At 45.6% G+C, this 72,089-nt stretch overlaps 1 protein-coding gene and 1 long non-coding RNA gene across 2 annotated transcripts in view; one reads left to right on the forward strand and one right to left on the reverse strand.

The window, feature by feature from the left end:
* Nucleotides 1–8,637: 8,637 nt before the first annotated feature.
* On the reverse strand, nt 8,638–51,615 carry LOC146184315 (uncharacterized). Its single transcript, XR_014708866.1, has 3 exons — nt 51,359–51,615; nt 44,135–44,232; nt 8,638–8,786 (listed from the first exon to the last, which is right to left on the reverse strand). It is a non-coding gene; the product is annotated as an uncharacterized LOC146184315 (long non-coding RNA).
* Nucleotides 51,616–65,083: 13,468 nt separating this feature from the next.
* LOC146184316 (tubulin alpha-1 chain-like) overlaps nt 65,084–72,089 on the forward strand; it is an 8,633-nt gene continuing 1,627 nt past the window's right edge. The window contains exons 1-2 of the mRNA XM_084608802.1: nt 65,084–65,608; nt 67,500–68,027. Of these exons, the coding sequence (XP_084464928.1) occupies nt 65,084–65,608; nt 67,500–68,027 (1,053 nt within the window). The remainder of the gene's footprint in view (nt 65,609–67,499; nt 68,028–72,089) is intronic.

Raw genomic sequence — 72,089 nt, forward strand, 5'->3', positions numbered from 1 at the left:
CTTCAAGCCAAGCAGGTTCAGGCTCGAGTTGTGCTTGAAAGTTACCATGTGACAACTTCGATCTGCATTGACTTGAATGCAGGTCGAGTTCAATGAGGATCAAAAATGTTTCTGTGAAAGGAGTATGACACGTGCTGAAGTTGGGAAACTAAAAAAAATACATTTTTCCAAAGGCCAGTAAAACAAACTTCCACTGCTTGAGTAAATGCTGGACATTTTGCAGTTAGCAAATGAAGTTGACAAAAAGATTATGTCATAAAGTAGTCTTGTAGCACTTGCTTGTGTGGCACGTGCAGAAATTTGGCCCCAAAAACTTATTTGCTGGTCATGCTTTGTGTTATTAAGTCAATGTGGCGTGTTGCGGGAAAACATCTGAGAGCTGTTCTCAGAAGCAGACGTGTTGTTTATGGCTTCCTCAAATAAAACGACTAAGTGCACACAGCTGCTTAATGCATAAGTTGCATGCTTAACGCATGAGTTGCATGCTTAACATCTTCGTGCCACACGGATGATATCAGCATCCATATTGACATTGGACACAACACTAGTATACAGTGTGTAAGACAACTGCCAGGTATTTTCAGTCGAAAACCGCATTTCCTTCAGGTATTATCCTGCTGCAGTAGCAAATTGTGATTGCGCTGCAGTTCCAATCTTTGACGGGTCTCATTCTCTCTCAGCCTTTTGCAGCAGAATTCAAAATTCAGTATACTTCCAGGAAGAATAAATTGATAGTAAAAATTACACTCTACAGCTTGCAACTTGTTAGACTGGAATTGTACATATGCTATAGAAACATGAATAACTTTCAAAATTGTGAAAGCCCAAACCGCATTTTTGTTTTGCTATGCTAAAAGTGAATATTGCTCTTTTTCTTGTCAATAGGAGGTGCCACTACACCAGCTACAGCCAGTTTGTACACTGGCTTTGGGGATGCCTTGGCAGACATCACAGGAAAGCCCTCCTTGTTTGTGCTGTAAGCTAAATAAGAAAAAGATTCCATCTGACAGTTACACTCGTCAGTATGCACAAGGTTTGTAAAGCCATCATCACCTCATTCAATGTGAAACCAGCCAGAAGACAGGAGAAGACAAAACTTCCAGACAAAGCTAGACTAACAACTGAAATTTTACTGAAGAGGTGCACATGCAAAAAAGACACCAAAAGTGACAGGGCATAAAACAACCTATAGTCACCGTTGTGCTACTGAATAATCTAAAGAAAGCAAATTCCTATTGGTGAATGTTGGCCGAACACTTAGCCACACACACACGTCTTTAGCCTTTGAGATATAGTGTGCCTTTGGATTGGGATATGTGGCTTCCCTTTTGTAACGGGTGGTCCTTCACCGTAAGATATTTGCTTTTTTTGGATGATTCGTAGCACAACAGTAATTTTCCTTTGTTTTCCACCCTTTCACTGCTTTGGAGTTTTTCATGCACATACATTTCTGTGCAAATCTTCTTTTGCCTCTTTCATTCAATAAAATTTCAGTTGTTAGTCAAGCTTTGTCTTTCACTCCTCTCCTCTCATGTGTTTTTTCTTCTGGCTGGTTTATGATGAATCAGTACCAACTCATCCCCTATACCCGCTGCTGGGCAAATGTCTCTCCCATATCCATCCAGATAACCTGGTTCTGTGCCAGCTGCATTCACTTGATCCTCACAAACTTCCTGATCTCATCTGCCTGTCCGAGTTTCTGCTGCCCCCTGCTATGCTTGCCTTCCCTTGGAATCTACAAGACATAAATAGGCTCACTTCGAATGCATTTTGTGCACTCTACTCTTTCCTATACCTTTGATAGGTGGAATTTTTTTCTGAGCTCTTAACTTAAATACATCATAATTGTGCAGCTGTATATACCTGGTTGTATATTTAGGAGTGAGGAAGACAGCAAAGAAGCATGAAAAAATGTCTTGCTCTCGGCTAACTGCCTTTTAACTTGAAATTGTTTAATGCACTGATGAACCTGCGGCCAACCAATAAATAATTTTGCAAGTAACATTTCTCTCTTTCAACACTTATTTGGTAGCATTAGGGAATGCCCGAACGTACTACAGAGTGGTGGTCCTTTTGGCACTGACAAACCTAGATCTTCTAGCTGTCACAATTTTGCCTTTACACGGCCTCAAAAAAGAGTGGCTCATGGGGAGTAGAAAAATCTAAAGGTTTGCTGCAAAAGCTGCTTTGAAAGGTGGCCACTGTTTGCAGCATTTTTCAGTCTCATCTGCAAATAAGTAGATGTCAGCATTATCCTTTCAAATGAGCCAGACATTAACTTGTCATTGAATAGTGCGCTGGAAAGATATATAGCAAAGCCTTTTTTGATATGGTGCTCCAAATAGCAGTTTGTCACCATTTCTGAATCACTTCGAGTCCTTACTCATGAACTTGTTTGGCCTAAAACTGAATGCATCAATTTGTTTTGATTTTAATATCAACTGGTTAAATGACAGTAGTGCAACATACATGGATTTGTTAGAATCATATCGTTTCAGTAATGCTGTTACAGGCTCCACATGCATAACTGCCACTTCACTGACTTCCTTAGATCAATACTTTGCAATTTTAACACATCAAGTCATTATCCAGTTGCCATTTTATACCCTATGAACCAAGGCATCAAAGGTAAAATGCCTGGTACTGCCAACAGTACTAATATATTTGAGTTAAAGCAACGTCTTCAAGCAGTATATAGATCTTACTTTCAACAGCTCACTAGACGTCAACCATCAATACCAAGCATTTAATGACAGGATAACTATGACAGTGTTGCAATCTTCTAAACCCACCTCAAAAAGATACCACAGGGAGCCCATCTGTCCGTGGATGAATCAAACAATTTTGATACTTGTAAGGGAAAAAGATCATTGGCATACCAAGTATAAGCAGAACTGAGGTAGTTCATACGTAAGCAGAACTGAGATAGTTCATATTACTTGGAAAAATTCAAGAGCTCAAAATAAGGTTACCGCAGCTACAAGGTCACAGAAAAAGGAGTATTACTCACAGCTGATAGTGAAAAATTCCCACAATGCCAAAGTTACGTGGCAAATCAATAACTCGGATATCAAACTGCTAACCAATAATTTTGTTATGCCAAGCATTGAAGTTTTAGGTATAACTATTGAGAACCTAGTTTCTGCATTTAATTTTATTTTTCTACAGTTGGTATAAACATAGGAAATAGTTGCCCTTCGAGAGCATACCTTGCTCCTCCACAAAATATTTCAAGATCTTTTGCCTACCATGATAATACTATAGACGAGATTGTGTCTGCAGTTAATCATTTGCCATCTAAACTGTCTGTGGGATGTGACAGTATTACTTCAACTGTGCTTAAGGAATGAATTGATATCTTCACTTGGAAAAATTTATAACTTCGCGTTCTATTCCTCAACCTATCCAGACCTACATAAGCTAACCAGAATAGTACCAATTCATAAGAATGGAGACCGCAAATTTATTGAAAATTACTGACCAATCTCTGTGTTAAGCTGCATAAATAAAGTATTTGAAAACTTATAACTAAGGGCTTTTCTAGAACAGGAAGCACTCCTATCCCCTTATCAACATGACTTTAGACCCAAACGTTCTACTGGAACGGCTGTTCTATTTATAACGAATGCAATAAATTATTTTTTAATGACAATAAAATAGGGCTTGGAATATTTCTGGATATTAAGAAAGCATTTGACACCATAGATCATGAAATCTTACTCACAAAGATAGTTCATTATGAATTTAGAAATATAAGCTTAGGATTCTTTACAAGTTATCTCAATAACAGGCCTCAAATGATACAACATAATGATGTAAAGTCTGATTTTGAACCAGTCGCAGTGGGCGTGCCTCAGGGCTCAGTCCTAGGTCCAATTTTGTTCTCTCTGTACATCGATTTGCCGCACTTCATCAACCACTTTTCTATTTTCATGTATGCTGATGACCTTGCCCTGTTATAGGCTAGTGAAAATGCAGATGAGTTAGTAAGCATTGCCGACCAGGAATTATAAACTTTGAGCAGTTGTTTTTTTTCTAACGAACTTATTATAAATATTAATAAGACAAAATGCATTATGTTTAGGAGCCCGAGAAATATAGTTGTATCTGCTTGCAGTACAGTGGCTTGTCAAACATATTCAGTATATAGATAACATTACTTATCCGGGAATAATCTTGCATGAGAATTTGCACTGGAAGCCATACATTCAGACACTTTGTAAAACGTTATGTGCAGCTTGTTTTTCGCTGTACAAATGCCGTCAGCACTTTGATACTGACACACTTCGAACTATGTTTTTCAATTTTTCAAAGTCAGTTGTCGTACTGCATTGAGTCCTGGGGTCACACTTACCAGTCGTATTTGGAGCCACTTAGGATGTTACAAAAAAGGGCTAATAAATTTATTACACAGTCCAGTTATAATGCTCACACGGCTCCTCTTTTTAAACACATGGATATGCTACCTCTTAGTTTTTTTCAATTCAAGTTTTATTCAATATAGGACTCTACTCACAGTTCATGCATGCCTCAAAAACAATTACCCACTACATTCATTTGTATTTACTATGCCTTCAAGCAGCACTCGTAGCGCCATAAGTGTAAATTTTCATCTCTCGAAGACTAAGTATGTTTATGGCGAAAGGACTGTAGTTTGTGTGTGCTGGTATTAAACTTTGGAACAGCTTACCAAAAACAGGGCAGTACTTTTCCTGTGTTGTTGAAGAAACATCTTTGTCATCGCAGGATCGCTCGTCTTTCCTTATATCACAAATTTTACCATACTTTTGATCCTGAAACTACTCCTAACACACGCGCTCTCGCATTTCTCGTATCTCACCCTAACGGCGTCTATCTAATGAAAGCCCGCACCGATACTTATCTTTTTTCTTGAAAACAGCTCGAAACTGGATCGAATGGCCTTCCATCCATAGTGGCAACCATCACCAACTTCAACCAATACAAAACCGGCATCGAAAATATTTTGTATTCATATTAAATTTCACAGCCCACCCCTCATGTAATGTCCCCGGTCCTTTGAAGAATAAATAAGTAAATAAATAAATTTTAAGTCATATTGTTAAAAATGCATTTTTTAGTGTATTTTATTTGTTCATTTTTCTCAAACTTACAGATTATGGTGTAATGAATTTGTGTACTCTTTGCTCTTCTATGTATACTTTTTACTTACAAAAGGGTGTAATCGATAGTAGCAATGCCTGAATTGTGTATATTTAGTATGAGAGCCTTATGCAAAATGCTTATTCAATAATTACACATGCCTGCATATTCACAAGACATTTCTTGCATGGATCCCAACAGCTTTAAGTTAGGGATCCAGATGCTGTGAGATACATGCCATGTATGTACTATTAGTCTGAAATAAAATCATTCATTCATTCACCCACAGCTTGCACGAAAACATCTGCACTAGAACCTGCAGATGACATTGAGTTAATCTGCCTGCTGGTTCAATATGCCACCAAAACGCTGGTAATACAATGAGCTTCCTCTCATCGTGAGGAAGGACATCCTCAGTGCTGGGGTCAAGTCTGAAAATGTAAAGTTGGGATGGTTAAATTGCGAAATATTTTGCTGCTGAATTCATTGCAGGCTAGAATACAAAAGGATTAAAGAGAAGCTGTAAATGTAAGGGCAGCCCACATTTGCACTGCATCTTATGTGTCCTAGTGTGCATATCTGCATACCGTGCATGTTTTACTAGTAAACAATGCAACCACAAATTTGCAAAGCTCCAAGAATTTTTATAATGCTACACTGATGCTGTCTCAGCAACTGCTTGTGTCACTGAATATTATGAAAGCCTTTTGATTAATCGAGAACTGCTTTGTGAATATTTATGCAGAGTGAGGTTGGTAAGCAGAGCAGGTTATATGTACACCTTCACAATTTAATCATGCAAGCACAGGCAATATGATACTCATTCAAATTGAAAAATATAGGGGAAGGAATTGAATGTAAGATTTCTGGGCTTGACAATGGAAACTTTTGCTACATGTGCTTTGGGCTGTGTGTGCTAGCCCGCTTGGAATCTGATCCCCTGAGCCAGGAAAGTGATGCACACCCTTCTAGGCACCGCTACCAGTACTCTAATATTGTCAGGCATGTGCACAGAAGAGGACAAGGAAGTGCAAAAAAGAGGCTCTCCAGAATAGAGGTTGAAGAAGAGGAAGCTCACCATGTGTTGGTTAGCGCACCAGGCTAAGGTGCAGAAACACTGTCCATTTTCATTTCCTATCATTTTCATTTTCAGTCCATTTTCCTCCTCTACGCCCGTCCACCTCGATGTTCTCTCGACACCTAGCCTTCTGTTTCGAGCACCCTCTGCCGCGCTGAAGAGGCTCGTTGGGTCCCCCGATTACGCACTCTGGCCTCGCAGGACCGCTCTAAGCAGCGCTACGATTGTCGGCATCAGGATGTCTCCTACCTTCCTGGCGACTTAGTGTGGCTCTGGACACCTCACCGCAAGCGTGGTTTGTCCCAGAAGCTGTTGTCATGCTCAAATGCATCAATCAGTTGAATTACGTCGTGTCTTGCCAATGTTCCCAAGGTCGCCCCTCTCGGAAAACAAGTAGTTCATGTCGCAAGAATGAATGTCAGGCATGCGCACAGAAGAGGACAAGGAAGTCCGAAAAAGAGGCTCTCCAGAATAGAGGTTGAAGAAGAGGAAGCTTACCATCTGTTGGTTAGCGCACCAAGCTAAGGTAGAGAATCACTCTGTAAATAAACCTTAACAATATGTAGATTTCTGGCTTGCCGCTTTAGAGCATAAGATGTAGATGCTTAGGTTAAATCTTGGCTGCCACAGTGTACCTCTAAAATTGGCACGTGCCTGCCCAATATCAACATACTTGTTGCATGAACCACTTCATGTGTATTTATGCCTACTTGCACAAGACTGCTGTCGCTCACTGATAAAGAGCAGCTGAACAGCAGTTTTTCAAGTGCACTCCACTGCCATCAATCACAAATACTATCACGCTATGACTTCCCATATCCCACCTAACCTCTGTGCGTAATGACTCAACCATTGGTGCATTTGCATGCTTTAGGGATACTGAATAAATCCATGGTACCAATTAATAGACTCAAGCTACTTAAGCTAACATGCATCTGACTATATTCATGTATACACAGACGGATCTGTATCACCACAAGCATCGCCTGCAACTGTGGTGATGCCCGCTCTGCACATGACTCAGTTTGTTTTAGGGCATAATTCTACACCAACCGCCGCAGAGGTTGTGATCCTTTGGTAGGAGGTTTGCCACATCTGTGGGAACTACTTCAGAAGAGATGTGTCTTCACAGTTTGAAACCCTACGTTACAAATTTTTTAAAGTTTTCTATGCCACATCCCTACCAGTTTCTGGCTCTAAACATCACTGAGTTCCTTATATCTGCTTATGCTCAAGGCCACAAGATAGTGCTTTAGTGGATCCATGCACAGTGCAGGCTTGAGGAAATGAGCAGGCCAATGCTGAAGCAAACGGTACCCTCAGCAGTGGCCTCCAAACAGTTGTGCATTTTACTAGAATGGATACCATTTGTCTTCTTCTGAGCTTTATCAGGAGTGCGGCAGGGGCTTACTGGGCTTAACCAGGCACTCGAAACATCAGTCTTAGAAAGCTCGACCCGTCGCCTTCTATTCTGCATGGAATTTGTGCCATTCTGCATGCTTTCTCCACAGACTGCACTTAAATGAGGTTTCACACACAAATATTTATATTTAATTGGACAGACTGCCCTGAATGTTTCACATGTGACATTAGAAACTGTGGAGCATTCATTAGTGGTATGTCTCAGTATATGTGTGCAAAACCATAACTCGAGCCACTTCCTGACAACAGGCCTCTTTCAAAGGACTTCTGGCCGCTTGGTCAGAAATGAGAAGCTCTAGAGGCAATGTAGGCTTTCTGCTGCTTCTTGAGTAACACAGGATTCGACTCTTGACTTGTGCAAGTTACTATTCCGGCGTATATTTTCATCAAGTCATGACTGTGCTTTTCTCTTTCAGTTTCTCTGTATAGAGTAGCAAGTCAGATATATTCAACTTTTCAGCGAACCTCTCTGCCTTTTCAAGCAATAACTAATCTTTTTAACTGTTATGGGCCCGTATTTCTTCTAAATGTTTGACCTGATAATCACAGCATTATGCCCTACTGAAAATATTGAGACTCTGCGTGGTTATCGACCTGCACAGCGCGAGGATGTGCGATGGGAGGATGTGCGACGTGTCCACGAGGACGTGCGCACTGTGAGGACTTTTGTACCCGTGTACTGTGTGCGGCAAAATCTGTGCATAGCTATCAACATTCAGAGTGCATGGATGTGTGCACTCTGAAGATGCAAGACATTAGTCTGATCTCAGACGAGACACATTCGACATGGGAATGCTACCATGCTATGGTGATACTCTGCATGGTTGCAAGGCTCCTACATCACACCTCATGTTTGTGTTGCACATAATACTAATATGCCAGCTTTAGGCCTTGTGCAAGGCCTGAATCTGCGTCTGCTACAGTTGTGACCCAAAATGTTTTGCAGAAATGATGCCCTCCATGAAATGAGCCTCTAGTGTAAAGAATGCAAGCTTCCAAAAGACATACATGTGGTCACCTGGATTGGCTTTATTGGCTGATACACCGTGGTCACAAAACATCTGCTTTCGGTCCACCAGGTTCGAGCTTGGATACAGGTTTCCTTCTTCAGCTGCTCATGGCCTGTTGGATTCGAGCTTGGATACAGGTTTTCATTGTGCGACGTCTGCAAAATGCAAAAAAAAAGGCAGGACCATATTCCAAAATCCGAAAATTCAGCTCATGTCTTTTCAAAACATTCTGAGAAAGGGGTAAGTAGGTGCTCTATTATTAACTGATAACAATTCAAAAAGTTTCGATTCTGAACTACAGAAATCTGAGGAACTGACACAAGCATACAGGCTGTTCAGCATCAGTCCATCACAAAATCTAATACTTTAGTTGAACAAATATCTCAAGGGTCATTAAACCATACCCTATCAATCAAAGACATTTGAGCACTGCTTCATAGAAAGTTATAACTACAAAGTCAACAGAGCAGCGCAAAACTGGAGATTTAAATGGCCTTCGAGAAATAGAAGTGTGCACTCTAGGATATGGCTTAGCACACAGGGCTAAGGAATAAAACCAAACCTGAAATTAAAGATTATGCAATCCTACATATATAATCACAGAAGGATAACAAATTTGCACACAGAACAGTGCGGAAAGTATATCATCATTGCAACTTGTAAAAAACAGCTGATAGCACATTTCCAAAAGTGCACAGCGAATTATCGATTGCAACAGCGGGGGTACAAGAGCTTACAGTGAGATGGAATCTTTCAATGGTGATCGAGAATGCCATGTAGAAGTGGCACAACTCCCCCCAAGTTTACTCACGGCTCGGTTAGGATTCATGATGGCCCCTCAGCCTTCCTTCCAATAAGGTCTTGAGAAATACCCTAACCACCCGAGGCAGTGGAAACAGTGCATAGGGATCAGGTTAACTGATATTCACAAACATGCCTTGACTAAAACCTTTACTCCAAGTGGTCCTCGAGGCCCCGTTTTCTTCAGCTTGTGCAAGTCATCTTCCTCGGCCAACGTTATCGAAGTGTTTGTTGATGGCGTCGCAGTTCTCGCGCTTGTGGACACTGGCGCCGCTGTGTCTGTTATAAGTGCCAACCTTTGCTGCCGACTTCGTAAAGTTACGACGCCTGTCTCGAAATTTTTTCTCTGAACTTGCCAGCTCGCATCGCATTCAACCTCTTGCGGCGTGCACAGCTCGAATTGTTATTCAGGGTGTTTTGTACGTTGCCGAATTTCTTGTGCTGTCTCACTGCTCTCACGAACTGATTCTGGGTTGCGACTTTCTCACCAGTCATCATACGATTATTGTGCCCGAGCCAGCATCGAATTGTCTCCGCTTTCACCTGCTACCTCGTCCGACACACCGCTTCACGTCGATAAGATAACCGTGGCTGAAGGTAGTGACATCCCCACCTGCTCTACCGTCCTCGTGCCCGTTTCCTGCGCCTGCTTTTCCGATTTGACTATTCTTTTCACTCTGACGCATGCCTCTAATCGTCGCCATTGCTTAGTCCTGCCTTTCACCCTTCTGACCTTCTGTGGTGGCTACAGCACCATGTACGTCTCTAACCCTGCCTTGTCCGTCAACGCTTCTTCGCGGAGAACGTCTTGGTCATGGCGAGCCCTTTGACGCTATGACATATCCCGTCTCGAAGACCCAGCCCCACTTCAGCTCGATACCATTAACTTGCCTGCTTCTGTACACGACAACTACACTGCAGATTTTTCTGGCTGTCTTGATGCCAGCCTTTCAGCAGATCAACGCGACCAGCTCGTCAGCTTACTTCAGCGCTTCCGTTCCTCATTTGACTTTCCTCAGAAATCTTTGGGGTGTACATCCGTTGTCACTCACTGCATCGACACCGGTACGCATGCCCCGGTACGCCAGTGCCCTTATCTTGTATCTGCTACAGAACGTCAAGTTATCACCGAGCGCGTTTATGACATGCTTCAGCGCGGCGGCGTCAAGCCTTCGCCAAGCCCTTGGGCTTCTCCAGTTGTTATCGTGAGGAAAAAGGATGGCTCTATCCGTTTCTGCGTTGATTACAGGCGATTGAACAAGATAACACGAAAAGACGTGTACCCCCTTCCACGCATTGATGACGCTCTCGATTGCCTTCAAGGTGCCGAATTCTTTTCATCTCTGGACCTCCGCTTGGGCTACTGGCAGGTACCCATGGCAGCTGATGATCGACCAAAAACCGCTTTTGTGACACCTGATGGTCTCTATGAATTTAACGTCATGCCGTTTGGATTGTGCAACGCACCGGCCACCTTCGAGCGCATGATGGACACAATTCTGTGCGGACTCAAATGGCATGACTGCCATTGTTACCTGGACGATGTTTTCATGTTTTCAAGATTTTACGTCAAATTTGGATCGTCTCGAGCGTGTGCTAAAGTGTTTGACTGATGCCGGCCTGCAACTAAATTTTAAAAAGTGCTGCTTCGGGGCTCACCAGCTTCCTATATTGGGACACGTTTCGAAAGATGGTGTTCGTCCAGATTCTGCAAAACTCCGTGCAGTAGCCGAGTTTCCACGCCCAACCTCCCTAAAGGAGCTGCATAGTTTTATCGGGCTGTGCTCGTATTTCTGTCGCTTCGTCCGCAATTTCGCTTCGATCATCTCGCCGCTGACTGAGCTCTTTGCCAATGATGCCATTCTTTCGTCTTGGACGTCCGACTGTGATGAGGCCTTTTCGAAGCTTTGGCGCCTTCTAGTGTCACCTCCGATTCTCCGCCATTTTGACCCTGCAGCGCCTACCGAAGTTCACACTGATGCCAGCGGTGTAGGTCTCGGCGCTGTCCTTGCACAACGAAAGACCGGCTACCCAGAGTACGTTGTTGCTTATGCCAGCCGCACCTTAACAAAGGCCGAAAAAAATTATTCTGTAACTGAAAAGGAGGACTTGGCCCTCATTAGGGCCATTGGAAAGTTCCACCCATATCTCTACGGTCGTCCCTTTTCTGTTGTTACCGACTATCACACACTTTGCTGGTTGTCCACCTTAAAGACCCATCCGGCCGTCTTGCTCGTTGGGCCCTCCGCTTACAATAGTACGACATTCAGGCCACCTACCGGTCTGGCCGTAAGCATTCTGATGCCGACGCCCAGTCTAGGTCACCTCTTCAATGCGGCTCTGACTCGACAGCTATCACCATAGGTGGCTCATCTTCACTAGAAATTGCCGACATGCCCAACGAACAAAGGCAAGACCCTTGGACCGCTTCTCTTCTCACGCTTCTATCTACACCTTCTCTGCGCCCAGCTTCTCGAACGCTTCGCCGCCAAACTCGTCATTTTGCCATCCGCAACGGCATACTTTACCGCCGAATTACCTTTCCGATGGATGCAAGTGGCTCCTTGTCATTCCTCGGCACCTTCGTTCGGAAATATGCGCCGCTTTTCACGCCGATCCTCAGTGTGCCCACGCCGGAGTGTTGAAAACTTACACTCATCTTCGCCTCGGCTATTACTGGCAGGGTATGTACCGCTTCGTGCGTCATTACGTCCGCGCATGCCAGTAATGCCAACGCCGCAAAAAACCTCCACACCACTCCACCGTTCCGATGCAGCCCTTGCCCTGCCCCAGCCGGCCATTCGACCGTGTGGGTATTGCTCTTTACGGGCCACTACCAGTCACTCCAGTTGGTAACCGTTGGGTTATCGTGGCTGTTGACCACCTTACTCGCTATGCAGAAACATCTTTACCTTCCAGACGTTGCGTCTTTCGTCCTGCCCCATCTCGTTCTGCGCCACGGTTCACTTAAAGAATTGCTCAGTGACCGTGGCCGTGTTTTTCTTTCTGAGACCGTTGAAGCCCTTCTTCAGCAGTGCTAATGGCATTATCCACTGTTCTACCTCGGCCTACCATCCGCAGACAAATGGCATGACGGAACGTTTTAACCGCACCTTGAGTGACATGCTGGCCATGTATAGCGCGTCCGACTACTCAAACTGGGACCGGATTCTCCCTTTCGTCACGTACGCTTATAATACTGCCATACAAAGCACGACCGGCTTCTCCCCCTTTTTCCTTCTATACGGCCGTGAACCCACCTCAACTAGGGACACGGTACTCCCTTATCGCCCTGACACTTCCGAATTGACCACAGTCTCTCAGCGGCAGCATATGCAGAAGAATGTTGCCAGTTGGCCCGATCATTTACAACCCAGAACCAAGGTCACCGGCAGTTCCTTCGCGCACCGTCTTGTCCAGCTCCTTCATACAGCACAGAGTCCCTCGTGTGGCTTTGGATTCCTGCCACTCCTCCGGCCTCTCTACCAAACTTGCTTCCAAATATCATGGCCCACATCGGGTTATTTGCCAGACCTCTCCGGTGAACTACGTTATAGAACCACTTGCACCGACACCGGATATGCGTCGCCGCGGGCGTGAAATAGTGCACGTTGACCGCCTCAAGCCCTGTTATGACCCGCCTGTTGTGTCAATGCCATGAGTCGGCAGGATGCCTCCTTTTTCTCCCGGGGATAATTGTAGTGTCACACCAACGCTCTGTGACTGTCGACGGTGACAAAGACGACAAGCGTATGTCGAAAAGGCGCATGCTACGAAGAAGACTGCTGAAAACGAAGAAGACGCAAGAGACTGACGCGCTAGTTAAACGTTCGACCAGAACACCGACCTCAGACTGAACATACTCTTACACTAGAAATGAAGCTCCACTTGAATTGCTCGAGTGCAGGAGAAAACCGAGAATCTAAAAGTGGCAGTGACACTACTACGGGGACACCTAGACTTCCACTTGCAAACATGGGGCATCGCAGCTTTCACACACTGTGCGGACTTCGTTCTACTTCATACCAAGCCTTTCATGAAAGTGGATACAGCAAACTCTCGATAAACGAAAATTGGTTAAATGGAACAGGCGCTTAAACGGAACAAACTCATCAGAGTTGATTGGTTTTCTATCAACACAATGTAAAAACAATTTCGTTAATTGGAACTCAAGTTTTTCGACCATCGTGTAAACGAAACCAAAAACAAACTCGAAACCAAAGCTAGTTGGGCAAGTGCAGCGCCATCGTGGTGCGTATCACTGCTCCCCCTCCCCACCAACCTCCCCAACCTCCTGGCGGTTTTCGGCTTTCTCGCACAGTCCACCGCCCTGCCGCATCGCTGCTTACTGTCGCGGCGTGCTTGCTGTTCCGTATTCAGTTAGGCCTAAGCCTTAGAACCTTTGTTTGGTGTCTTAGCGACATTTCGTTGTGAAGTCAAGATCCGATGGCTACGCAGAAACGACAGCACAATGCGCTTGCGCTGGAAAAGAAGATATTACAATAGGCTCTCGATAAACGGAAATCAGTTAAACGGAACAGACGCTTAAACGGAACAAACTCATCAGAGTTGGTTGGTTTTCTATCGACGCAATGCAAAAAAAATCTCGTTAATCGGAACTCAAGTTTTTCGACCATCGCATAAACAGAACCGAAAGCAAACTCAAAACCAAAACTAGTTGGGCAAATGCAGCGCCATCGCGGTGCGCATCACTGTCCCCCTCCTCCTCAACCTCCCCGACCTCCTGGCGGTTTCGGCAGTTTCGGGTTTTCTCGCACAGTGCGCCACGTCGCTGCTTGTTGTCGCGATGTGCGTGCTGTTCCGTATCCAGTTAGGCCTAAGCCTCAGAACCTTTGTTCGGTGTCGTAGCGACATTCCGTCGCGAAGTCAGGATCCCATGGCTACGCAGAAACGACAGCACAATGCGCTTGCACTGGAAAAGAAGATGGATATCATCAATGACTTCAAGAGTGGTCGCTTTACTAAAACGGCACTTGCATCAAAGTACGGCGTCCTGAAGAGCAGCCTGACGAGAGTCCTCCAAGACAAGGACAAGCTGCAGGCGGCATTCGAAACGTCACGCTTTGGTCCCCAGCGAAAAAGACTACCAGCGGCTGAGAGGATCTGGAGAAGTGCCTCGTGCTTTGGCTGCGAAGGGCCCGCAGCGAAAACATCCCCATCAGCAGGCCCCACAGTCGTGCAAAAGGAGAATTCACTCTCCAGCTAGGCATTGAGGGCTTTTCATACAGCAACGGGTGGCTGACTAGGTTTAAAGACCGGAACGATGTAGTGTTTCATGCCATTTCAGGGGAAGCTGCCGCTGCCGATACAATGGCATGTGGAGAGTGGAAAGCAAGACTGCTGCCCGGAATTCTAAAAGAGTATGACACTGAAAACATCTACAATGTGGATGGGACTGCATTATTTTTCAAGTTACTGGCTTCAAAATCCCTCTCATTCAAACGAGAAATGCATCGGCAGGAAGCTGAGTAAGGACAGATTGACCGTCCTCATCGGTGCGAATATGACTGGAAGCGACAAATTGAAGCCGCTAGTGATCGGAAAATCCAGGCATCTTCGCTGCTTCAAAAATGTCGCCACCTTGCCCGTTTCCTACCAGGCCAACGGTAACGCGTGGATGACGCAGGTCATCTTCAGAGAATGGGTTTGTCGCGAGGACGCATGCTTCTCGCGAGAGAAAAGGAAAGTTTTATTCCTTGTGGACAATTGCCCTGGACATAGCACTGTGCCGGGGCTGAAGTCCATCACATTGGAATTTCTGCCAGCCAACACCACAGCACTACTACAGCCTATGGATCAGGGTGTAATTCAAGCAATGAAGTCGCGCTTCCGCAAAATCCTTCTTCGGAGGATGGTGTTATGTATGGACTGAGGGAAGGACTACAGGTGGATGTCCTGCGTGCCACTTACATTCTTGATGATGCTTAGCAGCAGGTTGGTGCGACGACCATTGCCAACTGTTTCAGACACGCTGTGTTTGCCTCAACGGCAGAAAAACCCTGCACACAGGACGAGCCTGATATTGATGTCTGCGATGCAACTGAGGAAGACCTGGTGGAAAATTGTGCTGTGATGGGCATGAAATTTGAAGAGTATGTCAGGATTGACAGCGGCGTGGCAACATGCCCGCAAAATACTGTGGAGAGTATTTTAGCCGATGTCTGCCCCCCCCCCCGATGAAACCGAAGACGAGGAGGAAGAGCTCGACAACAAGGATATTGACCCCGTGGGTGACACCACTGCAGGCTGTTGTGACCGTGCATGATCCGCGCTTGCGCACACTATTGTGCGCCGGTGGGCATGGTATTGATAAGTGCTGTTTGTGCAAGGGCTCTAGGTGAGCGTGTTCACATGAATCTTTTTGTGTGAGCATGCTTTGCTTTGTCGTTACCCTACAACTGCCAAGTTGGCCCTGTCAAGGGAATGTCAAGAAAAATACAAAGAAACGTCGCCCTGTGAGAAATAGCCGGAAGTGCTTTTGTTCAACTGTTCACCCTCCCGGCGCTATTGTCAAGTGAGGAATACCGATTGTCCAAAGGAGACGATCCGAGTGACACGTCCGCTGACGTACAGAAGAAAGCAGCATGAGGATTATGGCCATTTGAGGATTTCCCGTGAATGCAGGAAAGAGTTGCAATTGCCGGAAAGATACAATGCTGGGAGCAGTATTCGTGGCGCACACATACACTTGGGTTTCTGAGAAGGAAATCCACTTGCCGGAACCAATATAGCGGATCTTTGCAGAAGAATCGAAATTTACCTCCTCGCCATTCCCAAGCTCTACCCGACAAGTGACCCCGCCCGACAAAACAATACTGGACCAGTCAGTGCATCAGACCATCAGTGCAGTGATGTGTTCGATTGGTTGCCGATATCTGAGGGGTGTGCCCTGGAACTGATTGGTCAGCATCTTCAGAGAGGGGCTGGACATAGGGGATTTAAGGACGTTGCAGAGCACGAAATGACGCTCTGAGCCATGGGTAAACGGCTCATCCAGATGCTTCTCGCTATGAACTCTTAACGCTTGCCAGTTTGCTGATATACCCTTTTTTTCATGTAAATAAGTTTTCTCAAAGTGCCATTAAACTTGCTTGTATATATTTTACCAACTTCGAAGATTCAATCCTTCATCAACCCGGAGTCTCTGCATGCTACCAAGTGAAGGCCGGGTCGACTTAGTCCCAGCGTCACGACAACTGGTGACCAGCGTTGGGATCTGAATCTACAAGCCACAACATCTGGTGATTGGAGGTGGATTAGAATCTACAAGCCACAACATCTGGTGATCGGAGGTGGCATCTCAAGCAACAAGCAGGAGCAACAATCGGCCAACAAGAGAGCAGCTCGGAACATCGATCGCATGTGTGGGTGAGTGCTTGGCTTTTCTTCTGATGTGGACCAGGTTCTAGAACAGGGTTAGATTTTAGAACTGGTAAAGAGTGTTCAAACGCCTTTAGGTTTGGTAGTTTGCACAGTTGTTTTGGATGTAGCCGACACTCGGAGCGATCATGGACCTACAAAAGCTGCAGAAACCGGAACTGTTGCTATTGTGTGAAGAATTGGGAATTGATACAAGTGGTTTGGCACGAAAACCCTTGATTTTAAAGGCAATCACTGATTTGGGAACCGATGATGAGGAGCTCAGTGAAGCATGGAACCTCATCGGACAAAAAAAGGAGGAGCAGCTCAGACAGCAGAAAGAGCGGGAAAAAGAGGAAAAGAGGCGTGAGCGTGAAATTGAGAAAGAACAAAAAGGCTGGAGCAAGAAATTGAGCTCCGGAAATTAGAAGTAGAGTTGAGCAAGAGGCCGGGCAATTGTCCCCAGCTAGCGGTACCTCTTCTCGACAAGGAGGCAGATTTCAAGATGTCAAAGTACATGCAGCCATATGTGATATCAGGGGATATCGGTCCGTATCTGGCTAACTTTGAGCGAACCTGCAAAAAACTGTCATTCCAGCGAAATACTTGGTCTTAGAGATTATTGACGGTTCTGCCCTGCGAGGCAGCGGAGGTTGTCGCGCGGCTAAGCAAGGACGCGGACAACTACGAGAAGGTCAACCCTTGCCTTCTGAGAAAGTATAGGCTTAGCGCCGAGGCATTCAGACGTTTTCGGAACGCTACTAAGTCTAGGGACGAGAGTTACCCTGAATTCCTGTACAATTTAAGAGTCAATTTGGGCGAGTGGCTAAAGAGCACTGATTCCTACAATGATAGGGATGCTGTAGTTGAGCGAATCCTTTTGGAGCAGTTTTATAACTGCCTCCCAGAAAAAGAAAGAAATTGGTTATAGGACCGAGGCGACATTAAGTCGGCAACTGAAGCTGCCGAGCTCATTGAGGAGTACGTTTCGCGCCGACAATTCAGCAACCCAGCAGTGGATAGGCCCCGCAATCCCAAGTCGAGTGTGAATAACCGTCAGGAAAGGCACTTTGCTAGAGTTGCAAACGAAGAAAGGAAGGCTTCTTCAGGCAAACTCCCTAGAAAGGACGGCAGTGAGAAAAGTGGGGAAGTGACCATCGCGCAGAACACAAAGAACAAGATTGAGGCTAGGAAGCCGCTCACATGCTTTAGGTGTAATGAGCAAGGTCACATTGCCGTCAACTGCCGGAAAGAAAAGATTGCTTTCTCGTATGTCAGTGACTGCGATGAAAACATGAAGCTTTTGGAACCCTACATGCATGACCTAGTAGTCAACGGGAAGCCTTGCAAGGTACTGCGCGATTCGGCCACAACGATGGATGTTGGCCATCCGGCGTATGTGTCGCCTTCCGACTATACAGGACAGTGTGCATGGATCCGCCAGGTAGTGGAGGAACAGTGTGTGCTTGCCAATCGCGAACGTGCTCATCGAGGGCCCTTTCAGTGAGTTAACAACCGAGGCTGCCATTTCAGGAAAGCTTCCTAAGTGCTATCCGTATTTGTTTTCCAACAAATCGGACATGCTGCTGCGAAAGAGGGGCATCCTTTTCGGAGACAGAGTTGTGCAAGCCTTAACACGTTCAAAGGCGCGAGAACTAGCTACACTGCTCATTCCAGAAAATTCCACAACGGAGGAAACGGCAGTTAAAACAGTGGTCGATGCGGAAGATAGCGGGTCAGAAAACTTTGAGAGCGAGGCATCTCAGATAAGTCAACTTGAAAGTGAGCTTGATGAGACGCGGAATGAGGACGTTCTTGAGAGTAACCTCTTGCCGCCAGTGTCTAGTAATCTCACGAGACTTCTAAGCGGAACCCGAGAGGATTTAGCTAAGGAGCAAGCCAATGATCCCAAGATACAGGAGATAAGGGAGCGCCACCGCGCCACTAAGACAGCAAAGAATATTTCTTTCGAGATGAGAAAGGGAGTGCTGTATCGCTTATTCAAGGATAAGCACGGAGTAGAGCGGGACCAATTAGTCGTTCCCCAAAAGTACCGCGAAGACTTAATGCGACTTTCCCATGGCAGCTTGTGGTCATGTCACCTTGGAATAAGGAAAACAAAGCAGAGGCTGTTGCAAGAATACTATTGGCCTGGATGTTTTAAGGACACGGAAAATTTTGTACGGTCATGCGACACGTGCCAGCGGGTTGGAAAGGCGCAAGATAAGTGGAAAACTCCGACGGTGTTAGTACCAATCATTACCGAGCCGTTTCACCGGTTAGTAATAGATGTAGTTGGGCCACTTCCTGTGACAGAGTAAGGGTACCGTTATATCCTCACTATGTTATGCCCAGCCACAAAGTTCCAGAGGCTGTTCCGCTGCGCGAGGTGACGTCCGAGAGTGTAGTGGATTCGCTGCTGTCAATGTTTGCACGAGTTGGATTCCCTTCCGAGGTCCAAAGTGATCAGGGTAGCATTTTCGCAAGTGTCCTCACCACCTCATTTCTCGAGCGATGCGGCATTAAAGTAGTGCACAGCTCGATCCCCCATCCGCAGAGCAACAGCGTAGAAAGATGGCATTCTGTTCTCAAACGCGTCCTGAGGGAACTGTGCTATAAAAATAAGCGCGAATGGGATACCTGCCTGCCTGCAGCACTTTTCGCTTTGCGATCAGTGCCGCACGAATCCACTGGATTTAGCCCAGCCGAGTTGGTGTACGGAAGGTCACTGCGCTCACTTTTGCGAATGGTGCGCGAAGCCTGGGAGGGGCGCGGAGAAGACCCAACAGCAGTAGAATTCATTCTGAACCTCCTGAATCGCTTACGTAACACTAAGGAACTTGTTGAGGCCAGCATGATGTCAGCCCAGGCTCGTTCCAAAGTGTACTATGATAAGTCAGCCCGTCAAAGGACGTTTCGTATCGGGGACCAGGTGATGTTGCTGAGAGCTTCAAGGCAGAATAAGCTCGAAGTACAGTGGGAAGGACCTGCTGAAGTCGTTGCAAAGCTTTCTAACACTAACTACGCAGTGAAAATCCCCGGTAGGCGTAAAGAAGTGTGCATTTATCACTGCAATCTTATGAAGCCTTCTGTGCAGAGGGAAGCCGTGGTAAATCTAACGTTAAACCTTCCCGAGGAGATGGGTGACAACTTGATTTGCCTCAGCGGAGAAGAAAGCAACGCTCAGGAGCTTCTCAAAAAGACGGAGCAGAGAGGAGAACTAAAGAAATCTCAGCTGTCAGATCTGGGCGAGCTAATAACAGAGTTTGAGGCCTGCTTCGCGGACAGGCCAGGCAGGACTGATTTGACTGAGCACGATATTGAGCTCTAGAGAGAGGGCTTATTGCGCGTCAGAGAAAGAGTGCGCTTGCATTGTATGGGGCATTCAAAAATTGCAGTGGTATCTTGGAGGGGCCAAATTCACCGTAGAGGCGGACCATTGTCCCCTGGCTTAGCTGCAAACTGCGACATCGAAGAACAGTCGCCTTCTGAGGTGGAGCTTGATTTTACAGCAGTACAATTTTGAAATAAGATACAAAAAGGGGAAGTTAAATGGGAATGCGGACGCGCTTAGCCGCTGTTTCTAAGCGGTCCGAGGTGCACCATGTATCCAAATTGATACTCAGGTTCTTGTTTTTGGTTTTGGTTTTCTAGGCATACGTGGGTTGTGAGCGTCTTGAGTGTGGGCTTTTCTCGGACAACGATGGCAGTTTTCTTTTTTTTGGTTTTGGTTTTCTAGGCATATGTGGGTTGTGAGCGTCTTGAGTGCGGGCTTTTCTCGGACAACGATGGCAGTTTTCTTTTGACCTGGTCTCTTCAGACGGGAGCTGAGTGCTTGCTTAGACATGTGGTTGAGTTTCAGAGACAGCTCAAGCAGTTTGGCCTACGACAATCAAGACAACGCGATAAGCGATAGCGAGCTTCAAGCGTTCATGTGCAGGCCATTAAGTCGTCTCTTCATGCAGCAGCTGCGACTGCTGCTCTCCATGACTCTTCTGGCGGGGGAGGAGGCTGTTGTGACTGTGCATGGTCCGCGCTTGCGAGCACTATTGTGCGCCTGTGGGCATGGTATTGATAAGTGCTGTTTGTGCAAGGGCTCTAAGTGAGCGTGTTCACATGAATCTTTTTGTGTGAGCATGCTTTGCTTTGTCGTGACCCCACAACTGCCAAGTTGGCCCTGTCAAGAGAACGTCAAGAAAAATACAAAGAAACGTCGCCCTGTGAGATATAGCTGGAAGTGCTTTTGTTCAATTGTTCACCCTTCCCGTCGAGAGGCGCTATTGTCAAGTGAGGAATGCCTATTGTCCAAGAGTGACACGTCCGCTGACGTACAGGAGAAGAAAGGAGCATGAGGATTACGGCCATTAGAGGATTTCCCGTGAATGCAGGAAAGAGTTGCAATTGCCCGAAAGGGACAATGCTGGGAGCAGTATTCGTGGCACGCACGTACACTTGGGTTTCTGAGAAGGAAATCCACTTGCCGGAACCAACATAGCGGATCTTTGCAGAAGAATCGAAATTTACCTCTTCGCCATTCCCAAGCTCTACCCCACAACGAGTGACCACGCCCGACGAAACAATACTGGACCAGTCAGTACATCAGACCATCAGTGCAGTGATGTGTGCGATTGGTTGCCGATATCTGAGGGGTGTGCCCTGGAACTGATTGGTCAGCATCTTCAGAGAGGGGCTGGACATAGGGGATTTAAGGACGTTGCAGAGCACGAAATGACACTCTGAGCCCTGGGTAAACGGCTCATCCAGACGCTTCTCGCTATGAACTCTTAACGCTTGCCATTTTGCTGATATACCCTTTTTTTTCATGTAAATAAGTTTTCTCAAAGTGTCATTAAACCTGCTTGTATATATTTGACCAACTTCGAAGATTCAATCCTTCATCAACCCGGAGTCTCTGCACGCTACCAAGTGAAGGCCGGGTCGACTTAGTCCCAGCGTCACGACAAGGCGGAGTCGGCCGTCCAAATGCTCGAGTTTTTTCCAGCGAGAACATGACTCCGAACTGTTTCTCGGCAATCTGTCCAGCATGGGTGATGCCATTCAGAAGAAGCGGCTGCGAGAGCTAAATCAATCAAGCATAAAGTCATTTTTCAGTAGCCATTAAATCGCAGTTCCCACTATCCTACCGGCAGAAGAGTAAGCGGTTTGTTAACTTTTTTTTTTTAATATTCCTATACTATGAGAAAAAAAACAATGTTCGCTGTGTACATTGTGCAGTAAAGTTTTTGCCCATTGTATACTGTTCTCCTGATAACCCAAATTTTGCATTTGGGATTAACTTCCGTGGAAATCACAAACATTGCGCCTGCCTGTCACGTCGGTACCGCGGAAGCTGATTGCGCAATGCTGAACCCATTCTCTCGGTAAACGGAACATACTTTCCCGGTCCCTTGAGGTTCCGTTTAACGAGAGTACACTGTACAATAAGGATTCACAGACCACTCTCTGAAGCATTGGCTCTGAGAACCTCAATCTGACTCGAAAATACTGAAACATTGTTTCAAGTACAACCAAGACAAGCCTCCTAAGTTCCTGTGGCTGACGTTGAGCATGGAAACTATCGTCAGTTGCAGATTTCAATGCTGTAGTTGATCATTGCATTACGCTACTGTGGAGTAGGCACATTTCAAGTCATCACCAGATACCTTAGCAACATTTCAGAGCATGCCAAATGCCAAGTTGCAGAAAGCAATTGATGGCTAACAGCAAATGAAGCATGTGCAGTGGTTTCTATGCACCACTGTGGACAGTGATGCAATGTGGGGAATGGCATATTGTAAATAGGAAGACAGCAAGGTACTGGAGGTGCAGTTGTGCCATGGAACACCTGTGCTGCACACATCAATGGCTTTCTGATTGCCTCAAATATACCTGTATGTCTAGATGCAGAGTGCTGAAGGGGGGGGGGGGGGGGGTCAATTCTGTCTTTTTAGCTGCGGAGAGATATTTGCAGTTGGTGAAAGGCATGGCTTTTCAAGTATGCTTACAATTATAGCTCCTAGCTTGCTTGGAAACAGAAGCGGCATTTGCTTCTGGAAAGTCAAATTTGCTGGCTCGTGTGCATGCACTACAAATGCTTCTTTACACCTCACATGTGCTCAACGTTCGCCGCTAAGCACTCAGAGGGCAAATATGCAACTAGGTCACTAGAGTTCACAACAGTTCGAGCAGTTCTCAATGCCTAAATCCTGTTCTACATGAGCCATATGTCACTGGCAGGAAATGTTGGCAGACGTGAATTGTTTTCAGCCATTTTTCACAGCTGCCTTGTTCATGCAGTCTGCAAAACATGTTTTACTAGGCTGCGACCTTTTTTTTTACTGTCCAAAAGCGACTCAGGCTATGAGAGATGCTGTAGTGGAGGACTTCAAAAATTCCAACCACCTGGAGTTCTTTAACGTGCACTGATGTCGCACCGCACACGGGCCCCTTACTTTTCGTCTTCATCGAAAAGCGGCCGCCACAGCCTACTAGCCTGTGACTCTTGAGGCAGCTTGTGGATGCTGTTCACAAGGACTTGACATTAGAAAATGAGCGTGTTACATGCAGTGGCATGCCCTTTCCGGGCCAAATTTTGGCCTTATGGCCCATTCGGTTGGGGGGACGAGAGCAGAGGCGCCGAGCAGTACAGAGAAGTACAGGAGCACGCCAAACGAGGGTGTAATTGTGCTCCCACGGGAACGCTCTCTGCATGTCGAGAGCAGCGAGCCACAACAAATGTGACCACACTTTTCTCCCCAGCATTCTCCGCCTGCCCGCAGTAGCGGCAGTTGCAACCCGAGGAGAAGCAAACACTCCGTGTAGAACCGCTTGCTTTACATGCCTTTGTTCTCACAGCGCGGCGATCTGCCTCCTTTGACCCTTTTGACGCCAGCAGCGACTCTCAAACCTGAGCAATGCTTTGCAGCCGCCATTTAGAGCATCGCCGATTAGAGAAAAAAAAAAGATGGCGTTGATATAACGCTTTATGTCATGTTACTTCCTCTACACTCGCTTTAGACGAGGGAGCAACCGGGAGTGCACTCGGGTGCTCGCAGCAAAGGAAAAGACTTCTTCTACCATTGGAAGCCAGTGATTCTACTGCTCTCCCACTGGATGTCATCCGCTTGTCTGAGAGCACTTTCGAAGTGCTCTCGAGGGCGCCTGCTCTCCCACTCGAATTCGCCATTAGTCTTGTCCCTGTATGCCACTTGTGCTGCCTGGAGTGGAGAAATATTTCTAAAGGGTACGACGTCGGAAGAAATGCTGAAAAGCATTAAAGAATTTTAACTGAACCTTAAGTAAGAAAAGACTGTTTTCTTCACTTTATGGAGCTGAGGTAGTGTCGAGTGAAGACATGTTTGTGAATTCGGCCCCAAGGGTAAAATCTGAATTAACTACTCCACCCGCAAAACACTCATGTCCTAATGTCAAGTCCTCTGAACATTCAGAAGCAAACTCGATATTCACAGGCTAACAGAACGTTTCCCAGGCTGCATGAAAAGGCAGCTATGAAAAACAGCTGAAAAAGCTTAATGTCAGGCAAAATGTCACTGCCACTGTGATACAGTTCATGTAGAACATGACATACGCATTGAGAAATGCTGTGAAATTTAGGAACCAAATTTGTTTATTAAGGTTTAGTTTAAAGTTGCTGCTACACTTGCTCTTTGACCTTGCAGGGCTCAGGGGCGAGGGAAGAAAATATGCGTGCTTTTTCGCTACATATGCACCCAAACCGACAAATTCAACTCGCTGATTTCAGTTTCCAAACAAAGCTGGGAGCCACAATGGTTACTGCACTTGAAAAGCCATGCCTTCTGCCTACCGTGAATATCTCTCCACAGAACAAGTGAACCAACCGCTTTGACAGCACTGTGTGTCCAAAGATGTACGTAGTACCCTGATGTGACAAGCAAGCCATTGATGCCTGTAGCACAGATGTTGACATTGTTCACAAGGCTCAATCGCACTATTAGTGGCCCCAGCTTCCTTTATACATACATGCTAAGACCAAAAATGGGAAGACTGCACAAATAGGGGGGAGAGGTTGCATTTGTGTACAAAAGGGGTAGGGGCTGCTACTTTCAGGCAGTGTCTGATGAGTCCTAATTTAAACATCCGAAGCATAAACACATGCATGTCTAAAGGTGTGCATCGAGATATCTGCAGGCCGCCACCGAGTGTTCTCACTACGTCTCTATAGCCAATGCAAAACTGATCTGCATGCCCACCACCAGTTTTCTCTTAGCACCATCGGAGCGCTGTTTAAGTTTTTTATTGCAAAACCATAACTAGCCCTTTTACATGTAATTTTGTCTGCGACCGTTGTTGGCTGCGTTGGTTCTGAAAGAGCAATCGCGCCATTGTTGAGCATAGAGCAGCTTGGTAACATAAGGTATGCGGCTGAGCTCAATAAGGAGGATCAGATAGCATGACATTTGGGCAAAGCCTTTAACCTCAAGTACACCGAGTGGCTGCCCTTAGCCGAGATGGAAAGCGAACCCAGCAGAGCATCTATATCTACTGTGGCTGCATTAGCTGTGCACCGCTGCCTACAAGAAACGCAGTACACCAACTGTTTTTGCAGCCAGCCCCACCTACTCTCGCTCGGCTAAAGTCTGCTTTGATTGATTTCCTGCTTAGCCAAAGATGCCGATGGTGCTAGTGTGGCCTCTGATGGAGATGCTCGAAATTATGATGCGGCTGCTGATTCCTCAGTGCCAGTTCCGCAAAAACCATTCTTTGCAGGCAGAATTATCGGAAGATTTAGGGCAGTGATCGTGCAATCGGAAAGTTTGGTCAAAAATCTGAAGTCTTCTAGAAAATCGGAAGGGTTGGCTGCAGGCATGTACGCAACATGCCTTCCCCACAAGTGTGTCCTTGTCTGTGGAAGCCACCAAGCAGAGCAAACTTGCTATTAGTCCTCAAATGTGTACCGTAGCTCGGCACTAAGTAGGTTCTGAAACATTGCTCATATACAGTGACAACTTGAAATGTGCAGCACCACAGAAGTATGTGATGATCAATTACAGCACTGGAGTTAGTGATAGACCATGATTATGCATACTTGGTGTCAGAAGCTGGGATGTCAGGAAGGTAGCCAAAGCCATACCCAAAAAATATAATGTGCCAGAAGTAAGTTAACCAGGGTTGACCCGGGCTGTCACTCAGCCAATGCTTCAGACAACAGATCTGTGCATACTCATTGTATCCACTTTGGTAAAAAGCTTGTAAACCCGCAGAACAAAGCCCACAGAGAGAGCAAATGATTTTACTTTGGCAGCAGCAGTGGACACGCGTACAACCAACTGAAGCGGCTATCTACCATTTTTCAGGTTGGTCCGGGCTACATTTGTAGTTTCCTTTTTTCAGTGTCTCTGCTGCTGCTGCCGAAGTGTTTGTGACATGCCAAATGCAGAAATACTGAAAGTTCTCAAAGATTTCAAGCAAGAAGTTCGCGACTTGCTTAAAAGTGACTTGCAGCAACAATTTACCGACTTGCGTACCTCTCTGGAAAGAGAACTTCGAAAAGAGCATCGTGACCTTAAGCAGAGCCTTGACTTCCTCAATAAACAGTATGAGGAAATGGTAACAAAATGCACTCAACTCGAAGAAAACAATGAGCTTAAGGCTCAGAATGAAGCCCTAGTTACTGAACAAGAGAAGCTTAAAACACTTGCTGCTCAAACAGACAAGAGAACTACCGCCCTCGAGCAGTACTCACGTAACAGAAACATCGAGCTGAAAAATGTCCCCAACACTTCCGATGAAAGGCTAACAGAGGTCCTTGGAAAACTTGGCGAACCGATAGAGGAAAGCGATATTGATATTTGTCACCGTGTTCCTGCCAAAGATGCCCCTTTCCCGCACATAGTTGTACAATTTCACAACCGGTCTAAACGCGATGCAGTGTTGGAAAAGGCGCGGAAAATGCGTCTATCTGCTACCGATGTCTGCATGTCGAAAAAAACGCCCTTATACGTTAACGAGCATCTCTGTCCACAACTGAAAAAGCTACTAGGAAAGACAGTGGCAAGAAAGAAAGAGATGAGCTGGCGGTATGCCTGGACGAAAGACGGAAAAATATTTGCCCGCAAAACCGAGAAGTCCGGAGTGCTTCAGATAACGAGCAGGAGCAATCTTGAAAAGATTGTTTAACAGGTTTGGGTGACGCCCTAATCGTTTTGATATATAGTCTGATACCAGATGGCACCACAAGCATCGCCCTTGCCCCTTGTTCGAGAAAAGTACAACATTTCTTTCTTGCATATAAATGCTCAGTCAGCAAGAAACAAAGAAGACGAAATAACTACACTTTTTGACTGTTTTAGTTTTAAGTTTGATGTAGTGATGGTAACTGAAACTTGGTACCAGGATGATTCAGAAGCACTTCGTGCGCACGGCTATCAAACCTTCCACTTGAATCACAATGGGAGGATAGGGGGTGGTGTAATGCTGTTAGTGAAAGATGCATTTCAATGCGACATTGTTGACTCTTTTTCTGTTATAGCTGATGATTACGAAATGCCAACTTTGAGATGTAATATGACTATTTTTTCTGTGGCATACCGTCCGCCTAAAGGTAGAAACAGTGCTTTTTTTCCGTTTCTTGAAGCATTTCTAAGTTGGGTTAACGAAAACGACTGCAAACTAATTCTCGGCGGAGACTTGAACATTGACCTTCTGCATTCGTCCCCACAAAGTGAAGAATTGTGCTGCACATTAGAAACTAATGCGTTCACTAATATCATAGAGCAACCCACTCGTATAATGCATGGTACATCCACACTCATAGACATTTTTATCACAAACACTATAAATGTGCCTATCAGTTCAGGAGTTCTTCAAACACATATTAGTGACCACTTACCTATATATTTAGTGCTTAGTCAAAAAAAATTCCAATTAAAAGACACGAAGCGGAGTGTTAATACATATCGGCAGATAAATGAAAGCACCCAGGAGGTTTTTTATAATTTACTTTCTAACATATCCTGGGAGAGCGTTCTTTCGAGCACTGATGTGGAGGGGGCTTACAACACCTTCATACACAAATTTATAAATGTTTATAATGATTGCTTTCCCTTCAGAACCCACAAACGGCCACGCAAAGCACGCAAACCCTGGATTACTGCAGAATGTATCAAAGCTATAAAGCTGAAAAATATTCTTTATCAAAAGTTTTTGAAATACAGAAACAAAACCGATTTAGATGAATTCAAAAAACACAGAAACAGAACAAACAGTCTTTTACGGAAAACTAAAAGAGAGTACTTTGAAAACCTTTTCGTCCAGGACACGAAGCAAACTCCAGAATTCATTTGGAAAAAATTAAATACGCTCTTAAACTGCCACCGTGGTGCAAATGATAACCCTAACGAGATAACTGTAAATGGTACAACTCTTGCTGGAGAAAACTTAGCTGTAGCTTTTAATGATTTTTTCACATCAGTAGGAAATAGCCATCATGACCCCAGCTGTACAGATTTTATGCACCAACGAACAGAAGATAGTGCATTTTTATCTCCAGTAACAGCAGATGAGGTCGTGTCTACAATCATGTCTTTAAACAATTCTACTTGTACTGATATAGATGGCTTGCAGATTCGGCCACTTAAGTATGTTACTATTATTATAGCTCCAGTTTTAGAGTATATCATTAATCAAATATTTTCATGCAGTCAATTTTCTCGCCGACTCCAAGTGGCTAAAGTTACTACCATTTTTAAAGGTGGTGAGAAATGCAACATGTCTAACTACAGGCCCATTTCAATGCTCCCTGTTTTCTCCAAAGTCGTTGAAAAACTAATACACGTTCGAATGAGCTCATTCCTAACCAAGCATCACATCATGACACAATATCAGTTTGGGTTTACAAAAATACGATCCACAGAAAGCGCCTTGCTTGCGCAAAAAGAAATCATTCTTAATGCTTTTGAACGTGAATTTTACACACTTGGAATATTTGTAGACTATTCAAAAGCATTTGACAAAATAAATCACACCACGCTATTAAAAATTTTGGAATATTATGGTTTCAGAGGCTGTTTTCTATCTCTCATTAAGTCCTACCTACAACACCGCCAACAAAGGGTACACATAAATAAATCTTGCTCCAGTTTCAAACCATTATTACACGGCGTACCGCAGGGAAGTATTCTCGGACCGCTGCTTTTCAACCTATATATTAACGACCTTGTTAACATAGATTTAAACACTTCATTTGTTATTTATGCCGACGATACAAGCCTATTTTTCTCACATCACAGTTTACCCCTGCTTGTTAAAAAAGCGAATGAAGTGCTTGATGTACTAAACACTTGGAGTCAAATTAATTCTTTAACTATAAACGTCTCGAAGACAAAATCAGTTCTTTTTCGCCCTAAAAATAAGCCAGTTAATTCCAATATTGTCCTTCGACTAGGTCTTTCGGTTATAGATTTGGTACCAGTTATAAAAACGTTAGGTGTTCTTTTTCAAAAGAATATGCAGTGGAGCGCGCATGCTGACCTTGTTCACTCCAAACTTTCGCGAATAGTAGGTATTCTTGCACGCTTTCGTTATTTTTTGCCAAAGCACATTAAATTGCTCTTATACAACTCCCTTTTCATGTCCACGCTATCGTATGGTTATTTGGTATGGGGAACAACGACCTACACAAACCTGTCCAAAATCTATAGAATACAGAAAAAAGCTGTAAGAATCATTTCTAATGAACCCTATGACGCACCCACAGAACCTATATTTCATGACCTTAGATTAAAACCATTACCAAACCTGTTCAAAGCAATTCTGCTAAAACGTTATCATACTTATCGCATAAATAGTGACCCTTTCCTTGAAACACTTGCAACGCTGACTCCAGTTGAAAAAACGTATGGCACACGAAGCAGTCAGATTTGGAAGATTCCCCATACCGGTACCAACTATGGCCGCCAAATGTTGATGTACATGCTACCACAAGCTCTTAATTCCTCTGTTAACAAGTCCAGCTAATCTATACAACAGTATATGTCCTCAAATAAAAATATTGTTAACACATGCAGTTCTGTACCACCCAATATTAGTCCTATCCTCTAAATGTACTTTGTAATATATAAAGCTGTCGTTATGTTTATATTGGCTTTTTCTTGTTGCGTTTTGTCCGCTGCTGTATTGCACTGTAAGCGGGGTGCTAGCCTTTGTCAAGCCATCGCAGGCTTTTTGCTAGCACCCTGCAGCATCACGAGTACTGTATAATCAGAGTTGATGCTAAATAAAATTATTTGTATTTGTATTAAGATGTCAAGTGTTTACAAGTTGAGTGCCAGTCAATGAGCCCTCAAGGTCATATAACTGCCAACAAATGAAGAGCAGGCATTCAGGGCTGCGTGGTGTTGAAGTGAATGTGTTCTTATGAAGTAAAGATTTCCTGTCACTATACTCAATCTCACAAGCTGTCTGCTGCACCTGGCCCATTCGAGATCATATAGATTATAGTAGGTAATTGTGCTCCTAAGTGCCTCTCGCCCCTTGAATTGGCCTGGGTGAAAGTAGGAGCACAATAATCTACTTGGACCCTTTGCAAAACTCAGTGCATCACCTATCTTATACAGCGAAATCCTTGTGGGAGAATATTTTTGCGCGTCCTGGGTGCACAGTCACGTGACACATGGGTGACGTAGCCTATATGTCACATACACATATCTCCTACATTTTTTTTTACAGAGGCATGCTGCTCAGTCAAAAGACGCGATGCGCGGGAATGTAGTGAGCACCGACTCTGTGCGTTTGCAATTTTTTGCTTTCATTCTGTTTCTTCCGATAGTTTGTTGGGGCGGCTGGTATGCAATGCGACGCGGGGATTCTGGATTCGTGAGTCTGCTTTTTCGCAGCATGCCGCAGGGATGGTGCATTTGCTTTCTGCAGTCTAAAAAAAATGTGCAAGAGTACTTGCGGTGTGCGGGGCTGCATATATTGCCAGGGGGCGCTCGGAGCGAAAGACGAAGCGGCGCTCGAAGAAAAAGAACGAAGTGAATCGGCTCCGGACTCGCAGGACGTACCAAAAGCTTGGACCTTGTAATTCCACCTGCACCGGCTCTGATAACCTAGCCCTAGTCGCCAATACTGTGACAAATCTGGTGGAGGTCAGGTCTGATGTCCCGTACCCCTCCGCTAAGCAGGAGTGCTGGTCATATATTCGAGGAAACGCCTGTTCACCCCACCAGCCACAGGCAACGAGGCCTACCACCTGAGTTTTCCCCATCAGCTATGACTACCGGCAGCCACGACGTCGTCGCAATGCCTGGAGCAGCCCCTACTTACGTGACGTTTCAGAACCCCCGCGTCCCAAAGACCTTTCACGGGGACACCTATGAAGACGTCGACGACTGGTTGCAGCACTACGAAAGGGTAGCTACCTTCAACCTCTGGGATGACGCCGCCCGGCTTCGCAATGTCTACTTCAGCCTTGAAGATGGCGCTCGGACATGGTTCGAGAACCATGAAGACCAGCTGTCTTCCTGGAGTGAGTTCAAGCGTCATCTTGCGGCTGCTTACGGTAGCTCAGATCGCCGCGAACGGGCCGAACGCGCTCTCCAATCTCGGGTTCAAATGCCTAACGAAACCGTCGCGGCATATATCGAAGACATGACACGCCTCTTCAAGCGGGCAGTCCCTACAATGTCTGAAAACAAAAAGCTGCGCTACCTCATGCTTGGCGTTAAAGAGCAGCTTTTTGCTGGCCTGGTGCGCAGCCCACCGAAAACTGTCGCAGAATTCCTTGCGGAAACATCCACGATAGAAAAAGTGCTTCAGCAGCGAGCTTCGGCACAGAATCGTACCGTCCACGCCACCTCCGTCTCTGCCGAGTTACCATCGCATGGCATGGACGCATCAGCGCTACGGGAGCTCGTACGTATCGGATCGGACTGCTGTATGGCGCACCTCAGCCAGCTTCTACCTCTATTGCGAGCGTTGTCCGCGACGAAGTGCAGCAAGCGCTCCGGCCTCCGTTTCCAAGCGGTGAACCTCACTCTGCTCCTCCTCTTACGCCACCTGAATGTCAGCGTCCCACATACGCCTAGGTGCTACAATACTCTCCACCCCAGTCGCCGACCCTCATTCCTGCTAACGTAGCTGCACCAACAACACCAGCCCCCGTGATCCAGTACGTAACGGATTCCCGACAGTCTAGACGGAAAGCAGACGAGTGGCGTACCCCCGACCGACGCCCTTTATGCTTTCACTGCGGCGAACCGGGTCATGTCTATCGGCGCTGTCCCTACCGTCGACTGGGCCTCGGAGGTTTTTCCACCGATTCTCCGCGGCCTTGCTACGGCGAACGGCCCCGAGCCGCTGAAGATTTCGTCAATGACCAGCGCTGTGGTGTTCCGTCTCGTCTGCAGCAATCTCGATCACCGTCGCCCAGGGCTCGCCCTTTGCCAACTGCTGCGAGGTCCTCATGGGCAGCGCAAGGCCGATTGCCCAGCCCCCAGCGGGAAAATTGAAACCAGCGACCTTCGGGGGTAGGCTCGCTGGACATCGCTGCGCGGGAGACCCCCCATCGACGCGGACACGGGAAGACTACGAATCGACATTGGAAAAGTCCGCGGTTGCCGATTATAACGCTACCTCGACGCCACCACGACGCACCCGCAACGACGACTAATTGCCGGTGGAACCGACGACGCACCAACGCACCCGCAACAACGACGAATTGCCGGTGAAACAGACGACGCAACAATGCACCCGCAACGACGAATTGCCGGTGAAACAGACGACGCAACAATGCACCCGCAACAACGACGAATTGCCGGTGGAACATATGACGCGACAATGCACCCGCAACGATGACGAATTGCCGGTGGAAGGGACACCGCAACAACGCGCCTGCAACAACGACGAATTGCAGGTGAAGCATACCGCTTACACCGACGCAGAGCACTCAAACACTCAGAAGCCTGATATTCGCGAGCAGCTGTCGTTGGACATACCAGTAATACTGGATGGTCGCCATGTTCGAGCTTTGTTGGATACTGGCGCTGATTATTCTATTTTGAGCAGCCAGTTTGCCGTGATTCTCAAGAAGGTTTTGACTCCGTGGGCTGGCACACACGTTCGCACTGCGGGTGGTCATCTGGTTACTCCTCTAGGCATGTGCACACCCAGGATTCAAATTCAAGAGTCGACATTTGTGGTAAGCTGCCTCGTTCTGAAAAGCTGCTCACGTGACCTAATTCTGGGCATAGATTTTCTTCGTGAATATGGTGCAATTATTGACCTCCGGGATTTTAAAATCTCGTTTTCTACTGAGAAAGCAGTGGCCCTCAGCAGTACACAGCGACCACTCAATGTGCTTCGAGTTTATGCGGACAGTGTCACGCTGCCACCCCGAACCAGCACCTTCATTAATGTCAAATGCAATGCACTTCCCGATGGTGATGCAATAGCCGAAACTAACCTCTCGTTATTGTTGACGCAGGGAGTCTGCGTGGCTCGCAGTTTGATCCATCTTAACTGTGGTCAGTCCAAGGTACTTGTTACCAATTTTTTGCACGAGTATCGACACCTTTTTCGGAGTACTTCCGTCGCTTTCGCGGAACGCATATCTGAAGTCTCAGAGTGCTTGTCCACAGAAACCGTGCCACCGCCCACATCCCTCGACAACCTCGATATTAGCTCAGAGCTATCGGTGAGCCAGCGTGAACAGCTGTTTTCATTGTTACTCGAATTCAGAGTGTTTTGCATCATCGTCAAAAGTTCATCAGACTCCCATTGCCAAGCACCAGATCATGACGTTCGATGATGTGCGCCCAATTCACCAGCACCCCTACCGCATCTCTTCGACCGAGCGCGAAGTTATTAAGTCACAAGTTAAACAAATGCCCGAAGATGATGTTATCCAGCCTTCAAATAGCCCATGGTCCTCCCCAGTCGTTCTAGTTAAAAAGAAAGACGGCACGTTACGTTTTTGCGTCGATTACTGCAAGCTGTACGCCGTAACCAAGAAGGATGTTTACCCCTTGCCGCGGATTGAAGACTCTCGCGACTGCCTTCGGCGTGCAATGTACTTTTCGTCAATCGATCTGAAAAGTGGCTACTGGCAGATTGAGGTAGATGAGCGAGATCGTGAAAAGATGGCCTTTGTCACACCCGACGGACTTCACGAATTTAAAAGTCTACCTTTCGGACTTTGTTCCGCGCCGGCCACATTTCAGCGGATGATGGACACTGTCCTCGCCAGGCTTAAATGGCAGTGTTGCCTAGTCTACCTAGATGACGTGGTGGTCTTCGCAGAATCGTTTGCACATCTTAAGCGCCTGCGGTCAGTACTCAAAGCCCTTCGATCCGCTAACTTGACACTTAAGCCACAGAAATGTCACTTTGGCTACCGAGAGCTTAAATTCCTCGGTCATGTCGTAAGCGCTGCCGGCGTGAAGCCTGACCCTGGCAAGCTTACTGCTGTTGCGGAATTTCCGATTCCACGTGACAAGAAAGCTGTTCGCAGATTTCTCGGCTTGTGCAGTAATTACCGCCGTTTTATCGATAACTTCGCTGATCTTGCTGAACCGCTGACTCGGCTCACCCGGGGAGACACCCCTTTTGCTTGGAGTCACGAGCAAGAAGCTGCTTTTACCGAGTTGCATCTCAGTCTCCAATCGCCGCCTATTCTAGCCCATTTCGATGAGCACGGTGAGACAGAAATCCACACTGACGCCAGTAACATTGGCCTTGGGGCGGTTCTCGTGCAACGTCAAGAGGGTGTGGAACGAGTCATCGCCTATGCCAGCCGTACTTTATCCCGCGCCGAGATGAACTATTCAACTACTGAGAAGGAATGCCTCGCCATTATTTGGGCTGCTGCAAAATTTCGCCCCTACCTTTATGGTCGCCCATTTAAAGTGGTCACTGACCACCATTCCTTGTGTTGGCTGGCCAACATGCGGCCGCCTGGCGCGATGGAGCCTTCGCCTACAGGAGTTTGACCTCACTATAGTCTATAAGTCCGGACATAAGCGTGAAGATGCTGACGCGCTCTCTCGTGCGCCCGTCGAGCTCGCTTCACCACACACGGGTGACTCTGGCAGTTTTCTCGGAGCTGTTGATGCTTCAGATATGTCTCATCAGCAGCGTGCTGATCCAGAGTTACGAGCCCTGATCGATTATTTAGAAGGTCAGCCAGCCACAATACCTAAGTGCTTTTCTCGGAGCCTCTCAACTTTTTGCCTGAGAAGTGGTGTACTCTATAAGCACAGCTCTAGATCTGAGTCAAGAACCTACCTCCTCGTGGTACCCGCAGCTCTGCGAGAGGAAATCCTTTCCGCGTGCCACGATGAACCAACTTCTAGCCACTTGGGCTATACTCGCACACTTGCTAGAATACGAAAGACATTCTACTGGCCCAACCTTGCCACTGTTGTTAAGCGCTATGTTAAGAGCTGTCGGCAATGTCAGCGTCGGAAGGTTCCGCAATCAAAGCCTGCAGGCCTCCTCGTGCCTATAATACCACCACGCACACCGTTTGATCAAGTCGGCATGGACCTTCTCGGTCCTTTCCCTCGATCCTCCGGGGGCAACCGCTGGATAATCATCGCCACAGACTACCTGACTCTATATGCCGAGACCAAAGCGTTACCTAGTGGTACAGCATCTAAAGTTGCCCATTTCTTTGTACACCAGATCATGCTGCGGCACGGTGCTCCGACCTGTATTATTACTGACAGAGGGACTGCCTTTACTTCACAAATGATGGCCGAAGTTTTTCATCTCAGCGGTACGGCGCATCGCAGACCATCCGCAGACCAGCGGGCTGACGGAAAGGCTTAATAAGACCATTGCGGACATGCTGGCGATGTATGTCGACACCCAGCACAAGACTTGGGATGCTATCCTACCATATGTGACATTCGCGTACAATACGGCAGTCCAAGAGACGACACGCTTCACGCCGTTTCGCCTAGTTTACGGCAGGGAGGTTCGGACGATGCTGGACGCAATGCTCCCTTGCGAAACAGATACCGAGCTTTCTACCGACGCCGAACACTTTGCCCAAGATGCTGAGCAAGCATGCCAACTAGCACGCGTCCACATCGCCCAGCAACAGGACAAGGATTCACGCCGGTACAACCTCCGCCACAAACAAGCTTCCTACAACACCGGGGACCAGGTGTGGGTGTGGACTCCTATTCGACGCCGTGGCCTATCAGAAAAGCTGATTTGCCGTTACTTCGGACCATATAAAATCTTGCGGCGCCTCAGCGACGTAAACTATGAGGTCCTCCCAGGTGGCCCAGAGCAGAGAGGCCGTCGGCTACCTCGTCCAGAGACAGTTCATGTCCTACGCATGAAGCCATATTTTACGCGGTAACTGTGCGGTGACACGTTGAAGTGGCGCTCATAGAAAAAGAACGAAGTGAATCGGCTCCGGACTCGCAGGACGTACCAAAAGCTTGGACCTTGTAATTCCACCTGCACTGGCTCTGATAACCTAGCCCTAGTCGCCAATATTGTGACAATATATTGAATACCAGAGTGTGAGTTACTTGCGCACATGCACGCCCATACACATGCAGTTTTATAGTGGAGCAAAAAAAAGTACCGTATACACGCGTGTAATAGCCGCACTTTTTTTTCAGAGATTGGGGTGAAAATCAGGGGGTGCAGCGATTAGATGAGAAAAAAGACAGCGAAAAAAATTATTTGTGGTGGTACCTGCTTTTATTATTGTCAAAAAATTCCTCGTCCTCCTCCGCTAAACTCGTCGGGATGTCAGGCTCGTCCCGTGTCCAAAACATCACTCCTTGTCGTCGTCCTCCTCCTCCTCCGAACTCATCGGGACTTCAGGCTCGTCCTTGTCCCAGATGACGTCATCCTCCGTACCGTCCAGCCTGTTTGATATCCCTGTCACCTTGAAACTTTTTTCCACAGTCCAGCCGCTAGTCCAGCCGCTCTTTTTCCTTCTTTCGCGTAGTGAATCACTTTCAGCTTAAAGTGAGCGGTATAACTAACATATTTTCCCATCAAGGAAAAAGAAAATCTTCACCTCACGAGCGCAGAACAAATCAGGGCAGCGATGCGTTCCGATTGAGAGATCGCACGTGATTTGCTTCGGGCGATCGAGGAAATGGCTGTAAAACGGAGGAGCGAACAGGCTTGGATTGGATTGGATTTGCTGGCCTCACCCTTTGTAACGGGCGGGCATCGCTGCGGCTAGGAGCGCCCCCTTTGTAACGGAGGTGGTGGCCGCTGCCCCCATGCTCGACTTTTTTTTTCCTCAAATATTTTGTTCTTAATTCTTATTGGCAATTCTACTTCTAACCTTACGCTTTATTTTGGCTTTCACTTGATTTTTGGGCCCCACCTGGCGGCAGTAACTACAAAACGTTCCGTATTTCTTGCACCGCACAGTAGACGACACTGCCCAACTTCCTGAAACTCATGGTGCGGCTTTTACTCGGGATATTTTTTAAAAGTTTTTTTTCCCAATTTTCTTTCTGAAGTTCGGGGTGCGGCCATTACACGCGTGTATATGGTAATTCCGTCAAGACAGAGCATCTTCTAAAGGGCACGTAAACATTGACATTTGAATTAGGCAATGGAATTATACAAGATGTTTCACATCATCATCATCATCAGCCTGACTATACCCACTGCAGCGCGAAGGCCTCTCCCATATTTCTCCACTTAACCCGGTTCTGTGCTAGCAGCATCCACTTGACCCCTGCGAACTTCTTAATCTCATCTGCCCACCTAACTTTCTGCCGCCCCCTGCTACGCTTTCTTTCCCTTGGAATCCAGCCTGTTACCCTAAGCGACCATCGGTTATCCTCTCTTCGCACTAAATGTACTGCCCATGTCCATTTCTTCTTAATTTCCACAAGAATGTCGATAACCTGAGTTATCTCTCTGACCCACTCTGCACGCTTCCTATCTCTTAATGTTACCCCTACCATTTTTCGTTCCATAGCCCTCTGGGTTGTCCTCAACTTAAGTAGAACTCTCTTGGTTAGCCTCCACGTTTCAGCGCCATAGGTGAGTACAGGTAAGATGCAACTGTTATATACTTTCCTCTTTAGCGATACTGGTAAGCTGCTAGTCATAATCTGCGAGTGCTTGCCAAATGCGCTCCATCCTAATCTTATTCTTCTTGTTATTTCCTTTTCATGGCCCGGGTCTGCGGTTACTACCTGTCCTAAGTAGACATATTCACCTACTACTTCTAGTACCTCGCTACCTAATGTAAACTCCTGTTCCTTCCCGAGGGTGTTGAACATTACCTTAGTCTTCTGCATATTGATTTTCAAACCTACCTTTCTACTTTTCCTGTCTAGGTCATCAATCATTATTTGCAGTTCATCCCCCGAGTTGCTTAGCAAGGCAATGTCATCAGCAAATCGCAGATTACTGAGGCATTCTCCATCTGCTCCCATTCCAAGTCTCTGAATACTTCCTCTAAGCAAGCTGTGAATAGTACTGGGGAGATTGTGTCTCCTTGCCTAACACCTTTCTTTATGGGAATTTTGTTACTTTCTTTATGCAGAACTATGGTTGCTGTGCAGCCACTATATATATCTACCAGCACTTTCACGTACGGCTCGTCTACTCCGATTTCGCAGTGCCTGCATTACCGCCGAGGTTTCAACTGAGTCAAATGCTTTTTCGTAATCAATGAATGCTATGTATAAGGGCTGGTTATATTCCGAGCATTTTTCTATCACCTGATTGATGGTATGGATATGATCGATAGTAGAGTACCGTTTCCGAAACCCTGCTTGATCCTTTGCTTGATTGAAGTCTAAGGTTGTCCTGATTCTATTAGCGATTACCTTAGTAAATACCTTATACGTAACAGACAGTAAGCTGATTGGTCTGTAATTTTTAAGGTCCTTAGAGTCCCCTTTCTTATGAATGAGGATAATGTTTGCATTCTTCCATGGTTCCGGTACCGTCGATGACAGCAGGCACTGCGTATACAGGGTGGCCAGTTTTTCTAGCACGATATCCCCCCCGTCCTTCAGCAAATCTGTAGTTATCTGATCCTTTCCAGCTGATTTCCCCCTTTTCATAGTTTCTAATGCTTTCTTGACCTCGTCCTTCGTCACTGGTGGAACGTCTGACTGTTTTTCCCTACCGCCAATCTCATTACGGTCCTGACTACTTTGGCTACTGTAGAGATTTGTATAGAATTCCTCGGCTACTTTGACTATCTTATCCATATCCGTGATGACGTTGCCCGCCTTGTCCCTTATCGCATACATCTGGTTTTTGCCTATACCCAATTTCTTATTTACCGCTTTAAGGCTTCCCCCGTTCTTTACAGCATGCTCAATTTTCTCCATGTTATACTTCCTTATATCAGCCATCTTGCGCTTATTGATTAGCTTTGATATCTCGGCCAATTCGATCCGGTCTGTTGGATTGGAAGCTTTCATACTCTGGCATTTCTTAATCAAATCTTTAGTCTCCTTAGACAGCTTACCGGTATCCTCTCTAACTATCCTACTGCCAACTTCTACCGCGCACTCAGTAATGATATCTCTGAAATTATTGTTCCTTGCTTCTAGGGTAATGTCGCCATCCTCGGTTAGAGCTGAATACCTATTCTGTAGCAAGATCCTGAACTCTTCTGCCCTCCCCCTCAACGCTAATTCGTTGATGGGTTTCTTTCTTACTAATCTGCTGCGTTCCTTCTTCAGATTTAGGCTAATTCGGGACCTCACCATCCTGTGGTCACTGCATTGCTCTTTCCCGATTACCTCTACATCTTGCATAATGGCGGGGGTTGAACACATTATGAAGTCGATTTCATTTTTAGTCTCCCCGTTCAGACTTTACCATGTCCATTTCCGGTTCTTCCGTTTGCTGAAGAAGGTATTCATGATTCGTAAGTTATTGCACTCTGCAAACTCAACTAGTAACTCCCCCCTGCTATTCCTAGAACCAATCCCATAGTCACCTACTGCCTTGTCTCCTACCTGCTTTTTCCCTACCTTGGCATTGAAGTCGCCCATTAGTACAGTATACTGCGTCTTTACTTTTCGCATTGCCGATTCTACATCTTCGTAGAAGCTTTCAACTGCCTGGTCATCATAACTACATGTAGGTGCATAGGCCTGTACAAACTTCAGTTTATACTGCTTATTAAGCCTAATTACGATGCCTGCCACCCTCTCATTAATACTAGAGAATTCATCTATACTCCCCGCTATATACTTATTGACAAAGAAACCTACTCCTAGTTGTCACCTCTCTGGTAAACCTCGATAACACAGTACATGCCCATCCTTCAGTACAGTATATGCCTCATTCGGCCTCCTAACCTCACTAAGCCCTATGACATCCCATTTCATACCCTCTAGTTTCTGTAAGAGCACTGCTAAACTAGCTTCACTAGCTAGGGTTCTAGCATTAAACGTTGCCAGGGTCAGTTTCCAATGGCGGCCTGTCCAGCGGAGCCAGGCATTCTTAGCACCCCCTGCTGCGTCACAGGTCTGACCGCCGCCGTGGTCAGTTGTTCCGCAGCTGCTGGTGGAGCTTATCACGAGAGGTTGCGGCCAATTACTGCACCAGGGTGGCCAACTCCTGTTCTGGTGAGGGAGTGCGTTGCCGGAAGCGTTCACCGGCATCAGGTCGCACCCCAAACCTGTTTATGCAATTCCATCGACACGCGGATTTTTTCTTTTTTTTTTTTTAAATGCGGTGGAGAATTGCGCGGCACCAGGATTTGAACCCCGGTCCTCTTGCATGTGAGGCGGATGTTCTACCTCTACGGCACCGCTACTGCTACAAGGTTTGCTTTATGGGGTTTAACGCCCCAAAGCGACTCAGGCTTGTATCACATGAGGGGCTTAACTCAAGGTACAAAACCGGCCCGTGTGCAGACACAGAAGCAGTCAAACCTTCGGTGCTAAAAAAAAAAAGCAAGCGTACATACTGCTCTGTGCTTTGCCGAGGCAGCTCCAAGCCATCATTCACTTGAAACCGAGCCGCCTCCGTTGGCCAGCTTGCCCCCCCCCCCCCCCCCCCCCCGATTCTTTTATCTTTTCCGCACTGCTAAGTAAAAAAAAAAGAAAAGCAAAGAAAGCATGCATGCTGCTATGCGCTTAGCTCGCAGGATAGCTAGACTCCCCTCCTATTACCTCCACTCCCCTTCCCACCCACCACTCGTTTTAAAGGACGGCCAATCTCCCAGCACCCTTGCATCCTTCCTGTGCAGACCAGGCAGTCCTTTTCTCACTCCCTCCCAGTAGAATGAAAAAAAAAAAAAAAGCCCATGCAGGATATGCAGGAGTGACATAGACACGTCACTTTTGTGTTTGCTTTGGCCTGAGCAGCAGTATAGGGAGCGCTAAAGATTTGATTGCTTCTGTGCGCCGCGCGTTAGAGCACAGGGCTCGATCGGCTGCCTTTGTACCTTAAGTTAAACCTGTTATGTGAAACAACAATAGTGCCGGGAAATTGTTGGTTCATAAGCTAAGCCACATCTTTTATGAATTTACAGCTTAATTTCAAACACCAACGTTTATGTGCCCTTAGAAGATGCTCTCAGTCTTCACAGTTATTTCTTTTCCGCCACTGCAAAACTGCATATGTGTGGCGTGCGTGTATGCGAATAAATAATGCACTAGCACTAAATAAATTTGTGGCCCTGCATAGGGTAAGTGGCCTTGCATATTTTCGTTACAATGAGGAAAACAAATGCACAATCCCTGCAGTGCACTGTGAAGAAGCAGACTCTTGACTCCGTGTCCTTGCATTGCTCGAATACCAGCAACCCTGCTAAACCACCCGAAGAAAAAGAACGAAAGCTAAGCAAAAGATTGCAAACAAACAGAATCGGCGCTCACTCTACATTCCCCTGCATCATGCCTTATGAATTTTGTTATGAGTGGAGCATGTAATGGATGTGGTCATTGTCACAAGAAAGGTCTCCTGGCAGCCCCCTATTTCTGCACCCAAAACAGGTTTGGCCGCCACAGTGGAGGGGTTTGCGCTGAGCAGAGAAGCATTGCAGAAATATTCTGCCAGAAAAACCACATACTTCATTCATGGTCTATGATTACATATGGCATATTATTATAACACTCACCTTTATTCTCTTTTCACGGTACATACAAAATGTATTTGGACTCAGTTTAGCTACCAAAAAAGTGCAGGGGGGCCTTTTAGAGAGGAAATTTGTCGGAGCTGATTTATAAGAAAGCAGCCATCAACAGGTCTAGTTGAAGACAGGAAGACCAGAAAAATAAACCTCCAGAAAGGTCTTCAAGGAGTTCCAATTTGAGACAAATTTATTCACAGCAGTTTTGCGTAAACGTTGTGTGAAATTTAGGAAAAAAAGAAAGACTTGCTGAAAAAAAGAAAAATTAAATAGGGACAGGAGAAGTGGCAACTGGCTGCATGCCAGGCTGTGACTTTGGGTTTATATTATATAGGCTCATGCTCTCTTCGATTGTTCCCTCTGAAGTGCACTTTTAGTTTTTATGTAGGCTTGCTTTTAGAGAAAAACCATGAAATTTTTTTTAGAATTTTAAGAAGCAAATAATTTCATGAGTTCCAAAGCTCCTTGAAATAGTTGCTGAAAACCAAGGGTACTCAATGATATTAAAGGCCTCTAAACCACACTCCATGATCATCATATTGAAGTGATTGGCTTACCAGCCCAGCCTCTGGGGCCTGTGCCCAATAAAGTATGTTGTTGTGTTGTGTTTTATGGCACATAGGCAACTAAGGCCATCATGCGCCAAAAGCAAGGTTTAATATCTGGACTTTGTTAAGGGCTTTAAGAAGTTATTCCTGGTTCTATAACTTATTTAAATACTTTGCTTCTTTTAGGAACGAAAATATGCAGGAAATGTCAATGAGTGACCTTTCTCCTAAAAGTAAGCTTGGGTGGAATGATATATGTTCATTGTAAAGTTGAGGCAAGTGCTTCTATTGTAGATCTTCAAGTCTTGTACAACTGATTAGGATATGGTTGATTGTGAGCATGTCTCCACATTCTTCACAAGTAGGCTGATCGTGTTTAGAACCACTTCAATAAAATGCTCTTGGTGGCTACATGTTTTCCATTCCTCTACCACGGGCTTCAGTATGTGTAACTTATAGTTGATTTCTTTGTTCCATGAATCCTGCCATTTCTTTTAATTTTCTTTGTATATATTTTATGACATCTCTATGAGGTACATTTACTTGTTCTATTTTTGCGTTCTGGACAGCTGCAGCACACACATCAGCTCTTTCATTTCCATTTATACCTACGTGACTTGGCACTCAGCAGAAATTAATTTCGTGTCCTCGTGTTTCAACTGTTTTTATGCAATGTATTATATTTCCTAATAAGGGTTGTCATGCATTTCTGGTAGTGCTGTGATCACACTGAGTCTGTGTAGATTCTACTTTTTACGATGTTGCACTTTACTATCTTTTCCGCAGCTAAGGAGATGGGATAACATTCGGCAGTAAACTGTTGCACACAGAGGTAGCCTAACTGTTTTTTCAATTTTTTCTTCCACTACACCACTACCAACGTAAAACGTTGTTTTAGAACCGTCTGTATAAAATGCAGTATGGTTTTTGTACTTTTCCTTCAAGGCTAGAAACTCTTGTATTATATGATCAGATGGTGTCTGCTTTTTACGAAACTGTGTTAGTGAGAGGTTGCATACAGAAGGGAAGCTGTACCAAGGGGCAATTTGTTCGAGACTATGCACATTTGGAAGTGTATCATATATGTTTAGTTCCTGGCGTATCTATTCATAACGGAGAATTAGGGGTCTTATTGCTAGCGGTCAATAAAGTATGGATGCATCATGTAGAACTTATAAAATCAGCTGGTAATGACATCTGTTTCAAAACTTCTGGCTTTTCCTATCTTAAAAAAAGCTCGCATTTTCAGTAAGTAGCACTTTAGTGGATCAGTTCAGTTCAGTCGTGTTTGACTCTTCGTGGATAGAATGCAGTAATTTATAATAAAAGCCAGCTTCAACTTGTCCTCAATGTCCTTTTATTACCCTAAAGCCGAATATGAGCTATGAGAGACATCATGAAGGAGGGCTCTGGGTTAATTTCCAGAGCCCTCTTCCACAAAAAGTTCTTCAAGCTATGCACTGGCACCAAATGAGGGCAAATTTGCACTTTGACTATCAACAGGCCACAGGCACCATTCCACTCCGCATTCTCAAACTCAACAGCCAAATGTCATAGCCAGTCAGCAACGGCAGTAAGCAAAGAAAACACTGAAGAAACCTAAATGTCAAAATAAACATGAGGGGTCACAAATGCAGTAGTGGGTTAGGCAAATAAAAAACTACACATGCTGAAAGATGTCTTCAGTGCTTACATCAATGTCCTGCTTCTTGCCCACCACAGCACAGAGCAATTCCGGCAAAGGGTATAGAGCTTGAAGGAGCCATTGCTTACGAAGCCACATGGAGCTTGCTGTAAGGTAAAAAGTACCATGACCCAACAAATTAGTGAAAATGTAATATAGTGCAACACGTACATGCAGAGGCTTTGTGAGCAAGAAATAAAGGCACAGAGTAGGAACACCACAATACTGTTTTTTTTTCTTGAAATGATGCACGACATGCTGGTGCAGGTCACTGCATGAAATTTGCCTGTGCCTGCTAAATAATCTTAAATTAATATTTTTTGAATTCAAAATTTTCCTTTGGGATTGAATTAGTTGAAGGGCGATTGCCTACAATGCCAGAGGAGAAACAATATTGACATCACCTGAGACATACCAACACTGAAATAAAATAACTCCTTTCACTCCATCTCGTAGCCAGCCTGGCAAAAGAGCAAGTCAGGCATCACAATGCCCCTAGTTACAAATAAAAAAGCATTTACTTGATTTTAACTGCAAGTGCATTTTAACATCAGCCTATCTATAATCCACCAGTTCCCACTAGGTTTGAGATCAGACAAGCCCTCCCTTTCTTTATGCTTTACATCGAGCGAGCACCTTAATTGGTACTGCAGGGCCTAATACATGCCTGCAACTACAATACTACTTTTCTATAAGATATAGAACTTCATTACAATTCATTTTATGACCGAAGTAGCAGAGATTGTCATTTATCTTGAAAGAAGCAGCACGAAAAAACAAGGGTATGAGAGGAGACAATACGGGCACTAACTTGCAACTAATGTTTATTGAAGCACACATAAAATATATAAAGAAGTCAAGCAACAATGCAAACCACTCAATCACTGATAACAGAAAGCAAGACATGACTCACTAAAATTTAAGAACAGTTCCCTATCTAGATAACCCAACTCACTGCATGGTAACACGATGGATGGCTCACTAACACATTCATTACATAGTTGTAAAATGTGTCTACCGGCTGATTTGCAATGGATGACAGCAAGAATGTGCGCAGCAGAAAGAAACTGAAAGAAACCAGTGCATTCTTTACAATGCATAGCCAAGTTGACCTCTGCCTATATCTACTCAAATGGAACTGTTCGGAAGTTTTAATGATTCATGTTTTGCTGTCTGCTTATTGGTGATTGAGTGGTTTGCGGTGTTGCTTGGCATTATATATTTCTTGTTTGCATCAACAAACTTTAGTTGCGAGTTAGCATCTGCTTGCTTCCTTTCAAGTCCTTGTTTTTTCGTGCTGCTACTTTCAAGATGACACCTTACCAACTCACCCAAATTGCCATCCTTATGATTGTAGTTTAGTCAGTGAAATTTCACTTCATGTGACATTAATCAACACACATGACCAGGTTTGATGAAACTTATAGCCAATCAATAAGAGCATCATCATAAAGCATGAAAGTTGGCTTAGAAATGCAGCTCTCCATGCCAACACAGTTTGCACAGACATGATTTTCTGTGGTAAACAAAACACTGGGCTGCTGCAAGGGTGGTACAGAGCAAGCAGAGGGTGCTCTGACACTAAGAAATGTGGCATTGAATCTTGCTGTACACGGGGACAATGTTGTGCGGCTATGCAGCCGAGTCTAGGTACGAAAGGAAAGGAGACAAGTTTCTGTGTCCTTGCCGTCAAGAGTGGTTTGCTCACTATTTGGGCTAGGAGTGTAGTGTTGAAGTGAAGGGAGGAAGTTGGAGAGTTAATGCAAGGTCGCTAGGGCTGAAGTAACCCACTCTACATGGCAAAGGAAGAGAGGTGTGTTCCCTCCTCCTTCCTGCCTAACTTCAGCTGCATAGCCACAGTTATCCCAGAGTATAGTGATGCGCTACCGTGATCAAGACTTGTAGAATTGAAAACTGAAAGCAACACAGGAGTATGGCCCGATTAAAATATCTATGGTGTCCAGGTGAATAGCACGCAGCACTCCAGGGTTGCTGGCGGCGTATTTACTTATTTTATATTAACAGTAGTTAGTGACCCATAAATATAATACTTCTGCTATTATGAGGATTCCACAGCTATGTAAATTGCATGAAAAAAGTGAAACTATGAATAGCTTGCACTGACAACTCACCAGGCACCCACTGGTAAAACAAAAGTGGAGAAAAAATCTGTCTAATCTGTGTTCACCACATTTATCATGAAGGTATTGCAGACACTAAGCATAATTCACCATCATAGCACTTCTGATATCATATCCAAGCCATCTATAAAGCTACCTAGCTTGTCACATCAACATTTCAGCAGATGACTTTTCAAGGGTCATATTATAACACTGACCAAATTCCCATGAAAAAAATGTTTATGACCAAATCAGCACTTTTCTCAGAGTTCACTGCATGGGAGTGAGATATGCTTTTAAACTTCTTTTCGTCAACTGCTACTGTTTCAGGAAAAGGGGTGATCAAGCTGTAAGTAACCTGAGTTGCAAACAACAAAATTTCGGAGTGGTGAGGGGCATACTTTGTGGCATTACGAAGGTCATCTACTAACGCCAACAGTAGGCAGCCTTGATTTGATGATAGCGTTCAACATGCCAAAGAAACTTAGACAATGAGGGTCAGAAATAGTAGGTAGCTCTGGATAATTTTGACCATCTACACTTTTTTAATGTGCACTGACACTGTACAGCACATGGGGACTTAGCGTTTTGCTACCATCGAAATGTAACCACCCTGGCTCGGACCGAGCCCGTGTCACCCAGCTCACTAGTCAAATGCCCTAAACACTGAAGCCACCACAGTAGGGTGTAGGCAGCCTTGAAAACTGTTAAATTTGCAGGCATGTTTTGTGCAAGCCAAGCTTATATAAGCTGGGTATGGCCAAGCTGCGGCTAATGAGTAGCATGAGGCTCCTTGCAAAGTCCAGGTGCAGATCACGACAGCCTGGCACCTGTCCACCACTCACCATTTGCAGTATTTCTGCCTCTACAGCCAGCTTCTCTGTTCTTTCCCCTTTAAGTTCCAAACCACCTACTGTTTAGAATTCTTTTGAACAACGAAACAATGTGCCACCCTTATGGACACACATCTAACAGAGCTGCTCACAACTGTAACCATGCTCATTCAAGAACTTCAATCTGCTTGCTTTACAAATGGGGCAGTAGAGGCATATTAACACTCGTGGCATGAGTTCTTCACTGTGATCACCAGCTTTGTTAAATGAAAAACAAAAAAATGTAATTCTTATCATTTACTTTGCTCTTTGTAAAATGTTGCCTTTTTAGTCAAGAGTTCTCATTAAAGGTATGGCAGCAGTTGCTGTAGGTCCATAGCTAAAGAGCTGTCTGACATATGCCCGCATTGTACTAGCTTGCTCGTACATGGAACTGAGCCTTAGCAACAATCGCGGTGATGCAAAGAGATGTTTGCCCATGCTAACATCTCGGCATTTCCATAATGGCGCAGATCAGTGTCTTCACTCCTACTTGTGCTATGAGCATTCCTGTCACTAGCACATATTGAAAGTAAAAGGGATGACAGCAGGCAATGCGACATATGCCAGCAGAGACACGTTCACCTGCTTTTCCTCCGCACATACAGTGAATTACAATCCCAGAAGTGAAGTGGTCTGCCTGCTCCGCAAAAGAGCACCTGCATCCAGTACAGATTGTGTCCCGACTCTGCATTTGGAACTCACGCCAGCGCAAGTAGGTGGTGCCCATGGACCGACAGAAGAATTGCCTGTTATTCTGTGTGCTAGCCCGTGCTTCTACACGTGCCAGCTGTTTTTAAACCTGTAATAGATCTGCATTTCTCCTGCTGCTTCTTGGGATGGTATTGACATCAACAGTTTATGCCATTCTTTCGTATAGCTGAGTTCGGGCAAGCAAGGCGAAATTTCTTCGGCGCTATTCTCAAATAAAAGGAAGTCGCAGTTCACCATTTTCACTGTTTCAGAGTTCAGAAATGGCTTTAAGTTCATGAATAGCACATAAAGATGGTTTCCGCAAATAGTCTTCTAGTCACACTCCCAGCTGAGGTCTTTAAAAAAGATTACTGCATAATACTGCTGCTCTTAGACTTGCTGTCCTCAAGAGTAAGCACTAGTTCATGACAGCAATTTGCATTCATAGCAGCGGCAAGTAATGATCATCTATTATGGAGCACAGAGGGCACAGTCAGTGCAGCAGAGCATGCTACTGGAAATGGAAGGTGCAGCTGAACAAATACTCAAGCAAATTTCTAGCCAGTTCTGTTGATTTCGGCAGAGCAATCAAGACTGCTCCCTGGACCGATCTTGGCTCAGCAATCGCTCCCCATCTGCATTGGGAAGATGGGACCCGTGTTCCGGATCTGCATTTGGAATATAGTTACTCCAAAAAGAGCACAAAACAATGTTCTGTGAGTCACCAAACCCTGTGATTGGAATTCACCATTAGTAAAGTCTTGTCATCTATCACTTCGATCTGCTCATAATTATAAAAGTCTGCGATTCTGCAGGGACCTCTGATCTCACACCAAGGATTCAGTACCCATAGCAGGCACAACACGCATCTAGAGGTGCCAGATAATGTAACTCGTAAGAAATGTTATGCTAACTCTTCTTTACCTCCTAACAGAGCAAACACTATGTCTGTCATCGAACCTTCTTTTAAACACTATCTCACGGCAATGGCAAAAGGCATATCGAGTCAACTCGAGGTCTAACCTAGTACAGTGGCGATAAACAAGCCCCTGCCATGTGCCAAGGTGTAAATGCGCTTCACTGCAATGCATGAGTGAACAAGCAGAAGGCTGGAAGCTTGAACAGTCTGTTTCCAGTAAGCAGTGACGTTTGGGTGGTTAGGTTGGAATACCAAGCAAGCACTCTCCCCATAGCTTCATCTACTAGATTTCCTCTCAAAGGTATAACCAGCAAACAATGTCTGCAACTTAAGCCAGGAGTACAATCGCAGCATGTTTTGAATGTTCTGATGACTTTTTAATCATGCCAGTCACCTCGACATCAAATCAAAGCGATATATGTGGCAGCTTATGGAACCCTCGCACATACAAAACACACCGAGAAATGCAAGCCAGTCAGTCTAAAGGCAGCCTATCATCAGCATATTGTTCATGCCCTTCACAGTGCCACCAAGTTTGCTCCCTCACCACCCTGCGAACATGCAGTGTTTGCACCCCAACTCAGGTTACACAAAATGTGGCGGCTCTTTAAACGAAATAGGAGCAGTGCACCAAGAAAGGCAAAAGTTCATCCCTAGCTCCCATTATGTCAACTGAAGAATGCGCAGAGTCGGACCAGAAATATGTATTTCTGGTATTTCTGGAAATATGTATTCTGTATAGAAATATGAGTGATATCTAGTAATCTAGGAAGATAGGGGCACCAATGCAGTAAGCAGTCTGCCCCTTTGCATCATGAAGGGCCAATGCTCTCGAACTTCCAAACCTTTTATCATGCCAAAACATGCCAAGGCTACGCACTCTAAAGTGGAAATACTTCCATGCAAAAAAGTAAAAAGAAGCCAAATGCAGAATGTAATGTGACTGTTCAAACCATGTCCGGAAGTGCATGTGGCAACCAAGCAATTCATAAAGACTGAGGCTGCGTCCACGACGTCGTGGGGGTCAACCGGCGATGTCTGCGTGCACGACGCGACTGACCCTCGCGCCACCTTGCGCCGCCTGGGAGATCTCTGTCGATTTCGCTCGCTTCGCCGGAGTCGTAGCTGATCACCGACTGGGCTCGTCCGCTCGCTTCGCCAGAGTTGTAGCTGATCAGTGTGCGTAAATTCCACTGCAGCCTTAAGTCATTGTAGAAAATCTATATGGTTGGATTTATACAGTGTAATGTCCATAGGGGCTCGGGCTATGAGGGATGCCGTAGTGGAGGGCTCCGAAAATTTCAGCAACCTGCGTTTTGTTAAGGTGCACAAACATCACACGGTACGCTGGCGCCATGGAGGAAGAAAAATGACTGGCGCATATGCCTCCATCAAACAAGAGCTGCCGCCACAGCTGGGATTGAGCCCACATCCCTGGTGTTCAGCAGTCTAGCCATTGAGCCACCAGGGCAGGTGGAAAATTACATGAAACTGTCAAAGGCCTAAAGATACGGCTTCTTGAATTAGAAGAAGTTCAGTGTTTGTCTTGCAAAGTGAAATACTATAGGGAGTTACTACTTTGTCATAAAGTTAATTTGGAGAAACAGCTGCAAAAAAAAAAAAAGGAAAAAGAAGCTTTAGCAAGAACGTTGTAGTCCTTGCTCAAAGGTCATACTCATGACAACTACTTGCCCAAGGTAGTCACTTTACCGAAAACTAACAGGAGTTCCTTGATTAAACATGGACAGCTTGCATGTGGACAGGTTGACTGCTTGTGAGGTTGGCGGTCGGTAATTTAATTTATTTTTTTTCACAGTTTTTAGCAAATACAATTTATGACAGGTGACAGCTAATCGTTTTTAGAAAAAAATTCGGTAACTTAGCCGCGAATGCGCCCCCCTCTATCAGCGCGCATTCAGTTGCTGACCGCAAAGTCGCGCAATCATTTAAACTCCGATCACATCACAAAAACTGTCACAAACCTGTGAAACCAATCGCCGACTGGTTTGTGATAGTTTTTGTAAAGCCCCGCATCTTAGCCACGCAATCTTGCCCGCATGCTGTGCGATGTCGAGCGGTCATCAGTCAGCCACCACGGCGTCATGTGTCACTTCGGGAAAACTTCGCAGCCTATCAATTCCTCGGTTCATTGGCTCGTAGACACCTACTCGGGGTGATCGCGAAAGCAGAAATAGCATGATGACTAGAACAAAACGAAGTAGACAGCGGCTCTTCTAGTGTCGCCTTCGCGTCGCACTGTACTGAATCCTACTTGAAAAATCTCCACTTTCCAGACCACGGTGTTAATTGCCCACGAACAGCAATTGACCCATTCTAAATTCTTGCCGAAGGCTGACTCGCAGTACGGCGCCGGCATCGTGCACCCCGCAATGGGCTTACGAGTGTTGATTTGTACGGCATATTCTACTCTGACCGTGCAGCCCCTGGCACTGTCTCTTTTCCAAGACACTGCAAACGCATTCACCCTTCCCTCGTCAAAAGCAAACAACCGTATGTTATCATGACATGCGCGTCTTGGTGCTTACGAACTAGCGCTGTGTTGGCATGCATCATCAGTTCTGCGCAAAGTTTTCAGGAGAATGTACAGGAAAGATAAAAATTAACTTACCTCCGAGATGTCAAATGTATGCCGGGTGGTAGCCGCCCTCCAATAGCCCGCCGTCAGCGTAGTGTTTGCAGTGAAAGCGCACAAAGAAAACGCACTACCTGTCGGGCACGCCAACACACTTTATGCACAGGTATACACAGAACCTGACCACGCTTCTGCACATCGCACGAGCTGTTTTGTTGCGCTCTGTGCCTAGTATATCTCGAGAGAATGAAGCCGCAAGCAGCAAGGCTAGCAAGGCCCCCAGCAGCACACAAGAGAAAAAGGCACGACGCCAGCCACAGACTCATAATGGCTATGGCTAGCACTTCAATCCGCTTCGGCTGCTTCGTCTGGTTTCGACTTGTTTCGGTTTCGGAAGTCGCTCCAGCGGTGGAGACGACCTTTTTGGTGATACTCATACACCTACTGCGCCTCACTCGTTTAGTTTATAAATGTGACTTTAATATATTTGTAAAGTTTATTTCCTCTCCTTTCTAATGGTGTATTTGGTTTATAAATAGCTGCTACGATGTTTAAGCTGTTAAGGAAAACACAAAGGTAAGAAACGGCTTTTCAGCTCTACTTGTCTCAGGAAAAGCGAAATTGTGCGAAATCTTTTCCACCTAGAGAAAAACCGTTCGAGATCTTTTGAAATTAGATGTTAATGAACAAATTTAGGCATTTTTATTACTGTGCATCCTATAGTTTATTAGCCACGCGCCTGTGAAAAGGGTATAAAACAGGTAATATACATACAATAACTTTCAAGATATGCATTCTGCTGCAGAGATTTTTTGCGCAGTTAGAGGTCGTACATAGTTCGCTTCTTCCTGAAAATATCATCTGTCTGCTTCATTTAGTGTAAAAGTTATTTTTGATCAAACTTAGCGTTTTTTGTAAAATGGCTAAAAGTAAGTGCTAAACTGTTCAAGTAGTAAGCTTTTATCTGTGCTGAAATTTCGCGTGGAAAAACTTTATACCTCGCTATCAGAGGATAAGCATCGGTTTTGTTCTACGACTCTCGAGGAATGTGCACGGTCAGGTTGATTTCAGCTAATTTTTTCGTGGTTCACTTGAAGCGCGCGAGCTCTTCATGAAACATTTTAAGCATGATTGAAATGCTCCATGACTTGTTTTTTTTTTTCGAATATAACTTAAAGGTTCGGGCTTTCGTTCCTTTATTCAACCGGTAACAATTATAAACTACAAAGTGTACAAAAAGCAAATAATAGTGGAATAACAGAGCCACGTATGATAAATGATAAATGTAGTAGGTAACGCCATCTATGAAATTTCATGTGCACTAAAGTGTCGCAGTTCAGAAAAATTACGAGGATGGCGCCACAAACCCCTTGAATCTAAGGCTCCTCCTTACTTGAATCTAAAATCCCTTGATAATTTGAAAGTTGCGACTTTCTGTGAACTATGCCGCCGCGCCGCGCACCCTCGCTGATCCTCCTCTCTCACCTCTCCCATCGGACGGTGATTGGCTCCGCGGGCGGTCTTCGGGAAAAGCGCGCGTTAAGTTCGCTCTTTTTGTGTTTTCATTTTTCGTCGGCGACATTTTTTGGGCAGCCGCCGCTGCTACGACCGAGCTCCCTGACATTGCGCGCTTGCACTTCGCGTTATTCGCGCTCCTTTAGTGCACTATGCCCAGTTGCTGCGCATTTCAGTGCACAAGCCGGCGTGAAAAAGGCTTTGTTCTTTTCGCGATTCCGAGCGAAAAGAAAGACACCGTTAGAAGAAAAAAGTGGCTGCACAACATCGGCCGCAAGAACTTTACGCCGACGAAGACTGCCCATCTCTGCGGGGTACTGTGCATTTCTTCCAAGCGACTGTGTATACTGAAACTGCATGCAAGCGCATCCTTAATCTGGCAATCTCACTTAATTCACTGATCATTTTGCGTCGTTATGCGTGTTATTGTTTCCACTTCATGGTTCCGCTCAACGTGCTATAATAGCGACAGCTGATGCATACAATGCGCATACATTCGCATACAATACCTGCTTTAATTTCTGAACCTAGGTCTCGCTTTTCAACGATAGCGCGTGCAATAAGGAAGATTATTAAGCATTAATAGGCTTATGTCACAGGAAAGCGTGTAGAGAACTCGTCCACAGAACGTGTCCGCAAAACTATATATCCGCACATCAAAAATTTCTCTTTAAACCCTTAAAATTTGACCTTGTCCGAATCTGGCGAACATTGGTGTCTAACCTAACTTGAATATAGCGAATTCAGTAGTTACGTCCAAATTTCGGGACCTCCCGCAAAATGCAGCCCCAGGAACCCTCTGAATTTGACCTAATCCGAATGTGGCCAAAATCGATGTCTAACCTATAATTTGGTATGGCGAATTCAGTGAAGTCGAATCCAAATTTCGGTGGTCGAGAGGGCTTTGGGGTGCGGACACTTTCCTTGGATGACGGGAAATCGGTGCGCGGATCTTTGGCTCTCGATTTCGGCTCGACATCACCTCAAGGTCGCCGACAGCGGGACCTACAGGCGTTCCATGCTTAATAGAAAAAAGTTCATATCCGTTTTCAAGCCGCCGCGAAAATTCCCAACTACAAAAACGATTAAGCCGTTGCATGTGCACTGCGCGGTGCCAAACTCAGACTGAACCTTAACGAAAAATTTTAGAACGGCCATCAAAGCAAATGTCCCAGCTTGTTCCCAGCAAACATCCCACTACTAAAACTCCACTCGTGAGCAACTTCATAAACTGTACTTCCGCGAAAATTAGTTCGAGGTGAATCTAAATTTAACTAACAATTTGTATGCTGTAAATATTCTGGAATGTTCAAATATATTGTAAATATTAAGCTTCATATACTATGCCGTGGTGAGACAGACGGTATTGAAAAGTCAAAAGAAATGTGAGATGTATGCAGCAAGTGGTTTTGTTCGTACCGCAAGCGCTCTTAATTGGCACTTTCATTGCGCGTACGAGACGCTAACTTATGTGGCTCGTGGTAGTCAAGCGTGTCGCATGTCTTACTCGTGATTTTATTCAATCACAGAGTGTGGAAAAAGCGCGAACTTAAGAGCGCGCGCATGTGCCAGCTAACTGCCCGGACGGCGAGAGAGCGCTGCCCAAAAAAGCGTGCCGTGTGCAGCGCGCGCAGCCGGCGGGCGAGGATATTCGAGGAGGAAAACGCCGGAGTGGAGGAGAGTGTCGCTACTTTCAGATTATTGAGGGGTTTTACTTGAATCGAGGGGTATTTACGAGAGGGTATTGCGCTTCTACAACGTTTTCCCTCTGCCCTTTCCTTTATATCGGGCGAGAGAGGTAAACACTGGCGAGTCGGGTCGAGTGGTCGGGTCGAACTGAGGTGCAGGTGCTTCGCGTATGCGCAGTAGCGCTACTTGAAAATGGTCCCTTGACAAATGTACACTTGCTTGCTTTGAGATTTATTTATCGCCTCAAATTAAGTGTGTCATACTGTTTGTGTGCCGAAACGTTGCCAGCTAAGGCTCTCGCGCTATTTACTTACTCTACTTAGCAAGATATAATCGTGCCGGAGACATTGAAATTTTTTTTCTGGTTTTGTTTTGTAGTCTTGTAGCGCCCCTCGCCCCGCGCGTTTATTACAAACAACGGCACGGCGCTGGACAAAGAAGAATTGGGCACTAAGCATCTCAGTGCAAGCAGCGAAAAAAAAAAACACAGAATCCGAACGCTGTCGGAGCTGGTTATTCCTCGTCTTAGCTCCGCCACAAAGCTATCTTCAGATGTTCGTGGTGTTAGCATATATAGTGAGGGTGTGGAATTTAGCCTTTTTTTTTTCAGTGGCAAGAAGAAAAAATATCTTCCCCTTTCTACGATAAAATGAATAGTAGGGCACGGAATTATAACACTGCATAAATGAATATAATATAATTTCAAAGAGCGTCTCCCTAGGAGAAATTGCACGAATACTTGTACCCTCTGCCACTTTACTGGTACAGATAAAATGTTTCGACAGTCTGCCAAGTACAACTTGAAAACCTGAACATGCACAAGCATGCCTCTTCAATCTTCCCACTGAAGTCCCTATATAGCGCAAGCAGTGCAGGCTCCAAAGAAACTGAGAAAAAATGATATAGTGGGCGGCCGAAGATAATCCAGCGTTTCAGTCATGTTTTTTTTTTTTTCCGAATGCTATGTTCCGGTGATGATAGTAAAGGTAGCGTGCCGCAGTAGCTGCCGGGGATGTTTTCGGTGAATGGGCAAGTAGGAAACAGCCATGTGAAGCTTCTCCAATACAAAAATGTGATGTTGAATCGGGTTTTGCCACTGCATTTCCGTCATTCCCCTCAGTAAAAATTAAAAAGCCTCAACGATGCTGAACCGAATGTCGAGCTTTAGCTCAAATGAGAGAAGCCACTATAATCAAGAGTTCGACGAAATGCAGTCTGATCAGGTGGTGGCATAAAACAATATACAGGGTCACTGACCAAGTCAAAGTTTCATGAAAACGTACTATCGTTTCGAAAGCCAAACAGCTTCGTTGTTCACAATGGAGAAACCAGACAAAAAGCATTCGTTTATATTTTCTTCAAATACTTTGACTTGATCAGTGGCCCCTATATATATATATATATATATATATATATATATATATAATACTTTTATGAGATAAAACACTGAATTGGTTTCCCGTTTGATGCTTTTATTCGCGCTTATTCTATTTATTTTATACGTGCATGATGTCCCGTCCTCTTCCCAGCTAATTCCGCTTCGTGAAGGGGGATGTACCGCGGATTGTCCGAAACATTACGGCGTCTAAGGTAAACCGTTGATGCATTCGGCAGGGAAGCTGGTTCGGCGTTCATTTTGCTATAATGCTATACCTGCCTAGCATCGCCCGCTACTGCGCTTTGCCGCTGTGGCCGGGGGCGTGGAGCGTTCGGTCTAGTTTGCCCGGGCACAATGAAGACGGTGATGTTGCTATTGTGATGGCACTGTTTACGATTCTTAGAAAAACGCGCCACTCGCGCAAGTGAGCAACAGAGCTAACGCTCTAAAAGCCCGTCGGCAGGCAGAGCGTTTCCAAAAGAATGGGGCCTTTATCTCGAGTAAGGTAGATACCGTGTCACCCAAGCGTCCACTCACCCGCCGTCTCAACGCCCAATTTGTTGACTTTATATTTGAACCTTGTTTTGAAGCAACTCGACTTCCTGTGCTCTGAAAGGTATCCGATCATGTTGCAAAAGTGACATAGAAGCATGTGAGAATTTCGAAGCATACAAAGAACGTGCCTCCGTTTGACCACATGAAGCAAAACCACTGTACTGCATTGGTATGGAAAAATTTACAAATTATAGCACATGCCAAATCTGACAGAACGTGATCTGATCGATGCGTCTAATCGTTTGTGTGTGCCCTGTGAAATGCGTACAATAAAGTAGGCTCCAAGCTAATAATGAACAGTAGTCCACCCAATATATTGGTTCAGAAAGCGCATGCATCATCACGGGAAGCTGCAGCAGGACAGGTCAGCGTCTTCCATGCATGCTACTTTTCACAGCAGATTTCAGTGTCGAGTGAAATTCTGCAAGAGAAAAATGTTTCTAGGAGACTTTATTCGCGCGCGCGTACACACGCGCGAGCGAATAAATAAAATGAGGATCGACTCTGTGGAGTGGGGAAGTGGCCGCCATAAGCGCCTACAAAACTGTCCCCGTTTGGTCCTTTCTTCTGGCAACATTTTGTTTACAACCCCCTCTCCCCTTCCCCCATTTCCCACATAGTTTAGTATGAATGCGCCTCCTCAGTGCCGAAGAGAACGTGAATACATGCCGGCCTCCTGCGCGATACATAGCCTCTTGGTGGATTTCACATCTATTTCGAAATATCGATTCATCTCAAAAGGAAAAAAATTGGCAATGATTCACTTATTTGCACATTGTAACTTACCAGCTCTAGTTTCCAAGATTGGACAAGCACGAACAAAAAATAAACAAGGGCGACTGTTGACTGAAGTCCAGCTAATTATAGCTTCATTATCATATTTGTAATCACATTTGATAAAGCAAATTTTCGTTGACCGCAAGAGCTGGCAGCGTCCACTCCAGTCAAGGAGTGTTCCGATCCCTACTATATCTATGGCATCAACAATAGGGAGGTTTAGAATATGGTACCCCTACCGCTTAGGGGAAGAGGGTAATAGCGCGGATAACACTAGGAGCACAATTCTCTATTATAATGCGCACGCTCCGCTATTACTCTATCCCACTTACGGATAGGGTCGGCGTATTCTAAAGCTCGCTAATGATCACTCTATTGCACAGCCCAAGAGAGGAGGATCAAAAGAACACAAGACAGGCGCCGAATTCAACTAAGGTTCATTGACGAAGTCTGCAAAAATAATGCCATTCGCTTTTCCTTTTCACTCGTACTAAGATTGCACTGCAATTCTGTTGACACCCTGTTTTGTGTTCAGTCAAGCTAGCCTACTGCAGTCCAGTCCAACCGCCTCAGGCTCAGCGGGTAGGAGCAATCGGGTTCCTGGCTCTATGGCGGAAACTATACTTCATCTCACAAGATATCTGCAGGACTGCGAAAGGCAGAGGAGCCCTTTCAATTGTGCTCCTAAGTGCCTCTGGCCCTTGCGCACTATAATAGAGAATTGTGCTCCTACGGCCACCCCCGCCAATTTGGGGGGGGGGGGGGGGCGAGAGGCGCTTAGGAGCACAATTGCCTATTGTGCATGATCCTGGTTGGACCGGCTGGGGTGCCTCTGCCTTTCGCTGTGCTGCAAACATCTTGTGAGACGAAGTATGGGCAAGAGAGGGAAGGCTCTTGTCCCATTGTCGGGGCGGGTATTGTTCGAAGTAGTGGTGCAGTGAGGTGAAGAGGGGGTTCAATGGGGCAGCCCATGCTGCGCAAGACGGGGACAAAAGCCCTCCCCTTCTCTGCCTGGACACTGCTGTGGAGCTACAAAAACCTTTGCAACACAAGAAAAGCGCAGCAACCCAAGAAAAACGTTCAGGCAGGGCAAGTCGAGAGGGTTTGGCTGGGTCTGGGTACTCAATTCCTCAGTCATGGATTAGTGGCGTAGCCTGGTGGCAGAATCTGAACTACTTCCAAGATGCGCTGAACAGTGGCAAGCACGATGTCGGGCGTCTACGCGCTAATGCTGCATGTTTGTCGTGTATGCGCGCCCGTAGGTTGCACATTCAGAAATGTAGCAGTGCTAGCGAAAGACCACCGTGAGTTTCACTTCTTTTCTCGCGATGCTGGACAAACTAACTGCGTGCTTGTCATGAACGTCAGGTTGACCGCGGTTAACGTCAGAAATGCGGTGCTGTGGTTCGGCGAATCGGAGCTTTGGCCCAAATTCGATCATTGCCAAGTTCCTTGCGAAAATTCCTAATCATAAACAGCTACAGTGGCAATTGTTTGTTAATATTGGAAGACTACGGCCTTTTACAGATCAAGTGATATGTTTGGAAACAGAAAACGCCGAATTGTGCTCGCCCATAAAGAACAGTGGGCGAGCACAATTCGGCTCGCCCACTGTTCCTTTATGGGCGCCACATCTATGGCTGTCAGCTCAAACTGGTCACCTGAGAGCGATCATTTCTTGTGTGATATGTGCCTCACTACTCTTGAATGGTGACTAAATTTTTAATGCCTGTAGCTTATATCAAAAGCAAGGGCAGTTTGGTGAAAGCCCGAACTCTCAGTCAGGAAAGATATGCGATATGCAAAAATAGCTTACCAGTCAAGCTTCAAGTGAAGGCAGTGTGGGGTGTTTGCACGCTCTTTACTTCAGTAGAGAAACTGATCATAGAAATATTTCAACTTGTCTCTGTGGCCTACAGCATACAGTAAAAAAGCTAAAGCAACCAAGCTGCTCTTTCCATGCAGCATAATAATTAGGCACTGCTGGTGGAAACTGCACAGCATATATTCGTGGAGTTGCCCGTGCAGCTTTCCTCAATGCATCTCGCGTGACGCAGCCTGCAGTGACATGAAAAATATGCCAAATAAAATACATTTCCTTGCAATATGATGATTCAGCATATATGTGTATAGTATGCATAGCTTCAAGATGCAACACATACTGTTGGTATCACCTCTCATAAAGTACTAGGATTTATGTGTCTCTTCATTAGTCTAACATCACCGATTCAATCCTTTCTTTTTTTTTTCTTTTTATTTGACAATGAGACGGACAACATTTGCAAGTGTCATTACACAGCAAAAAGCTTCAATTCAGAGTAGTGCAGTTCAGCAAATGTTTGTTATAGTCTCACGAAACTTAAAAATTGTGTATATAGATGTAGATGTGCAAGTCAAAACTCAAAAGGCTGTAGCAGCTGTTTTGCTCAGCCTATCCTTGTGCTGAAAAAGAGTCAGGTTGGACTGGTTATAATGAGTCAATTGAGTGAACAATGCTCTAAGATAATAAGGGAGATAAAAAGCAGAATTGGTGTCATCTTCTCTCCCATCCCATCTGTTAGTGCTGTTCAGTCATTTGAGAATTGTCTTTCTGTGGTCTTTACAAGTGAATATGAGCTCGTGAAGTTCAGTACTGGAGTTATCTTTCACATTTCTGCTATCACATTTACTTTTCCTTCTACAGATGAAACTCCAAGCCAGTTCTTCATACAAACTTGTGATGCCTGATGGTGGTAATAGTGTGCAGTTATAGTGTGTCACCTCCATTCATATGCAAAACACAATGTAAGGGTGATTTTGATCACCAGTTTGACCGTCATCTACTTGGCAGGCAACACATCAATGTTGTGCACACAGCCTTTGTCGAGCATCTATGGCTGCGTGCAACTTTCAGAAATGAATGGTTGAAAGAGAAGCAAATGATGCTATTAGATCTAGTTGAAGTATCTCGCTTTTGACATTGTTTTACAGTGAGCTCGATATGTCGAGTAGTTGTTGCTCAGCGTGCATGTTGTCATATAAAAATTTCTGCATAATGAAAGGAAGCGAGGACTTATCTACTAATGTTGAAAATATGCTGCAAGCCAAGACCAAAATTGTGAAATATGAAAAGATGTACCTGTCGCAAATAATCATGAAGTAATCATTAGATGAAAGCTCTAACTTTGATCTCTTTCATATTGGAAGGATCTACACAGTCTCAACTAATTTTTTAGCATGCAAGCATGTACATGGCCACATAGTCTGCATGCTCTCGCAGAGCATCTGTTTACGCACTGGCTCCATGTGCTTCTACAAGCTTGCACAAATGCGTAACCAGCCTCACAAAGGCTCACTCATTCTTGCACAGTGGCTCTGCGTGCTTCTGTGAGCTCGCTCATGTGCACATTCAATCTCACAAGAACATGTACGATGTTATGCATTCCTGCACAGTGGCTGTATGTGCTCTCATAAATCCATGCTTAATCTCATAAGAACTCACATATTCTTATACATTCTCATTCACTCTCACACTTTCTTGTACAGCTCACGCACAGTTTTTTCAGCATAATGCAATGGCATGGGGCGTATATGGGCTTTTGTGGTGAACACTTTTTACCCTAGGAAGGTTTTGTTAAGTGATGTGAAGAATTTGGAGCTCTGCTCAATATGATCTTTTTCTTTAGAGTCTAAGGCATCAGATTCTATGGGGCTAGATGAGTGCTGTGAAATGAACGTGATCAAAAAGCTCGATCAAAGTGAAACCAAGGGCCTGTTCGGGGTGGTATGGTATGCTGGTAGGGGCACTTGTTGTGTTGGCTTCACGGTGTGCATGTACCTGTATATCTGAAAGTTGATGAAATGAGAATAAAACATGTGTAATGCCAAGTGCATTTTTTATGAAAATATAACATTACTGATAAGACATGAACAATATAAACAATGATAAAATAGGACAATATATTTCGGATAAATTTTCTCTTCATACATTATTGCTGGATGCCTCAATTACATGACTCTTCATACATTACGTGACTGCCAACCTGGTATCAGCCTTACTATCACTACTTGCATATAAAATGCATTTTACTGACTCAAAAACTGGTTTAACACTCACAACATTACACATGTTGGAACCGACACAGCCTTAGTGCCAAACCCACAATTTCTTGAAGCATTCAATTATACCACTGGAAAATAGGAAGTTAATCAATTTCTGCTCCCTCTTCCAGATCCTGAATACTAGAAACAGTGTAGATTAGGCCGTGGTTAAACTATGGCCTAAATATTTTGATAGAATGTATGCTCGTGACATCTGGAAAGGAAACGAGCATATTACTGCTAAGAGGGCGGTTTGGCAGGAAGCAACCAAATAGAACTGGTGGCTTGTGTTGAGTCGTCCGCTATTCGAGGCGAAGTTAGCGCTTCCTCGGCCGTCAGAACGTCCTGCGAGTCGAGAAGTTCTAAAACAGGGAATATCTGTTAGCAACTGAAAATTGGGGCTACAAATCGCAACAATGTTGACTCCTTTTATAATGCGAACTTACCTCAGAACGCCTGTACTTTTTTGCTGATGCACTGGGCGAACGGTATCGCGTCGATACGCCGTCTCGTTTGTGATGAACTTTCTTCGTTTTCATACCGAGGCTTCGAATGACACCGAGGTTCGTTTCAGTCTTCCAGTAGAAAGTGGTCTGAACACATGAAGCCAATCTGTGTGCCGCAATTTGTGAAAGCGAACGTTACTTCCACTCCGAGAAATGGTGCTGCGACGCACATGAATGGCATAGCGAGCACTCAAAACGCGCACCACACGCCGAAAGCCAGAACCGAACGGGGTCAGGAAAAAAGAGGCGAACATTGAGCACGGTAGAAGTTGTAGAAAGTATAAGGGAACGAACAAACATGAAAGATCGCGGGCGCGCGGTGTAGTGTGGGTTCCGGACAACAGCTGACGGAGTAGACTCGATCGCGGTCACTTGCTATTGGCCTCGCGATCGAGCAGAGTCGCCACCTAGCGGCATAGCGGCGAACCCTACTCGGTGTGGATGCGTGTTCGCGTAGCGGACTAGCCCGCAGTGATTTACGTGCGCGCTTGCGGCGTGTACAAGAGTGCTTTTTGTATGTTTCGCTGTTCCTGTGCGCTTTTGCTTACCTGTCTGCCTCTTGCCAAATAAATATGAACAGGTTATTACCCTACGCTCCATTAGGAAAAAAAAAAAAACTTGTCCATATCGAGTATGTCACGCTGGAAAGGACATCATCAGTCGCGGTCTTTGGCGCTTGAGATTCTTTGACAAGCGATGTCTCAAAAGAAGCCCTGCTGTCGTTAGGCGCCGTGTCAAAGCAAAACAGGTTATTGCCGTCAATACAGCTCAATGCAAACGCTCAAAAATCGTATATACCCGTTTCTGTTTGGAATACCGCAGCTACTGAAACATGCGACCGCAAACTGCTGCATAGCAAAATCCAGTTTGAACAGGCCACTCTGTGCCCTCTGTATGCACGATAGAGTTGTCTGAGTACTTTTTTTTTTTTTTTTTTTTGCTGTTAAATCTCTGTCACGGTGTCTCAGTGGTAGGGCGCTCGACTGCTGATTTTGAGAACGGGGATCCGATCCCGGCCGTTTCGAAAGGCGCTCCTCGGCTGTGGGATTTGACTGCACGTTAAACAATCCCATGTGGTCAACGACACCGAGGCCCACCGCTACATAATCTGTCATATAGCCAATGTCACATGGCGCGTTAAACCCATATACGCATTTCATTTCTTCTTCTTTTTTTTTCTGTTGAATGATTCTGCACATTCGTAAAAGTGGTAATGAGCACATTTGGCTTTTGAGAAATGCTCGAACGTTTGAGAAACAAATCTTCACAGCGCCTGTTACACTAAATTTTACATTATACACATAGAGCAATGTATACACTGGTAGCTCATTAAAATAATTGAAACCCCTTTTCGTCTGTGCTGCCTTTAGAGCAAACAGGTTGTTTCTGACAAGGGGAGTAAAATAGCTTCATGTGGGCTCAACCATCGGTGTTGAGTTCGGGAATCAATACATATTTATAGTCGCATGATAAGATGAACTCCATTTGTTTCAGGATAGCTTTATATCCGGCCCCTGTTTTGGAAGTAAACGACAGAACCGCCCCAAGTCTCTGCTCAATTAATGATAAAGAAATCTTGAGCCTTCAAAATTCCTTTTCAGAACATGACAGCGACCAAGAGTACTTTTTACGACGTCATCGCAGCTACTGATTCGTAGCTTCCACTTTAACATTACTGAAAAGGAATCGCTGATAGTCCTAAATTGTCAAGTGTGAAAAAGTACATGTCATGAAATTCGTTTTCATTAAAAAAAATACACTACTAATTTAACATTTATAAACATCACACATCAGAAATTCCATATACTTCCCTTGATTTCAAGAAATCGTTTAGTCATTTCACAGTGAAACATCAGATTATCTGCCGCAAGAAGCATCCGCCCTGTTGTGAGCTCTGCAAACTCGATCAGCTCACCGCTCTACATGTGAGCTGTCAGCTTTCCTTTGCGGTGAAGTTTCCTCTACAGTGTCGGCGTAATCTCAATCATTTTTGGAGAATACTTGTGCCTGGAGAATACTGTGCCTGGTCTGGAGAATACTTGTGCCTGGGCAGTACTCTGTCAGTGCTACATTAACCTGCTTAATCCTCGAGTCAAGTACGATATAATGAACCAGGCTGCCTCGATTCGTTCTAAAGCACTGCAGTTCAGAGCACGAACCTTGTATCTCCGTGGGCTTGACACTAAATTTGCCTCTCTCATTCGTATAAGACACGCGCACACTGTTGAAAAGGAGATAAGATATCTCATGTTCAGGCACAAGTATCAGGCCCATGAGTGTCGTACTACGCAAAAAGCGTGCAAAGCGATGCCAGTAAATCTAAAGACGGATGGTTCGTGCCTTGTTTTCCTAAAATCCGCGCATTTTTTTTTTTTTTTTTTTTTTTGCTGCATTGGAGAAATCCACGGATTTTTTCTGCAATATTGGAACACTTTAAACAGGAAATCTCTAATGCATCGCATAAGGGACGTTTGCATCGCCAACAAAACCGCCGTATGCGAGCGCCCCCGGCTGCCGATCCCGGAGTGATGATGGCGCCACCTCGATTTCAGGGCGAATACATGCGCGGAAAACATTTGCGCGAGCAAATAATTGGTCCATTCCTTTCTTAGAGGCTAACTTAAATCTATTATTTAGGACACATGAAGGTTAAAACTGTCTACATACGTCTCTGAATGCCTCAACATGACGTCATAGAGAAAGGTGACGTAGTCAAGTAACTCATATCCCGGCCTACAGGGTCGCATGGTCATTCCTGAAATGCGAAAAGGCAATGATTTGAAATGGTTTTTATTAATTGTATACTCAAAATTGCGCCGAAATATTTAGGAATCGACATATCTAATGCTTACTGAAGCAAGGAAAATTACAACCGGGAAGCTACATTTCCTTTTCACAACCCCTTAGTCGGGTGTGGGAGGCGCTCCCATTTCCTGTTTTTCGTGTGGTCCTATGGATGATGGCAGAGAAGAGACCATGCGGAGGAAAGCTTGTCACTCTCCTACTGCTAATCGGCAATAATTTCGATCAGGATCCTTTGTGCTGTCATCGCTGCAAAAATGAGACAGATTCTTTGTCACAGCCAAATGAACGTTGTTTGGTTTGGCTCACCTGAACGACTTGATGTGCGCCGATAAACTGAACTAAACAGTGGAAGTGTCGTAAAAGCCCAAGGGTGTCCCTGAACGCGTGAATTTGATCCAGTCTTTCAATGTGAAGCCGTGCTCATTCTTTGGTTGTCTTTTTTTCTTCCTACTCAGGATGAGGGAGTTCGTCTCTATACACATCGGCCAAGCTGGAGTGAAAATTGGGAGTGCTTGCTGGGAATTGTTTTGCCTGGAGCATGGGATTGAGCCGGACGGCAAGATTGCAAGCGACAGGATGATCAGTGAGGATATTGACACCAACTCATTATTTAGCCACACGAGCGCCGGAAACTATGTACCACGCGCCATCTTCGTCGACTTGGAGCCCACCGTGGTGGACGAGGTGCGTACCGGTGCCTACCGGCAGCTGTTCCGTACCGAACAACTCGTGAGTGGCAAGGAAGACGCTGCAAGTAACTACGCCCGCGGCCACTACACGATCGGCAAGGAGATTGTGGGGGATGTACTGGATCGGATCAGGAAGCTAGCAGACCAGTGCGCAGGCCTGCAGGGTTTCCTAATCTTCCATAGCTTCGGCGGTGGCACCGGCTCCGGCTTCACTTCGCTCCTCATGGAGCGCCTCTCTGCTGACTATGGCAAGAAGTCAAAGATACAGCTTGCTGTCTACCCTGCCCCGCAGGTGCGTGTCTTTAAGAAAACATCTCGAGCTAGTTGGTTCATCACAGAGCAAAACAGCGCAAACTTCACAATGGACAGAGAAGGGCAGACAGCGCCTGTGTCTCGTCTGCCCTTCCCTGTCCATTGTGAAGTTTGCGCTGTTTTGCTCTGCGTGTCTTTACCAGAGTGTGCCTGCCTCCTATCGATGCAGCTGTCTAGTCTGTCAATTTCTTAGTATACATACATTTACGTTGTGTCGGTGACCTCACCTTTGGCTGGGCTATTGGCTGATAACCGTAATGGTACTGGAGCTGTTGCTCATAGCACTCATCCGCGCAGCGTATCTGAAAGCAGTCTTGTCCTTGGCCTACTCCAATTTGCGATCCTGGTGGGCATTGGTTATGAACCTCCATATTCCTGTCCGTCGGTAGTTCAGTGGTCTAGAAAAACGGTTCTCAGCCATAGATGTGTCAGGGACGCCTTGTATACAAGTGTAAGTGGTGGGAGATTCCTTAAAGGGACAGTCTGCTGACTTCAACTATTGTTCCTTGATTCATTCGAAAGCTCCATCCCCAAATTAACGAATACCCTGCTATGGTCCTGAGAAACACGGCAGAACCATTTAGCCCCTAATTTTTTCATATGCTAATGTCGTTTTCTTATTGGCGGTCCGTGTCTGCAAACACTAAAGTCGTGGACACCGACATACAGATAGTATAGTAACTATATATGCAGCTCTATGAACGCGGCGACTGCCGCGCCGTGTAAGTCGCGTGCAGAGCGTGTCATTAACTACTATTCACATATGAAACGATAACTGAGAATATCAAATTATCTTGAAATAAAATGAAATGAAAACTAAATAAGCCCTGTGATGTCTACCGCAGATACCAACAACAGTTTTTGCCTATAGCAGCGCTGCTGATGGTAGCGCCGCAACAAATATGGCATCGTCTTAAATAATAATTGGTGCATAGGAAATGAAAGGCGCAGTATCTGTTACATTTGTTTTGTGGACACCTGAACCGCACCGTAAATGAAGGGAGCAAGGTGGGAGTGAAAGCGGAAAGAGAATGTTGTGCCGCAATTTCGACCACTGGGGGTCTTTAACGTGCACTGACATCGCACAGAACAGGACGCCCCTCCAGTCTAGAACACCGGAGAACGCTCGTGCGGGGCACAGATTTTTTAATGGCCCCTTGGAGTGTCCACATGTTCATTTTCTGCATTCGGCTTGGGCAAGTTTCGAGGCTACTCTGTGCTGCCAAGTCGACAGTGGTGATTAATTGCACTAGCCTCTATATAGGACTATACCTTATTGAGGATTGCTTGAGAGTTTAGTGACTACCAGCCGCAACTACTGATTTTGCCGATGTCTGTCCAAAGCCGTTTTGTCTACCATTCCCTCTCCATCCGTGAAGCTGAAGCGCGAAAGGGAAGGTGTAGACGCGCTGTTACGCGACTTAGCCAATGAGGAGGCGGAGCGGCCATACAGATACATATTCATTGAGAATGGTGCGTGTCACGTTTGAGGTCGTCGCCGCCTTCACCACGAAGTTTTGTACAAGCTCTTGTTACTACGGCCTGGCCAGTTGCGTGTCGCTCCCACGCCATCAACTCCGGCCTCTCCTCGCGTATGTCACCCCTCAGCCTTCACGGATAGGAGACGCGTACGAGAGGTGCTCTAGCTTGCCTCCGCGGCGTTCGCCGCATCTTGAAGCAGCTTGTACTCAACTCCGAGCCTTAAATGGCGCTCGCCTTCAAGCGCACTCCCTTGCTATTCGATTACCGTTCTTCGCCCCGAGGACCTTCATTCCGCGAAAAGTATAGCAGAGCTAAGCCGTGCTTGCGCACATACTTCTCTTTGTAACTATGCAAGTCAGATTTAATTTTTTTCTTCTCTCCTTCAACAGGTCTCCACAGCAGTCGTGGAACCATACAACGCGGTGCTTGTCACTCACGGCACTATGAACTACTCCGACTGCACTTTTGTAGTGGATAACGAGGCGATTTTCGACATTTGCCGCCGCAACCTGGGTGTTGAGTGTCCCTCTCACATACACTTGAACAGGCTGATAAGCCAGGTCGTGTCCTCCATCACGGCCTCCCTGCGCTTCAACGGCCCCCTCAACGTCGACCTCGCAGAGTTTAAAACCAACTTAGTTCCGTTCCCACGGATACACTTTCCCGTCATTGCGTATGGTCCACTCACCTCCAAAGCGAACGCCTACCACGAGGAGGTCACGGTGGCGCAGCTCACCAAGGAATGTTTTCAACCACAAAACCAGATGGTTAAATGTGATACGAGAAGCGGCAAGTACATGGCCTGCTGTCTCCTGTACCGTGGCGATGTGGTACCAAAAGATGTGCATGCTGAACTTGCATCAATAAAGAAAAGCCGCGCCATCCAGTTCGTCGACTGGTGCCCAAGTGGATTCAAGGTATGGTAGCTCTTATCCTGCAATTAATATGCCGCTTTAAGTTGTCGAACATGTTGCAGCCAAGTCACCTACATTTTTGCTCTATCACCAGCATGCTTTTACTCGCACATAGGGGGGCGGTAAAAATGTTTATTACCTTCTATTGCTAGATACAGTAGTTTTCAACATGCACTTCAGTGTCATGCACATCAATTCATGTTGGAAACAGCGCTAACACAGGACGGCGCGAGAACACAACACAGGCGCTGACTAGAAGAAATATACGGCTACCCCGTAATCAAGGCAAACAACTTTCTGCGCGAAAAGATGGCGAAGAAAAAGGGCTCAGCTCATGACAAATTAAACTTAACTAAAGATGAACCGGCAAAAAGGTGAATGGGAGTAACACGATGACCGGAGAAAAACAAACAAGAAAATAGCGATAACAAGGGTAAAATGAATTTTAATGTGCTACAGGCGCGCGTCAGGAATGAAATGAATTGTAAGTGGCGAGGTGAATGGCACGTGCTCATTTCGGAAGGAAGAAGAGAAAATGATAACAGAAAAGGGCATGATATCGGGCGAAAACAAACAACAACAAGGGTAAAAGCACATCAGGGAGGCGGCTGGCGAGTATCAGGACTGATGCCCAAAAAAGCGATTTCTTTTGAAAGTGTGATAGACGGCGTGCTAGCACAACTGTGATCTTTCTTATTGGTGTGAAAGGCTTCCCAAATTTCTCGAGCATGCTGGCTGAAATATTTCTTGATGATGCGGGATTTGTCAAGCAGGGGAGAGCATTTGCATCTGGTGCTGTGAATCACTAGGTTAGACCCGACATATGGCATTCGGAGAATTGGCGCGTTCACGCAACCTGTCATTAATGCATATTTCAGCCTGCCCTACATAGGACCTGCCACAGGGCCGAATGGCAAATCCATTAATGACCGGAGGTGAGCAACCTCATGAGGTTTCGACCTCAACCTCAAAACGACCTCAACCGCAGCCTCATGCGTGAGTTTGAGATTGAGGGAGGATGTAACTTAGTGAGGTCGGCTTGTGAGGTCGAATTAGTATTGTTTCCCACAACGATAAAACAGCCTGCAAAACGCCTTTCGTAATGCTTGTTGTGTACATTATTTTGGTTACCAACGCGCACATACCGAACGGTTTGTGTGTGCGTGTTGCGTTCGACACGAAAAAGGAGGGGGGGGGGGGGGGGGAGGGGGGGTGCAAAGTCGGCAAGTGCAGCGCAGCAAACGAGTGGGGCCGGACAACGGCTGCAAAAACCCTTCGAAAGAAAATGAAACAAGATATCGCCGCCATTCCGAGCGGGTTTGTGAAGTAAAGGAAAAGCGCGAACTCTAAGGGTTTCCAGACCTACGTGGGTGTGTCGACTTCTCGGATAAAAAGTGAGAAAAAACTAGAATAGTAGAAAGAGGGAAACGCAAGGTCCCGCAACCAAGGCATTGCTCGGGAAAGACGGCACGAGAGAGGAGGGGCAAATAGGCGGAACAAGCTAGAAAACAAAGGAGACGAAGGGAGGCTGGAGATGAATGCCTTGATGAGAAGTCGCCCCACGAAGACCCTGTATTTTAGTAAATAAATTTGCTATTGGTATAGGGTACGAGTAATCCGATGGAAAGCAATAGGACGGTAGGTCGTATAGTTGTATCAGTGAAATTCACTGTTTATCATTATAACTAGTATTAGTTTGCTCTCTGTCGCTAGGCATTAAAACTAACCCTTACCTAAAGAGATGAATTTAATGCGCCCTTATCGAAGAATCATTCAAGAACAGACAGGTGACTGACAACTGCCTATAGAAAGACAGTGTCTATCCAAGCATAGAAGGTGGACACTATGGACACCATCTGATGCGAGAACTGGTTCTGAACCCGCTGTTTTAAATGCAGTCATCTCTTTCTCATACCCTATATGAGCGAGCGCTTTTTTCATTCCCATGTTTGTTTCTCTGAGGGCCCCCCCCCTCTGTTTGACAGCCTGCAGCCAAAGTGGCGGACGCGTCTTTTGTTCGTAAGTTGTGTGGGTTCGTTCGGCTCCGCAGCCGGCGTTCGATCTCAACGCGGACCCGGGAGCCCCTCGGCCACTGCACATACGCGGGCCTCCATCTGTGGTTTGGGGTTCCTTCTGTGATTTTGTGCGTTTGAGGTATCTTTGCGTTTCTGTCAATGGGGCTGAGAGTCACAAGGACAGTGGCAGTGGGGGCCAGAGAGCGAGATGCGTGCACGGTGCTCGAGCGCGTGAATGCGCCAGTCTGCTTCTCCTTTTCTCTGTTTTTTTTTCGGTCCTCTCACGTACCCCTATTTTTCCTGTTTTCTTATTTTCGTTTTGTGTCGTCATTTGCTCTCGTTTATTCACAACCACTGTGTTGTAGCTGCTTTTCACCTCCCCCCCCCCCCCATCTTACTAAAAAAACAAAACAAAAAAAACAACAACAGAAGAAACAACTTCTTCCTCACGCGACATGTCATTTTTTTGTTTGCTTATCTAGCTTTTTGTTGTGCGTTCCCCTACGACTGGCGTATTCCTGTTCGTCGGCTGCGCGGACTTCTGTCGCTTGTCGACCATGCAGGCATCTCATCGTTTCGCAGGGGGCAACACGCCAGTCAGTGTTCGAACTGTGCTCTCCACCCGCTGGCCTTCCTCTCTTCACGGATAAAGTGCAAGGGAGAGTTACGCAGTCGAAGAAAAACGAAACAACTCCTGTAACATGGGATAAGTGTTAACGCTCCATTCTTCCAGTGGGCGTGGTTCTCTCGTCGCGATTAGAAACTAGTGTCTCAGCCCCACGTTCTCATCGCCCCCCCCCCCCTCCCCCCCCTACGGCGTTGCTGAGCAACCGGAAATGGGAAAAAAAGGCGGTATCTGAACAACACACCATGTTCTTCACCATTTGCCGAGGCCTTCTTTTCCTCCCGCGTTCGGACTCCCCGCGAAGAAGGGGGCGCGTCTTTTTGAAGCGAAGACACGCAGCCATAGCCGTGGTCGACAACTCGCTGTAATTTGTGACTTCCGTCCTTTCCAGCTGAGGTCCGCCCCTCTTCGAAGTCTGTCGCATTGTTGCATTCGGCATCCAGTGTAACAGCATGCGTCGAGGACCTCGTCACAGCAACCTATTAGGTGTGGTTACCGCAGATCTAGCGAAGAAACCTAAATATGCCGATGATGTATGCGCACGCAGTTATCGAATTGACAGACATCTAAGATCATTTCCATTACTTTAGCCGCGCAAAAGAAGCGAAAATCACTCTAAATTTGGAATGCATTCACTGCAACATGAGCTTTGTGTGGACAAGGGAGGTAATGGGCGAATTATCTCGAATCCAGCGTATTATTTCGTTAATTTACATGAATGATAAAATGACTGTTCTAAGGCTGCAAATTCAACATTAATTATTATAAGTAGAAGAAAGGGCAATCTTATCAATTATTTTCACGACGTTTGCTCCACACAGCACAACCCTCGTTAGGATTATGGAAAGTAGCGTACAGTCAATAGTGCAATTAAGCGCGCTTTACCTTTTCGTAACGAAGCATCCCTGCATATGGCAATGATTTTGTTCCCTCCACGTCTTGTGGTAAGTCACACGTGAGCTCTTAATTCCATAAAAAAATTTTATGGCATTACCATTTCCGTCTATCCCTGTACATAAGTGGTAAATAAGCTTTGTTTTGTAACACAGATGTAACAATGAAGAAACATAAAATGCTTGCGATTTTGCTGTCCGATTCGATTTGAATTGGTAAAAAAAAAATCGTGCGGAACCACATACAGCACAAGAAAGAAGACGAGAAAGATTCGATTTCAGATTGCAGGAAAAGGTTTCACCAAGAAATTATTACTTGCTTGTTGCAAAGGAAACACTGTGTGACGGTCACAAATATGTGCGGAGTTTCAGTGCAGACTAAAATAACTTCGAATCCAGCAGCTCCAAGGACATACAAGCATTAAAGCGAGAATTACGTCGCATGAAACGTTACCATAACAAAGCAAATTATAATGTAATTTGAAGAGTTGAAACTGACTAACTATAGTGCCGTTATAAAGCCAGCCTGCTA

The sequence above is a fragment of the Amblyomma maculatum genome, chromosome 7 (assembly GCF_055883805.1).
Source record: "Amblyomma maculatum isolate TAMU_Amacu chromosome 7, ASM5588380v1, whole genome shotgun sequence".
In the NCBI taxonomy this organism is placed as follows: Eukaryota; Metazoa; Arthropoda; class Arachnida; order Ixodida; family Ixodidae; genus Amblyomma; species Amblyomma maculatum.